Source organism: Pteronotus mesoamericanus, unplaced genomic scaffold (genome assembly GCF_021234165.1).
Source record: "Pteronotus mesoamericanus isolate MK-2021 breed Mesoamerican mustached bat unplaced genomic scaffold, CSHL_Meso_final contig_121, whole genome shotgun sequence".
NCBI lineage: Eukaryota > Metazoa > Chordata > Mammalia > Chiroptera > Mormoopidae > Pteronotus > Pteronotus mesoamericanus.
The window spans coordinates 2,264,498-2,316,432 of NW_026555046.1; the positions used below are offsets into that span (position 1 = coordinate 2,264,498).

The window sequence follows — 51,935 nt, forward strand, 5'->3', positions numbered from 1 at the left end:
GAGATGTGGGAAGCCTTGAGATGAGCACAAATAAGACAGTTGTCTGCAAGAATCGGGAAAGAGGAACCTGAAGGTCCATGGTTGACAGCAGTGATGATCGAGGCAAGGGATCTAGTCTCAGGGCATGATCTTCAGAGTGGAAGCCACAGGGTCTGGACACAGTGAATGGCTCAGCCCCCAGGGTGGCCTGGAGGGGTCTCGGTGGGCACAGCTGAGGCTAGAGGTGGGAGGGAGGGGAAGGGGTGTCTGGGACCCTCACAGGTAAGCAAGAGAGTTCTGTGGCTCAGGAAGGATTTAGGCTCAAGACCAGAGTCTGTAGACAGTGGCCTGAAGATGTGTTCAATTTGACCCACATGATTTTTAAAAAATGCTTTTGTAATGTTGCCAGCACTTAAAAATCAAAAGACCTCACACAAAAATTTGGATATTGGGCTTCTCTTTAAAAACTAGAATTTCTGGCCATGTGGGAACCACACTGTCTGGAGGTGAGTAATGGCTGCTACCCCTTGGACAGGGTGTACCGGATGATCTGCTACAATCCTCTCAGCCCCATTTGTCCCCAACCCTGAGGGACTCGGCTCCCAAGTCCTGGGCTGCTCAGGCATTAGGGTGTAGCCTTGTTCTTTGGTGTCAGGGAGGAGCCATGGCCAGTTTCCTAAACAAATGACTCCAAAGATGTCGCTGCTGGAAAATTCAGTGTGGGCTTCCAGACATGGAGGCAGGGCAGACTTGGGTAACTGCCAGCTTGCCCAAGCAGTGTCCCCTGGTTTAAGGGCCAGCAGGGCCAGGAGGTGGTGGGCTGGACAGTGCATGGAGTGCGGGTTTTCATCCCGCCTGGCTCCTGTGGCATCCCAGGAGCTTCTGCCCGTCCTCTGGGTCACTTCTGCAAATCTGTGAAATGAATGCAGTCACTTCCAGGCTCTGCACTGTGACCCAGAATGAGACACAGATAAGGTTTGGTGTCTGGAGAGGAGTAGGTGACCTGCCCCCTGAACACACCTCTGGTCTCCAGAGGATATTCCTAGCTCCCCAGCTCCCCTGGGCCCCTGACCACTCCTGCAAAGCCAACATCACCTGCCCACAGCAAGTGGTAGCCACCAGGGAGGGACGGGGTTCTTGGGTAGAGGTCTTAAAGGGGTGAGTGCCTCCCACTTCCACTCCTCCCCGGTGGCTCCTGACTGTTGCAGGTTCTCAAGATTCCTCCCACCTGCCCACTGTGTCACTGGAGGGAGCTGCAGGCTGCAGAGGAAAGATCAATGAGCTGCAAGCCAGAGCACAGGCCCTGAGACCAACTCCCCATGGGCTTAAACTCAGAGGTATCCAACCTTTTGGTGTCTCTGGGCCACACTGGAAGATTTGCCTTGGGCCGTACATTAAATACACAAACACTAATGAAAGCTGATGAGCAAAAAAAAAAAAAAAAAAAAAAAGGTTCTAAATACATTTACGATTTTGTGTTGGGCTGCATTCATAGCTATCCTGAGCTACATGTGGCCCGCGGGCCGTGGGTTAGGGGCACCTGGTAGGGGGAGTTCACAGGCCACCCAGGCAGAGAGCCTGTGCAGGTCACTGCTGCACGGGGAGCAGACAACCAGGTGCTCCCTTCTGGGCACTGCTTTCCTGACCTGGAGATGAGTCCTGATGGCTCATCTTTTCCAACCCCACAGTCAGTGGTGCCCAGAGGTGTTCAAGCTGGTAGCTTGAACTGGGCCAAAGCAAGAGCACTCATACCCCCCAGAGAATCAGCAAATGCTGCAAATAAAGCCCCCAGCCTGTCCTGCCTCTGCCAGCACACCACACGGCTGCCGTCCACTCCCCTCCCACTGCTTCCCTCCCAGGCCTCAGCTTCAGAATGAGCCATCAGGAGAATCTGATCTCCTGTCCTGTCTCACCTCTGTTCCCGAGGAACCAGCCTGTACCTCAGAGGAAGCGGGTCGGCTAAGTGGACCACATGGTGACATCATGCAAAGAACTTCCCTGGCCTCCATGTATTCGGCTATGACATAGAAGTAATTTCCACCGCAAGAGCTATGGGCATTAGTGAGGGTGCTTGGCAAACTGGAGTCCTGGACAACTGTACATCATCAGCTTTGCCTGCAGTCCTGCAAGGCCAGTGTGCCCCCTGCCCTTCGCCTCAGGGCTTCTGAAATTCCAATGTGTGTGACGCCTGTTGCTGTCCTGTCTGGCTCTGACTCAGACTAACTCTGACTGTTGAGTTCTGTCTGTGTCTGGGTCAAGAGTGGGAAGTCAGCTTCACCCAGGTACCAACTCTGACTGATCATGTTTTCTGCAACTTTGGGCCAAGTCAGTGTGAAAGTGGTGGAATTGATCGACAATGTCTGCTAAGGCCCTGGGCCGGGAGCATGCTTACCTGCCAGGGTTGCCATCTCCTGCTCTGTATATGCACGATGACTAGCTGGTGACCACCTGATGATGGGCTAATTCAGGTCCTCGCCTCCCTGACGCACCTCAGCCGCAGGGCCTGTGCAGAGCTGCCTAGTTTCCCTCCCACTGAGGAAGGGTTATAGGGGAGCGGAACCTGGCCAGAGCGCCCAATCCTAGAAGCTTGGGTGGAACGTCACTTACCCATGAGTTGAATGCCTGTGTAGCGATCAGGAAGAGAACTTCTTGGGAGAAATCCAGGCAGACTGCCCTCCTCCCAACCACTACCACCACCACCAAAAAAGATCTTTTCTCATGGGCTGTGTGGATAGGGATAATCTGTGATCAACACCAAGGGTAGAGTGGGAGTGGAACAACTGCAGTCTCACTTGTAGAATAACTGCAATGCTTTAGAGATGGGGCCTGTGGCCTTGCATATGGGGGAAATCAATAGATGATAAATTAAAAGAATCATTCCAAATTCCCCTCTGTCCTTGTTAACAGGATTCTAGCTGGGTCCACAGCATCATCCCAAGATTAATGGAACATGAGTGGTGTAAGCCATTCTTAACAATTCTGCTCCCTACTTTCCCAGCCTTCTGGCCTTGCTGCTGGGAGCCATGACCAGCTCTGGCCACTGACATCTGCTAGGAACGAAATTATCCCCTTTCCCAATGTGACTATATTTGGAATTAGGGTCTTTAAGGAGGTAATTAAGGTTAAATGAGGTCGTAAGTGTGGGCCGCAACCCCGTATGACTGGTGTCCTTACAAAGGACATCCTTTGCCCTATTGGGGGAAAAGAGGGTCATGAGAGCAGCCTTCCAAGTAACTTCCAAATTTGTTCTTGACAAATGAGACTGTGGAATGGCACTCAGTCCAGCCTCAGTGTCAAGTGCCCACCATTGCAACCCAGCCCCCAAGACTGCCACCCTATGACATGTCTCCTGCCTGTTTCCAGTAGGGGCTGCTGGCTGTAGGATTCCAAGTGTTGAAGTCCTTAACCAGTTTCAGTTCCTGCCTGGCTGTGTGTGAATTTGCATTTGTCTTGTTGTAGACTCCTAGACATGCTCCCCTTTGCACACAGATACCTGAGGGCCGTGATGATTGAACACTACTTTTGACGGTGGACATTTGTGTGGTTGCCATAGACAGCCCATGGCTATCTCCAGAAAGGTGCAGCACAACCTGTTTTCCTGCCAGGGCCAGGCACTGAGTGGACTCGTGGAGCTGAGTCAGGGTCATGGTTACGCTCCAGGGAGGGCCTGAGTGTCCTGGGGCACCCCAAATCTTCCTTGGAGTCTGAAGCATTCCCAGAATCCTCCATATGAATTCCTCTTTGAGTATAAGCCAGCCAGACACAACGCCCGCTACTTGCGACTAGAACACCATCAGCCATCTAGGTGTCCTTCATGGTGAATGTCCAGGGCCCCAGCCAGTCCTAGGCAGCAGTCACGTCAGTGATGCTGGGCTGAGCCTTGCTGCCCTGCCAAGTTGGCAATGACTGGCAGGACTCACTGGGCCTTGCGCCAAGCTGAGCTGCCTAACAGGTCAACATAACAGCCCTCCATGGCCAATGCAAGGATTTTACCTAGGAATAGCCCTGAGGGCAAGGAGCTCACAGTGCCCTGAGCTTCCATCTGACTGGTAGGTGAAGAACTCTGTCCTGACAGGAAGTCAGGCCTCTAATTTGTAATATGGGCAGGGAGCCTTGCTAGGTAGTGAATCTGAATCATTCCAACATTTTCAGAAAATACAGTTTGAGTTCTGCTACATTCAAGAACTGGGACAGAGAAGGAGGCCTGCCTAGTCTTCTCTAGGAAAAACCTAGCCATCATTTGTATGCAAACAATGCCTGGAGTTTATAAGGCAGTCCTTGCAGGCTTCTTTGTCAAGCTTAAGCTTGTACAGGAAGCAAGAGGAAGTCAAATCAGCACAGTGGAATTTGGAATCTAAGTGGGAGGGAGGGAGAGGGAGAAAGAAAAATAGAGATATGAGATCTGTCCTCCCTAGGAAAGCAGCTTTCCACTGACCTACAGGAGGAATGAGGGAAGATGATCATTAACACCCAGAGCATGCTGTAGGGAGTCTGCTGCTGATGGCCACCCAACACTCATTTGGGCCCCTTCACTTTGGTCCTCTCTGACATTATGAACCATCTTCCCAAGGTACAAGCTAGAAAAAATCATATTCACAAGCTTCCTTGCTGTCCCGAGCAGGCATGTGACTAGATGCCTCCGATCAAACATGACACATAGATTGGAAAGGGAGCCATGGGAGGAGGTGACCAAATAGATTTGATGGTTTATAGAGGTCTTGTTGCTATTGGCAAAAGACAATGGAGCACCTAGTTTGTCACTCTTTTCTGTTTGTGCATTGTGGGCTCAAATCAATTAAGAATTACTACCCACTGGGAAGAGAAGAGTTTGTTGATATGAAATGTTCAAAACTGAGTCTTGTTTTTCTGTGTGTTCTTTACATATGGCTGAAATTTTGTTAGAATCAAAGCTGTAAAGTCTGTTTGTATGCTTACATGTTTGAATATATAGTATGTTCTTGCCTTCGGATGGTATTACCAAATTAGGTTAGATTTCAGATCTCTTAAAGGACCTCTATCCTGACATTTATTTATTTTAGAGATAAGAATTTATATAAATTGAATATTCCTAAAATCACTAAATTAAGGAAATTGAATCTCTAATTCTTCCAATGTGTTAAAAAATGGTATTTTTATACAAACTAACCCAAATGTTTTAAGAATTCAATGCCTCCTCTAAGTTATCAGCATATAGTACAAAGTTACATTTTATTCTGTTTGGGTATGGTCTTTCTAAATTTATACAGGTTTACTAATCAAATAAACTAGCATCACTTCTATTTAATGTTTCAGATTATGAAAATTGGTGTTTAACTGAAATCATTATTCTGACAAATTTAATTTCAATGGTAATCGAAGTTTGTATGACTTTTTTGTTCTTAAGTGTGGTTCTTTTTGTTTAGTGTGGTTACCATTGCCTTAATCCATTCTTAGGTTATATACCATCAGCTTCTTACTATCTTTCCACGAGAGCTTCAGCCTGTTTTACATTTTCTTTTATCTCACTGCCCCAGGTCCAATCATTATCTAAAATTTTAGTTCTAGATGGAGATATATTTTGTACTTGACTTTTTTTTTTAAAAAACAATAAGCTTTAGAAAGATTTAATCATCCTCACTTCCTATATTTCCTGCTATTGGTCTGGATTTGTTTCTAAGTACTTCTAAATACTTTTGGTAAGTCTTAGATGTTAGCCTTTTGAAGTTTTGCATGCCTGAGCACATTTTTATCATGCCCAAGAACATTTTTATCATGCCCTCCCATTTAAATTCTATGCTTTTTTTCCTTCAGTACATAACAGACATTAATGAACAACTTTTGAAACCAAGATTCATTTTGGGATGTCTCATGTCCATCTGATTTTGCTTCAAACTCTGTGGTGGACCTGCATTTTCTACATGGGCTCCTTTTCAGATTTTGTCTTTGTATGTCCAGATGTGAGCTCTCGATACTGTTCCCTTTTGGCAGTCCATGTGGAACTTTCAAACTAAAACCTATTTTCTCTGAATTCCTAGAAATTCTCTTCTTTTAACAATCACTTCCTTAGTTTTATTTTTCTGTCCAAGACTGACTGACCAGTGTGGCTTAGTTGGTTGGGCACCATCCTGCAAAGCAAAAGGTGCTGGTTCAAATCCCGGCCAGGGCACATGCCTGGGTTACAGGTTCAGTCCCAGAGAGGGCACATGCAAGAGGCAACTGATGTTTCTCTGACTCTCTTTCTCCCTCCCTCCCTTCCTCTCCAAAAATAAATATCTTTTTAAAAAAGACTCTTAATTCCGTTGTACTATTCCTAGTCTCCGTATTTCTTGGCTTTCCTTGATGCCTTCTGGTAGTGTTCCTACTTATAACCTTCCAACTCACTAATTCTATAGCCATATTATCTTGTTTTATTTTTTCCGTAACTAATTTTTCTATCTCGTTCTTTTTTAGTTTTCTTATTGTTGTTTCATCTAATTTCTAACCTTAACTACTTCCATACATTCACCATATATGAGTATATTTGGACTTCTTGGTCCATCTCTTCCAATGATTCTGCTTCAGAAGGTATGTATTGTCCAGTGTGCTGCCTCCTCCTGAGGTGATTATTTCTTTAAATGTCTAGTTACTTGAGGGTTGGTGTCAAAAGGCGGCCAGTGGGGAAACAAAACCTTCATTCCAATGGGTGGGGGTGAGGCCGCCAACCCCCATCCCCACTGTATCATTGGAGACCCTATGATTAGCCTGGACACCCACCCCTAACTGGAGGTAACAAGGCACATACAACCCCAGAAGGGGTGTTGCCAGCAAAGACCTAGTGGAAAGTCAGAACATTCACACTGCACAGGAGTAACAAGGACATGTAACCCGTGCAGTGTAAAGTAAGGCAGGGTGAGGAAGAATAGCAATGTATCCCTTCCCATTACAGCCAGGTTGGTATTAGCAGAGGCCCGGCAGGGAGCTGAAACTCCCACCTCCATCCAGCAGTAAAGAAGAGTCCCTCTCCCACCCCAGTATCAATGAAACCCATCTGGAGATCCTAGCCTTCCATCTCACCTAGCAGTACCAAAGCAGCTCCACCTTTATCCTGACAGAGAAGTCTCAAACAAGGTCTACTAAAGCAGATTTAAATAAGACCTATAGTTGCATAGATAACACCCAAGATGTCCAGGTTTCAATCATAACCACTCAAAGAACATACCAAGAAGCAGAAAAATCTGCTCTGGCTGGGTAGTTTGGTTGGTTGGCGCATCATCCCATACACCAAGGGGTTGTGGGTTTGACCCCCAGTCAGGACGTGTATGGGAGGCAACCCATCGAAGTTTCTCTTTCACACAGATGTTCCCTGCCACCCCGCCCTGCTTCCTCTCTCTCCAAAATATAAAAAAAATCAATAACCATATCCTGGGGTGAGGATTAAAAGAAAACGAACCAGCAAAATTTCAGCCTGAATGAGAAAAAACAAGTCATCAACATTGCAATGTCACAGATATTAGAATCGTCTAATGAGGATTTTAAAGCAGTTATAACAATGTTTCAGTGAGCAATTACAAACACACTTGACACAAATAAAAAGAGGTTCTCAGCACAGTGACAGAAGATATGAAGAATAAAATAGAAATTTTAGAACTGAAAAATACAACCACCTAAGTGAATATCTCAATGGATGGATTCAAAGAGCAGAATAGAGAGGGCCAAGGAAAGTATCAGTGAACTTGAAAACAGAACAGCAGAAATAATACAATCTGGACAGAGTAAACAGTATGAAAAATAACAATTAAAAAAAAAAAAAAGACTCTTCATGGCCCTGTGGGACTATACTTAAAGATCTAACATTCATATCATTGGGGCCTGGGAATAGAAAAGGAGGGTGTGGCTGAAAAATCCCCCCAAATTTGACAAAAAGGTGTAAGCCTACATTCAAGAAGCTGAGTAAACCCTAACAACACAAGCCCAAAGAAAATCATGCCGAAACACATCATAGTCAAGTCTGAGAACCAAAAACAAAGGGGGAAAAAACCCCAAAAAACTGAAAGCACAAAGAAAGGAACAACACCTTGTCTACAGGGGAAAAAAGTTGAATGACAGCAGATTTCTCATCAGAAACCACAGAAATAGCATATTTTTCAAGTGCTGAAAGAAAAGAACCATCAACCCAGAATAATACATATGTCCAGTGAAAACATCCTTCAGTAATAAAAGGGAAATAAAAACATTTGCCAGATGAAGCAAAATTTAAAATATGTATTGACAGCTGACCTATAAAAGAAGGGCTAAAGGAAGTTATCTAAACAGAAAATAATAAAAGTAGGAATCTTGAAACCTCAGGAAGAACATGAAAAAGAATAAAAACATGGGTAAACACAATATATTTTCCTTCTCTTGAGCTTTCTAAATTAACACTTGGAAAAAAAAAAAAACTTACAACACTGTCTAATGTGTTCCTCAGCACATAAACAATTATATTAGAAACAGGGGAAAATAAGGGAGTATTAAAGGAGGTTCGGCTTCTACACTTCAAACTAGTACATGAGGATACCAGTAGACTATGTTCTGTGTATTCATAATGCAACATCTAGAGCAACCACTAAAAGCTATCTGTCCAAAGGGATACACTTAAAAACACTACAGATAAATCAAAATGGCATTTAAAAAAAAAAAGTTCAAATAACCCACTTGAAAGGCAGGAAAAAGAAACACAAAAACAAACAGAAAACAAAAACTAAAATGGCTGTAGATATGTTAAGCCCTAACATATCTACAGGGTGGGGCAAAAACAGACTGTTCAGTTGTTCATATGGAAAATAATACAATAATTATTAAATAATAATACAATAGTGTTTTGCATACTCAACTGTAAATATACCTGTGCTCCACCCTGTGTAATTACATTAAATGGAGACAATCTAAACACACCAATTAAAAGATAGAGATTGACATCAGAATGTCATATGAAATAAATTTCAGGGCCATAAAAATTAGCAGGTAAAGAAAGACATTATATAATGACAATCCACCAAAGACACAGGGATCCTAAATGTCTATGCACCAGATGACAGACCTGCAAAATATGTGATGCAAAAACTGATAGGACTAAAAGGAAACACAGGTAATCCCACAATTAGTGTGAGAAATTTCAACACCACTTTCCAAGAATAAGTGTCAAGAACAGCTTGACAGAAAAAAATTCAGCAAGAATTACCAACCATAAGCAATCAGGGTCACTGTGTTCAAAACTTGAACTGAAAGACAGAGATCAGTCATCCACAAACAGCTTTGAAGCTGAAAAGTCCTGTTAAAGAATCAAAACTGGTCCCCAGTCAGTTGAGGTCATGAGACAAGCAGCAGAAACTATCAGGTTCCACCTGTGAGAACACCTAGTGGGAGAAGATTCCCTTTATAAACTATCATATGTTGTCGTGTAAAATGTGTTCCCATGTGTAATGTGTACCCACCTTTTGGGCCCAAACTTTTAGGAAAAATCTTTTAATTAAAAAAAAATTATTTTTAGAGAGGAAGGGAGAAAGAAACATCAATGTGTGACTGCTTCTCATGCATTCCCTACTGGAGGTCTGATCTGCAACCCAGGCATGTGCCCTGGCTGGGAATTGAACCAGCAACCCTTTAGTTCACAGGGAGCACTCAATCCACCGAGCCACACCAGCCAGGGCAGCATTTAACTTTTTAATCAATTTGTATTTATTTATATTTAGACACTTGTTTTTTGTATTATAAAGGAATTTTAGCATTTATTTTTAACATATTATGGTACAAGAAATTTTATGTAACAAATAATTGTAAAACACAAGAACAGATACAAGATATTTCAAATACTACATATATATAATGTGCACTTTTATTTTTCCCTCAAAAATGTGGGCAAAGTGCACATTATACACAGCAAAATACAGCAATTTGGGTGATGAATGGTTTCTGCTTCTTGCAACCACCAATCCTGAATAACATATGCCTTAAAGGTTTTATTTTTTAGCGAGAGAGGAAAGGAATGATAAAGAGAGGGAAACACCAATGAGTGGTTGTCTCTTGTGGGTCCCCTTCTGGGGACCTGGTCCGCAACCCAGACATGCCCCCTGGCTGGGAATCGAACCGGCAACGCTTTGGTTCACAGGCAGGCACTCAATCTACTGAGCCACACCAGCTGGGGCTTTTTTTTTAAGATTTTATTTATTCATTTATTTAACATATGCTTAAACCCAAGCTTTAAAAAGAAAGCTAATAAGTTACCAAAGATTTTTCTGCATTATAATTTGCCATGGCCCTATATGCTCCTGAAGTTTAATGCAGTTATCATCTGAACCATCTAATCCTCATCTTTCACTTCATCTGATTCCCCCCCAACCCCCTGCCCCAGCCCCGGCCTCAAGTCAGCGAGAGTAGAGTTGGAAGGGAGGGAAAGAACATGTCAGGTCTGCATTATGGATGGTGATAAAGGAGCCCACTTGTACAGGATTCCTCAGGCAGCCTATCACAACTGTGGCTTCCACCCACAGAGGGTTCCAATGCCAAGTATAGGGACCTGGAATGCAAGGATAGGCAGGAAGGTCCTCTTGAATAGTTCACAAATAACCTGGAGAATGGAATTCATTCACTCACCTCTCTTTGTTTATCAAAGAGGGTGGAGATAATAGGATATGTAAAGGGATTTTAATTTCTCAGGACCCCACCTACTGACTCAGGCCCAGCATGAGTCAGCATGGCAGCAGCAATCACGGTAGGCAGGTGGGACGCAAACTGAAAAGGATCACATGAAGGCCAAGCCACCAACTTCTCACCTCCTGGGCTAATCTCCACTTCTGGTCTCCCACCTCAGAACTCCAGCAAGCGCAGAGTGGAGCAGACGCTGGCATCAGGCTGCCTAGGTTCTAATCCTGCTTCTGCCACTTCCTATGGAATGATATCCCTGTCTCAGTTCCCGCACCTGTGAAAAGGGAATTACAGTACCTACCTCATGGCACCGGCATCAGAGATGAACAAAGGCATTACCACAGTATCTTAGCTTTTATTTTTTGAGCCACTTCACTGGGTTATTACCAGAATAAACACAAGAAGTCAACTGAAAATAAGCTGGAGCGATGCAAAGTTGCTTTTATGTTTTCGTTTTTGTTAATGTAAAAACAAAACTATTGCAGTGGCTCAGTCTATAACCCAAGACTGCTATTCAGCCCAATATTGTTCTTATGGTGAGACCAAGAACAGATACATCTTCCTCCATCTTCTCAAAGTACACGGACATTTCCCAGAAGGCATCAACATATATCTGTCATCCAAGAATTTAACTAAAGCCTTCTTCATCCTTCAACATTTTGGCCAGGAGTATAACAGGCTGAGGGTTATAGACTCCACGTTGGCTATGTGATAGAGAGAAGAAAGCTTCCTTTTACATTTCAAACAGTGTGGTTGGAAGAGATGTGGAATTGGGGAACATGATTCTATGGACTTCAACGACTTCCCCCTTTAGCCTGTCCCTCCAAGGTGCAGAATCCATGTTCTCACAATCCCCCTTCTCCAGTTTGGCATTCTTCAGGGTGTTACAACTTAAGCTTCAGGAAGTCGTCCATGGGAAGCACACTAGGATTTACATGAAAGCAGGAAGATGCGTTAGTTGTTCCTCTGGCCCCAGCACACATCGAGCCAGCATCTTCCAGGAGTAGCCCTGCCAGCGCTGCCTAGGCTGTACTCTTAAGCTATGAATGGCTGTTTAGGACCCCCTGCCTGTCCTAAATGATTCCTAAAACTTCACATAGTCTCACAGTCCTCCTTTCCCCAGGTCCTGTTGGTATGTGATTATCCTGCCTGTAAAGTTGACAATCCCCTGACCCCACCAATGCCTCTTTCAGATTTCATATCTTTTTCAACCTTACTCACTGCCCCCTGAACTTCAAAAAGCAGTTTACCCACCAGCTAATGCAAGAATACAGTGTAGGAGGGTGGGGAGTATAAGGGGACTAAATGGTAATAGAAAAATACAATAAAGATTAAATTAAAAAACAAAATAAAATATAAATCTGAAAAAAAAAAAAAAAGGAATACAGCGTATTTCTGTGCAAATCATCACCACTGAAACCAGCTCTGCAGCAGTCAGGGAGGAAGGGTATGTTTAAGATGCCCTCTCCACTCTTATCATACACATCCCCAGATCTGTCTCATCTGAGACTTGCGTACACTGGGCACCCCCCTAGCTGCCACTCAGACCGGAACGTGAGGCTCCGGAATTGAATGCAGGTGGCCTGGTTTGGAGGGACACTGTATGTGGGTCAGAACCCTGGACCACAGTTCGGCCATGGCATACTGTGGACCCTCTCGGCCTACAGATACTGAACTGAGTCCACTGGGTTGCCTGACTTATCACCACAGCTGGAAACATTTTAGAGTACAGAAGGGAAGGGAGGCCGCTGTGAATGACGAGTTCTAAGCCAAATCTAAAACTACCTTTGAACACAAGTATTGTGACAAGGGAAAGAGGGACTCCAAGCTCCATCACCAGTGATTACTTCTTCAGGAACCTCCACTTCCTGGGCTCAAGATATCACCAAGAGCCCTGCACAGTAGTGTCAGTGCCAATGAATTTCCCCACTTTTAAGCAAGAAAACAAATCACATGGAATAGAAACAGAAGCAATGAAGCATGGCCTTCGTTGTCTTGATGCTCGAGTTTCCTGAGATGGCCCAGGTGTTAACTTAGCTGGTTATCCCTGTTTCACCTTCAAGCGCTGGAAGGAGAGGTTTTAGGGGTGGAGGTTGTGCCCCACTGACCCTGCAAACTCTTCTCATCTCCAGTGGAAGAGCAGTTCCTTAGGTACTAGATGCAAAACCTCAAATCCAAACAATTTTCACCGTGGGACTTACTGATACATCCTTGAAGCTACTTCATTTGCTGTTCCATTGCTCTTCTTCAACCTTCTGGACCCGCAGGCTTTCTGCTAACCATGATGAAAAAAAGAAAGGGGCCAGCGTTCACTTCCTACCAACTGCTACTCTTCACATGTACAGTGCCCAAAGGGACTGAGAGATGGCAGCCCGGTTAGTTCTCTTTGCTCTTTCATGGACTTGAAATGAGGAATTCTCAGTCTCAGCAGGCTACTCTGTTGTGGTTCCTCAGAGGGAGCTGCACGAGGAGCACTCTCTTATGCTACTCAGTGAAGGCAGCAGCAATGTCTCAAACAAGCCCTTTTAATGCTGACCTGCCGACGGGTAGGCCAGGATGACCTTGGTCCTCAGCAAAGGGCTCTCTCTCAACCTGAACCCCAGCAGCCCTGCACCATGTGGACGTTTCCTCCAAACTTGGCACAGGGGCAGCACAGACTGCCAAAAGGAGCTCCTTTATGAAATGCAATGAGTGGCATGGCTGGTGCTGGTGACCCATGAAAAGCCAAATCTGCTGAGGAGCCTGGGGATTCTGGAAACCAGACCTATAGATGCTGGAGGATGATGCTCCCCTTGCTGGTACCATATTACTTAGCCTAACAATTTCACAAGACCAGAGGCCCAACCCTGAAGACAGTTGGCAGGGAGACAAAAATGAGTGTCTTAAAGATGTCTTCAGACAAGTGGACAGCTCAGCAGGACAGCGTATGTACCCAGGGCTCACTGTAGCAGCCATCGCCAATCTGGTAAAGGAAGATCATCCCATGGCATCTTCAGGGAGCTGGAGGCAGGCGCTATGGCAGGAGAAGTAGTGAACAAGGGTCAGAACTTTACCAGGTTAACGCATCCAGATCCTCCGGCCCCTCTTCCCACTCCTGAGAATTTATACCAAAGCAATTTTCAATGGGGAAAAAGCCGGGCGCACAAGGATTTGTGTTCTAGCAGCCAAGTGGTTCCCAGAATGTGGATGCTGTACTCAGAGACCCACCTCTACCATTTTCTAGGGCCAGTGCCTTTTGAGCTTCCTTTTCCTCATCTGTAAGATGACAGCATCTGTTTAACTACAAAGGTGAGCTCTTATTATATATGAGAATGAGGAAAAAATGCAGAAGGAACAAGGTGCATTTAAGGGTGACACTGTTGAAGGGAGGTTTTCAATACATGTGTGATGATGTCATTCTTTAGGTCTATCCATTTTTTAGGTATTATGGAAGGTGCCCTGAATTGTTGAGCCCAGCAGCTCAGACAGAAGGAAGCAAGGTTGAGAGAGCTGGCCTTTTCTCACCAAGGTTCCCCTACTTCTCTAGATTTCACCTTTGGAAAGCTCCTGAGGTCTGTGAGAGTGCAGTAAAGAGGGGAGGACAGAGGGCCCAGAAGAGGAGGAACGACAATCAAAGAAGAGGGTCTGACAATCAAAACTCAAAAGATGCACTTCCCATGTGCCCACCCCACCCAAAGGCAGGCTGTGCATAGAGGCTTACTCTGTCCTGGTTAGGATTACATCTGACAATGAGCCCACTCCCAGGGGCTACTACAGGTCACAGGGTGGCCAGAGGTGTGGCCAGGGAGGAGAAGAACCTGGTGACCACAGGCAAGGATCTGTTCTCAGGTCTAATGTTCACTCTTCCTCCTCAGCCTTTCTGCTGCAGGGAGGACATAATAGTCCAGCTCCATAAAGGAAACACACAGCAAATATCCATCAGTGCTAGAAACAAAACAGGTAATTAAGTGCTTGCAGAGACCTCAAGAGAAGTCTAGTTGGTGTTCACAAGTCTTTTATTTTTAAATTCATTCTATCCGTAGATATTGCAATATGTAATTCCGGAATAGAAAGGGATTATTTTTTCAAACTTTTAAACACAATTATCACACATAAAAAGGGTAATAATTCCTTCACATCAATAATTATCCAGTCAGTGTTCAAATGTCCAAATATCTTATAAATGATATAAATGGGTAGCTTGTTTTTCAACCTTTAAAAATTCACCTTCTAAAGCCTGCGGAGATTCTGAGACAGCTTCCACTAATCCCACCACAACAATCACTGCCTCAGAAAATTAGATGAAAAAACAAAAGCCCAGAGAGGCTGGGTGATTTGCCTGAAATGACACAGCTTGCTGAAGACAGAGGGCGTAACCACAGCCCAGGGCGTTCCATGGTATCACACTGTCTGGCAGTCTGAACACTGTAAGGTAACTGTTACAAGGTTTCAAGTCAGCAAGTCTTAATCTAATAATACCTCCTTTGTCTGTAAGAAAAGAATCACCACTAGAACCCTCCTAGTAATTATACACCTATTTTACTAGGATAAAAACCAAGCTCTTGAGTTAATTCCCTCAGGTAGAAGTCAGATGTTATCTTTATTCTGTGCTTCCATTTAGCCAGGAATGAGGATTCTCGAAGACCTCTAGTCTCTTCTCAGCACTAACCAGCTCCCCCAGGCCACAGCAGGCCCGAAGGACCACTGAAGAGAGGAGGGCATCATGTGGCAGGGTTGTTGTGCATCAATGGGCATCAGGAAGGTTACAACAGCCTGAAAACAGACCCCCTATGGCTTACAGGTCATTTCCATCAAACCATCAAGGAACTGGTCATTTCTGTGCTATATAAATGTTTCAGAGCATGAGAAAAACAAAAAATACTTCCCATCTTGTCCTATAAAGATAGAATTACCCTCTTTATACAACTGGACAAGAAAAGCACACGCACGCGCGCACACACACAAGTAGGAGTGACTGAAAGGAAACTGCAAGCCAATCTCACTAATTAACACACAAACCAAAATCCTAAGTGAAATAAAAGCAAATCAGAAGAGTGCTTTTACTCTGAAACACGTGACTGTGTGCAGAGTAATCTAGAATGTGAGAGCAGTGATGTCAAATGAATGAAGGAAGGATGAATGGGCTCGACAGTTAGGGCCTCATTTCACTTAGCACATAAAAACAAATTCCAAGTAGACTGAAAAGCTAAAGGTAAACAAACAAACAGAAGCACTTTAAGAAAACACAGTTTTAATATAGGATGAAGGAAAAGTTCTACAGATGGGCAGTGGTAATGGCTGCCTAACAATGCGAGGGTGCGTCATTCCACTGAATTGTAAGCCTAAAAGGATAAAAATGGTAAATGGTATGTATGTACACCATTTTTTTTGCATCTTAAAAATAAGAAGATGCAAAAAGATTATACTCTTGCAATGGAAAGAGCATAAGGAAAAAGATTCCACTGTATAAAAAATTTTAATGTTTGTATGATAAAAGATCCAGAAACAAAAGTTAAAAGACATACACTTAATACTTCAATGGAAAGAAAAAAAGCAACTGACTGGAATAAAGTATATGTGACTTGACTATATAAAGCTGCTATAAAATAAACAGATGTAGAATATAACAGGCAATTCATAAAAGACATACAACCCCATAAATAATCAGGAACATGCACATTAAAACAATTTCACTTTTCACCCATCAAATCAGTAAAATTAAAAATACTAATTTCCACAATTGGCAATGATACAGACAAACATATTTTCATCATTGTGGCTTGAACGGTAGATCAACAAAACCTTTTGAAGGACAATTACTCAGCAGCTTGCAGGTCGTAGATGCATATACCCTCTACTTACTGGTCTCCAGCCTACAGGAATCTCCCGGAGGTAAGCAAAAATCATGACGAGGGTATCCATGTTACCATTATTTATGATATCAAAAAACAATAACCTAACTCACTATCCATCAGGAGGTGGGCAAAACCCGCTTTCTTACAATGCCTCTTGTCAGATAGTCACTGATAAGACATAGATAGGTCTCTCTGTAATCACCAGAGAAACATGCTACAACATATTTTATAAACAAAGGCTAGTTACAAAAGTCTGTATCTTGTGATTCCATTTTTGTCAAAAACTAAAATAAAAAAAATCTAGAAGGATGCATTTCAAGCCACTAACAGTGGTTATCACCTCTGGGAGTGGTATCATGGGAAATTTGTACTAAATGCATTATTTCTGTAATGTTCATATTATTGAAAATAAGCAATCACTTTTGTAATTGAAAAAATAATGAACAGAATAAAAAAAATGAGAACACCTCCACCTCTCTGCAAAATGGCAAGGGATGCGGCTATAATCCCAATGGATGCCAGGAAACAACCTCCGTGCAAAGGAATTTCTGACCCGTTCAAGAGCCAATCACGCCCAGCCCCCTTTCTCAGGTAGAGTTGGTGGTGGGAATGCCAGGACCAGGGCCAGCCTTGCACCACAGTAGCCAGCACACCTTTCCTGCATGGAAGGCCTTGGCTGAAATAGTGGGTACTGAAGGAAAAGCACACTCCATACTGGACATAAACAACTGTTTTCCTTAATCTCTGATCTTTGTGTGGCTCTCAGATGACCATTTAAGAGTAGAAACATTTCACTTCCAAAGATCATAAAGGAAACCAGATCAGCTGAGAGAGGAACTGAAGGTGACTCCTGACTAAGAGCTATAAAAAACCTAGTTGTGCCCCAAAAAGATAATTAGTGCCAAGGTGTGGAAGGGTTCAATGCTGGAGAGCATCTGCCCCAACCTCTGCATGGTGACACCAAGAAGGGGGGAGAAAAAGGATGGAGGGGGAAAGTAAACAAACACATCAAACACCAGGCACTGCAACACACACATGGCACAAGGGAACACTTTACATAGTTAATCCTCACAACAGCCAAGGGAGTGTGACAGAAAAGGAAGCTCAAAGAGGTCCATAACTTGCTCACAGTTCCAAAACTACAAACCCCAAGTCTGGATTTGAATCTGTTATGCCTACAAACCCCGTGCATCAAAACTTGCCAATGCTGGAGCCTGTGTCCTCATCTTCCTGGGCAGACTCACCTGTGAGTTGGAGGGCAGCACCTGGGAGGTGGGCTCCTCGGATGGAGCTGCTCCTGGGCCCATGGGGCTCAGTGTGGTGATTCGGCTTGGTTGTCCACGCAGGGTCAGAGTAATGGTGGTGGGGACCTTCAAACCTGAGGGGAGAAAGAAAGAGAGAGCAAGTGAGTGGGAGGTTTTTTGTTACATCCCCACTTTCTTTTCCTGGGAGTTTCTTCCCCACCTAATACACCTCCCTCTGCCCCACTTCCTCGACCTCCTCCCCAGCTGAGTTGTCTCCACCCTACCAGTCATTCTGAAAAACAAAAGGAAACAGCTAGTGTTCTCTCAACCTCTCTAGGGGATGAACCCCCAGAAGCTCAATTACCCGGAGGTCAATGCCAAGACCCTGGTCGGGTCCAACAGCATACCTTGCCCATGTGAGAAGGGAAGGTTCTGGGGGAAATCCCATATCTGGGAGTCCCCATGGTGCTCAAGAAAGACTCACCTGATGCTTGGTTAGAGAGCTGAGCCAGGCCAGGTAGACTGCTTGCCAACTTGGCGAGGCCCCCATTGGTCAGCAGCTGGTGGATGGCTGTGGGCTTCCCACCAGGAGTGGCACCCAAGGAGGAGAGAGTGGTGGCCACAGGAATGGTACGGACAATGGTGCTGGTGCCCGTGGTGATGGTACCTAGGCTCTGAATGGGGGTGGGCAACTTCACACTGGTGGCCTGTGGGACACACAAGCCGAGTTGATCAGAAGCTGTTGCCCAACGGCCACGTTCGAGTGTGGAGGGCCCACAGCATGTTATTAAAGGCTACCATGTATTGAGTGCCCACCACACGCAAGGTACTCTTCCAGTAACTCCTCACATATTGTCTTACTGCGTCCTCAAAACAGCTCTGTGAGGAAAGGACAATTATCCTCAATTTATAGACAAGGGAACAAAGACACAGAGGGGTCAAGAAACTTGTCCAGTGTCACACAGTAGTTAAGTGATGAAGCCTTAACCTTTGGCAGCTCCCAGTGGGGAAGTCAGAGGCTATCTATCCTTGATCCAGATCCCAGACCCAGACTCCCTACCAAAACCAACCAAGCTGAGGAGGTCTCCCCACACCTGCCTGGCCCAGAGGAGGGCAGATGTGCACCTGTGGGGATGGTCCTGGGGAGGGATTTGCTGGGAGGCCAGAGGTCTTGCTGCTGATATCCTGCAAGCTGAAGCTGAGGCCTTGGAGGAGGCTGCTGGCTGATGTGGCCCCTAGGAGGTGATGTGACAGGCATCAGCACAAACTCAACCACTTACCTGAGAGCAGTCATCCCACCCAATCTCAATAACCGAGTAAACACCTATGTTCTTTCCCTTGGACATTCCCAGCGCTCCTAGAGGAGGCGGGCCAGGGCTTCTTCCCAGCACACCTACTGAGCACTCACATAAGGATGAGGCTATGCGCATCCATGGCCTTGAATCTTTCTGTACATCCCAACCTGCTCCAAACCACCCACCCTACGTTTTGGACAGTTTTAGGAAAACCAAAAAGAGCTTGAATCCCACTTTTCAGAACTCTAAATTCCCTCACTTCTGTCCAGGGAAGAGAAAGGACTTTTTGAGCCAAAAGAATTCAAGGTACCTGACGTATACCTCACTTGGCACACAGCCCAGTGGCCTCAAGGGTAAGAGAAAGGTCTTCTTGAAGGAGAAGGGCATGTGCCTCGGCCCTGCTGGGCTCAAGCAACTAGCCTTTCAGTGTCTGGTGTGCATTGGGAAAGGTGAGGAGACATGCATAGGCAGAAATGTCTTGTTTACTAATGCCCAGTATAGCATCATATCTGGTTTTATTCAGTCGGATGTGTTTATAAACACCAACATGAAACACAATACCTACATCTCCCACCAGTGATTTCTCCTCCTTATAGTGCATGATACACTGCCCATAGACTGGGTTGTTTACTCACTGGGCATATTAAGGCCAAGAACTTCATGCCCCTTGAAGCTAATTCCAGCTTCTTGTCGAGCTTCCCTGACAAGCCCAAGTCCCCAAAGAGTGTTCTTGAGGTTCAGCTCCAGGCTGCTTTCCCAGGACTACCCAACAGCAACTTCCCAGACTCAGTTGAAGGGCCGGGATGCTGGGCCCCCGGATACCTGGGAGGGAGCTGCTAGGGGAGGTGGCCACTAGGCGGCTCTGGAGTGTGTGCAAGGGACTAGGTGCAGTGCTGCTGGAGACCACGGCGGAGGCTGGGCTGGCTGACACACCCCCTTCAGAAGTACTGGACCTGGACACAAAGACAGGAGCTCCATTATTCAAAGGCTGGAGGGCTGCAGACCCTGGCAACACCAGGAGGGTCCAGAGCAGGGCCCAGCAAGGTTTCAGCAATGGACGTGCTAGAACCTCTGGTTTCTTCCTCCCACCTTTTGAATCCAGCCTCTAGTCCTTCTAGAAGTCACACCTAAAGTAAAGACTTCAAGCCTTGAAGCAAGAGCTATGGGATGCTTTGCAAACTTTAGGTACAAATAAACTGAACTCTGAGTTGACCCAAAATAAAAATAAAGATCCTACCTGAAAAGAAGTCATATTCCTCAAACTTACAGAATCTAGAATCTGTCATCTCCCCAAAGCATTAAAGTGTACCAGAGAAAAGGGTGAAGAGAGAGAAGGGAACAGAGCCAGACAGACGAAGAAGTGGACTCACTTGGTTGTGGTGAGAAGCCCTGTGAGCTCCTTGGCCCCTGCTGATGCCTGCCCCAGTGTCATCGTGATGGGCTTCCCTCCTGTGGCTGCAAAACAAAGCCCCAAAGCTGCCAGTCAGTCCTGTTCGGCCTGCCTTTCAGATTCCACAGCCAGGCTAAATGCAAAGTATCATGGACAAAGACTGGAAGGTGAAAAATGAAGAATAACTACATGAGACTACGAAGGGTTGGAGCTACTGTTTTCCTCCCATTTTTCTAAACCTTCTGGAATGTTTTATTTTAAATTGAAACAAACAATAAAACCCCAAATATATGATGCTTTGAATGATCCTAGAGCTTCCTCTGATCTTTGTTCTGCCTCCCTGATCCTAATTCAGACCAAGTCACTGCCCATCTTCCCCCCACGGGCCACTTTGAGCCCTCTGTTCCAGGCATCTCCCACACTAAAGGAGAGGCTGAACCTCCAGCAAGCAGCCTCAAGATGGCAATGCTATGTGCCCTGGGAGAGCTCAGTCAGTGTCTGTTAAAACAGGTCAAGGGAAACTCACCTTCTGGGGCTCCTCCTTGGGAAGGGGTATAAGACCCTCCGGTTGGGTCTCCTTGGGAGATAAGGGACACCTTGATCTTAGGTCGCTTGGAAGTCTTACTGCCAGACAGAGGACTGGAGGGATGGTGCCGCTTCAGCTGGACCCTAAGGTCTTCTTTCTCTGCTTCTTCTGTTTGTTCTGATGAAATGGGAACTAAGAGATAGAGCTGGGATAAGGTCCTCCACAGTCCCAACTAACAGTGAGAATCGGGACCAGTATGGGTACGGCTGTGTGTGGGGACACACAGGAGTACCAGCCACGCATGGAGTCACATTTCAAAGATGACAGCCACGGCATTAGTGTCACCTTGTTCAGCCCCACCTGTGGTGGAACTCTACCTCACCCCTCTCAGAGAATGGCGCCATCCCCATCCCTCACTCTGTCCTGGGGTAGGGCAGAAGGGGGTTCTCAGTTGTGGGAACAGGAAAAAAGAAGACACCCCAACCCAGTCTAGCAAAAGCCAAAAAAAAACCCCACAGAGGCTTCACCATAGTGGATCTCAACAGCGCTTCCCAGACTCAAACAATGTGATCAGTTTCCTGTTTCAAGCCCTCCCTCACATGACACAGCTGGAGGGAGGAAACAGTCTAGGAAGAAGCAATGGAGGAGCAGGCTGCACGGCCTTCCCTACATGGGAGATTTTCACAGGGCTCTGAGTATCCCCTGCCCTCGGAGCCCAGGGTTGAGGGTCCGCTTGACGCATGGAGGCAATGAAGACTGCCACCAGGATTTCAGGCTAGCTTTAGGAGCTCCTAGGCAAGGGAGCATCTCAGCTAAGGTACCCTTACAGTTCCTGTGCCAGAGTAACAGGGCAACAGTGGCATATGTCACAACCTAGTCCCCAGGTCCCTTGTACTAAGTACAGAGAAAGGCTACCTGTTCACACACAGGCTTTACCCTCTACTGAATCAAACAGACTCATCCAGCACAAGGCCAAGCCTTGCTATTGCTCAGGCTACCTCATCGCTCCCCTCCTCTTTAAACCCAGAAGCTCCCCAGCCCCAGTCCTTCTTAGCATAGTCAATCATGGGTGGGGTAGGGTGGGGGAAAAGGCAGCAATCCCGTGACAGTAGGAGGGAGTTGTCATGGGCCACAGACCATAGTCAGGGCATAACTAGCTGGAAGAATTGCTCAGGGAATAAAGACATCAACTAAAATCAGAATTGAAAAGAGGTAATAAAAGGGAAAGGAGTTACAGTTTTATGCTGGGAAGTGGCTGCAGCAGCCAGGATAGAGGGAGGAAACCAGAGGCAAGGAGAAAAACACTAAGGAAACTCAGGCTCGCAGGCAATGGCCACAGGCACACATGGAGAAGCAGAGCCAAGAAGCACAATAAGAGACAAAAAGAGAAAAACACCATGAGAGGCAAACAGAAAGAACAGAGAAAAAGCAAAGACAATGGAGTAAGCAAAAGGAGTCAGCAAAAACAAAAAGAATCAAAAGACAAAAAAAGGCAGAGACAAAAGAGCACGAGGAAACCAAACAGGGACAAATGAGAGGCTGGGGTGGGGAAGCAGCAGAGAGCAATACTCACCAAAGAGACAGGAGGAGGTGCCGGGAGGAAGAGCTTTCCTCACCAGCATATTCTGTTTCAGAAAAGCAGCAAACTGTGCTGGAATGAATCAGAAAGAATTATAGAATCATAGCCAGCCAGAGAAAGGAGAAAAAGGGAGTAAGAGAAAGATATGAAAAAGTTCTAGAAAATGGTCAACAGGGTCTTTTTCTGGACTTATTGAATTGACTTTGCTTTCAGCACTTCCATGGAATCATCTATTAATGAAAATATAGACACATCTGCCTCATGGGGCCACTGAGAAATTCACTGAGCCACAGCAAGTCAAGCACCAGGAAGAGACCCTAGCACATAGTAAGTGCTCCGTAAGTGTTGGCTATCACTGTCCCCTTTGTCTTTAAGCGAAGGCAAAGCCAGGTGCTATGGCTGCTGCTTCCCCCATGATACTCTGGGTCCCATTTCAAACCCAGCTCACCAATCAGCCTTCCAGGACTCCTTAGACTCTCAAGTAATTTTCTTCTCCAGAGGGACTGCACACAGCTGGCTCCGTCTTCATCAAAAGCGTAAGGGGATAGCACCCACCCAGAAGTTGGCTCTGGCCACCATTTAAGAAAGCCCAGGTCACAAGGCATCCATATGGATCTTGAGGGCCTGGCCTCTTTTTTGCCTTCATCTTTCCACTTTCACCCTTTGGCTCCACTAAAGAAAACCCAGGGGAAGTGAACAAGTCAGCCTCCTGTCATCTCCACCCTTCTCTACTTCACAGCCAGCTCTGGTTGCTGCCTCTTCCCTGAACCTCAAGATACACGCTCCTGGATACAGCTAAGACCAGTGCCCAAGAGACTCATCTCAGAGCTGCACAACTGAATCAAAGTGGGGGGAGGGGTCAAGCCAATGTTTCTCCTCTCCCTACCCACTGAATTCTCCCTTTGCTGGGTCTTCCTATGTAGCCCTTACTGACCTCCAAACTCTAATTTCAATCATACCAATATATTTCCCAGCCTAATCTAAAACCTATCTGCAGAGACCACAAAAACCCTCACCAAAAGCCTCACTGTGGAAATTTAACTCTTCAAAAGCAAACAAAGAAAAGGCACGACGCTGGTTAAGTTGCCCTAGAATCTGATGAATAAGCCGATCACCCTTCCAACATGACCTGGAGAGCTCCCTGACTGCAGGAGTGGCTGGGCAGGGCCTGAAACAGAAGCCATAGCTTCCCCAGTTGGGAGACAGAAAAATATTTGAGGCCAATATACATGTAGCCAGCTCAGAAAGCTTAAATGCCCAGAACACCAAGACAAAGCTATAACTGGTGGGATGACACAGCTCCCTAGACACAGACCTCGTGTGATATTCTACCCTGAAAACAGCCCTTGGTATTCATTTCGACCTAATTTTGCCAGGACAGAAATGCAGGAAAGGAGCCTCTCACATGCCCTGGGAAAAAGCTTCAGATGCCAATACTTTCCAACTGCCACATGATGTCAACTGCAGAGGACGAAGCCCAAGAGAGGCCACTGGGCCAGGAATCTGTACCTTGAGCTTGTTTGTGGGTCAGCACAGCTTCTGTCCGCTGCACGTGTCTCTTCAGCAGTTGAGAGCTCCCGGTCTGACTGGACTTCTGGGCAGAGGCCACTGTGGTCACTTTGTTCTTAGGACTGGACGTAGGGCTACTGGACACACTGGAGAGATCCTGAGCAGGGAGAGGAGGATGGGAGCTGAGTCTACATTGTCTGCATTTGACCACCAATCAGCATGTCCCCTAGAATTCCCTGGTCAGGATTCTCCCTGGGGGAACTCAAAGGCCTACAGCACTGGTGCAGCATACAAAAGTCCCCAAGAAGCCAAGGCACCAGCTCTGTGGTCCTCATTGCCCAGCAAAAGTGCCCCTTCCCTGCCCATGTTACCTCAGAGCCTGAAGGGGAGGCAGGCAGCCTGGCAGCTGGCGAGGCAGGTCGACTGCCTCTCTCGGGCACTTCAAAGGCCAGGTCTCTGCGGGTCACATCCCGGGGCTTCTTCTTCTTTTCAGCATCCTGGTCCCGAGGTTCAGCGCCCACATGCCCCTCAGCGCGAGTGAGCACGCCAGTTAGAAAGTCCACAATCTCATCCTGGTTGTAAAGAGGGGCTGACCCGAGTCCTCGGCTGGAGAGTAGGGACCTTCCCAACAGTTCCAACTAAGACTGAGTACCTTGGCTCTGGTGTCAGAGGTGCTAGGCCCTCCCAATGTGCACAAAACCTGGCACGAACCCAGGCTCAGCCAGAAACCAGTAGGAACTTCTGTGAGGTGGTGACCTGGGGCGGTCATGCACCACCATTCCCTCAGTGAACCCATTCATCCCAGTGCTTTTCCCCTATCTTAGCTCATTATTATCCTCTTTTTCTCCCTCTTTCTTTGCTTATGATATAGGGCTACTAGAGGCCCCAGGGGGATAACCCCTCACCCTTCAGAGACACAGAGGCTACTGCTGATAAGCCTAAGCCTAAAAGGCTGCAGAAAGGAAGCCTAGCTGAGCAAACACAGAAAGCAACCGTGTACCTGAATGCACCTGTCCACCATGCTCTGAGTCAACCCTTCTGATTTCTTCTTTGCTTTGCTTATTCTGAGAGACAAAAAGGAGGAAACCTTCTAAATATTCCACGGCATCAGATGGAGAGAAGAATGAATTTCTCTTCTGTAGGTTATTTTCTAGGCCTGGGAGAGACTATGTTAGCCCTTAGGCAGGTATTGCAACCTCTCTGAACCTCAGTTTCCATATCTGCAAAATAGGGAACCATATTGCCTCACTTGTGGAGTTGGATGATTGCACAAAAGAACATATGGGAAGTGCTGGAACTGCACATTCCGAAAGTCCTATACCTATGGCCTCACAGACTGAAGATCTCCCAAGTCTCCCAACGCTGGCCCAAATCCCAACAGGCTGTCAAATAACCATGACTAGAAGGAATTCTCTCAAATGTCTGAGTAAGAAAACAACAAGGCAGATGTGAGCAAGCACCCACTTTAAGCTCTCTAGTTAAGTAAGCAAACAAATGACTGAATCTCTAAGAGTGAACAAAAAAAAAAAAGGAGGCCCCATAAATAACACATCTTTTTCAGTACATTTCACAGAAACCTAACTCAAGGCCCTGCAAGCAGCCGGTCTTGTAACAGAGGAGAGGCCGCCTTAATAACTAATGGTGCTTTAATAAAACCCTCTCAAACTTTGCCTGTATAGCCTCCAAAATATATAAAAGGTGTTTAATACAAATGGAATGTGTTCATATTCATCCTCAGTAAGGAACAAAATGTAAAGAAATGCCTACCCCAGTGAAACCGTGATGACAAAGACTGTATTTACAGGGTCTCAAAGTATCTTCTCCCCACAAGGTAACTAGTAATTACAAAGGGAAAATAGTAACTTTATCGTGGAGAAACCTGGCAGATGCCACCTTAACCTATGATCAAGGTTAACTTCACCACTGATAAGACATGTCAACATCACGTATCCTCTGGGTGGGGGAGGGGGCACTGACAGTACCTCGTCTTTGTGGCCTTACTGCCAAAAATATGTATTTTCAACCTAATCATAAAAAAAAGTCAAAAACCTAAATTGAGAGACAGTCGACAAAATAACTGGCCAAAAGTTTTCAAAAGTGTCAAGGTGATAAAAGACAATGATGGACTAAGCAGTACCAAGTTAAGTAAGAGAGAGAAGACATGGCACTGACAGCAGTATGTGATCTTAGATTGGCTCCTGAACCAGAGACACTGATGAAATCTGACTCTGTAGATTGGACAATAGGATCATATCAATGTTAATTTCCTGAGTTTGATAATTATACATTGATTATTTAGGATGCTAATATTTGGGAAATCCGGATGAAGGCTATGTGGGAATTTTTTGTACTATTTTTGCAACATTTTATAAATTTGAATTAGTTAAAATGTAAAAAATATGTTTTTTAATGCCCCTTTTCATATTTAGTCTGAATCAGATCAGCTTATAGCTAGTTACCTCCCCACCTCACAGGAATGGGCCTACCCACCTGAGATTATCATCAGCTCCCCCAACCACCACCAAACTGTTTTCAGCCCGAATCTTCTCCCGAAAGTCCTCCATGGTTTCAGGGTGACACTGCAGGGAATTCTGACCGATAACAAAGAGGACCGGAGTCTTCATATCCAAGAGGGGATCATCCACATCCTAAAACAGGTACAGGGTTTACAATCAGCTAGTTCACATTCACTGAGCACTACCCTGGTCAGTCTGCTCAGGAGGTCAACCGGGCCACTGCAGTCACTGCACACCAATTTGAGTGAGGCACACACTCCCTACTCTTACCTGCCCAGCAATCAGAGGCACCCCATGCTTACCCCTCTGGGGCCATCCACGGTGAACAGAGGGAACCCAAGGCAGACAACTGCAGTGACATACTCCATCACTGATACCTAGAAATAATGGAATGGCTTATCTCAAGGTCAACTGCCTTCCTATCCAGAACCCAGTGCTAGTCCATATCTAACAGCCAGCCTCATCTACCCCTCCCTGTCCTGACTCCCCAGGAATACTAGCCACGGTGGCAGCAATAAGAGCACAGAACACAGATGTGCCATTCCACAAGCAGCTACCACCTGGAAAACTAGGGCCCTGAGAGGACCCTAGCCCAGACTGCACCACAGGATGGGAGATTTAATACTTCCATCCTGTCAATTCCCTAGACTAGAGGTCTCTTGCTCACTCCGCCCACCCCCCCTTACAGCAAATATTATCAGCAGAACACAAATGCTTTTCTTCTTCCATAGGTGAAGAAAATCTCCCCATCTTGAATTTACTGGGTAGCTTCCAGACATCCCAAATTTCTAAGAGAATTTGCTGTCCTGTGGGCAGGGCTATGAGGAGATAACCTTCTCCTCTCATGGCCCGAAATATCATATTTGACTAGATTAGCTTTACAGGAGGCAGCACAGACTTCACTTATTTGATTCACTTGAGAACTGGGGCTCTGGACAGGTCAGGGACCCTTATGCAAACTAAAATTCACACAAATGGAATGTCTTGGAAAGGGGCAGAACATGAACACAACAGCAAATTCCGGAGCTATTAAAATTTTTGCCACCCTGGCTGGTGTGGCCCAGTGGGTTGAGTGCCAGCCTGCAAACCAAAGGGCTGCCAGTTTGATTTCCAGTCAGGGCATATACCTGGGTTGCAGGCCAGGTCCCCAACTGGGGACGTACGAGAGGCAACCACACATCCATGTCTCTCTCCCCCTCTTTCTCCCTCCCTTCCCCTCTCTCTAAAAATAAATAAATAAAATCTTTAAAAAAATATATTGCCTACAAGAATTGTTTTGTTTTAGGTGGGGGAATAATACTTGTGTTTGGAGGGAAAAAAAGGAATTTTTTCATAGATACATGCTGAAATATACATGAGTGAAATGATATGATATTTGGGATCTTCTTCAAAATATCAGCAGAGAAAGAAAATGGGCAGGGATAACATGAAGAAACACCTAGCTATGAGTTGATCACTGGTAAAGCTCAGTGAGAGCCCTTTACGTTTCTGTCTAAAATTTTCCACAGTGAATTTTATAAATAAAGTTTGTCTTTTACAGTTATAAGTGTAATTATGTAGCTCCAGCATCTAGCACTGTGCCTGAAACATAAAAGAGGACTCCATGGTGGCTATCAGCAGTAATAGCAATAGTCTATCCCAGGATAACCTCCAAGTAAGGTGGGTGTTACTTACATGACAGGCCACCAGAGCTCCTGTATTCCAGCCAATCAAGATAATGGGTTTGTGGGGGAAATGGCTGTGAATCTTTGTGGAAAGAGAAAGAAGATAGTTAGATAGGAGGTTAAAGATGGATGCAGAAAAATCCCAGAAGGCTGGGTGTACCTCAGTGAACTCATGTAGAGGCAGTCTCACCTCCAGCACTTTGCTTCTCACTGCCCCAATCATATGCTCAAGACACTGCAGAACGCCTACCCCACTTCCATTGTTCAGCAGATGGGTGGCTACAGGGATGACCTAAAGGAAGGAAGTGGCAGCCATGCCAGCAGAGGTCAGTTTCAAGTCTTCTCTCAAATCTTAACCTACCCTAGATTCCATCACCCTGGATAAGCACTACTTGAATTCAGAAAGAAAAGAGAGCTGGGGAAGCTCCACATTTAAACTCATTCATTTTGACCCCTTGCTGCATTTCGTCTATACTCCCACCCATGACAGAATTCCTCTTGTCCCCCATACGTACCTTGCCTAAGCAGGATAGTTGAGACTGCCAGAAGCGGTGGCGGCGCGAGGTGGGAAATGCAGAGTTGGAGGGCCCGGAGGAGGCAATGAGAATGAGTGGCGAGCCAGGGAGTTTGCTCTGTGGAAGAAGAATGCCAACAGAGAACCAGGGAGTAAGAGATGTTTCTCCACAAAATCCCAAGTGTCCCTATACCTTTTTATCCCAACCAATGCTAACTTGATTATGAAACTATGTTAAGCACTATATACGACCAATTATCAATGAAAAAAGTTAAACAAGCTACTTACTATCCTCTTGCCAACGTTCAAAGACCAGATTCTAAACACCCACAGGCCATAGCCAATCCTGAGCCACCCAACTTACTGGTTTGTTATGAGAAAGCACTCCCACAGCAGGGTCCCAGGGCCTCTTCAGTAGAAGGGACAAGGCCTCAGCTCCTGCAGCCCCGGTCTTCGTGTTGGATGACACAAGCATCCGGTCAATCAAGGTAGGGATCTAGGAGGAAGAACAAAGGTGCTTCCGGTGTGAAGCAAGAGACCTGCCCACAAGCAGCAATCAGGGGGGTCACAGAGCCCCACTATGAGCCAGACAGACTTCTGCTATGCCTCTTGAACTTCATTCAGGAACAAGAATACAAAAATGGATGGCTGAAAAGTATGCCTCCCACCATTAAAGCAAGTGGGTACAATCCTTTGAAAAGACACCTGGTGACATGTATCAAAAAACTTAAATTTATTCCTATCCCTTAAGAACCTTTCCTAAAAGTTTTATCACAGATAGATATGTGTGTGCAACACTCATGCATGCATGTTCACATATGCACACACACATGGGGTGGGAGTTACACAAAAGACAGATTCGACTCTCAAAAATAATCAAAAATCAGAAACAACTTAAACACATACATAAGACAATGGTTATGCAAATTATCTACATAATTCAGTATTAAGGTTAATTTTAAATGTTTTTAAAAGTTTGTAATAACATAAGGAAATAATTTTGCAAAAATTTTAAAGATAAAGCAGAAAATGTAAAAATTATCTCTACTCAGGGAAAAAAAGTTAATATGCCAAAACGTTAATAGTGGTCTTTATGGAGTTATGGCCAACAGACACATGAAAATATGCTCAACATCGCTAATCATCAGGGAAACGCCAATCAAAACTGCAATGAGATATCACCTCACACCCGTCAGAATGGCTATTATCTGTAAATCAATAAACAACAAGTGCTGGCAAGGATGTGGAGAAAGGGGAATCCTTGTGCACTGCTGGTAGAATTATAAACTGGTTGCAGCCACTATGGAAAACAGTATGTAAGTTCCTCAAAAAATTAAACAGAACTACCATATGATCCAGCAATTCCACTTCTATTTATCCAAAGAAATCCAAAACACAAACTGAAAAAAGATATATGCGGCACCCCTCACTGCCATGTTCATTGCAACATTATTTAAAATAGCCAATATATGGAAGCAACCTAAGTGTCTACTGATAAACAGATGGATAAAGAAGATGTAGTACATATATACAATCGACTATTACTCAGCCATAGAAGGAATGGAACCTTGTCATTTGCAAAACATGGATGAACCTAGAAGGTATTGTGCTGAGTGAAATAAGTCAATCAGAGAAAGACAATTACCATATGATTACCCTTATATGTGGAATCTAAAAAACACAATAAATGAACACACAAACCTGAAACAAACTCATAGATACAGAAAACAAATTGATGGTTGCGAGATGGGAGGAGGATTGGGGAATGGATGAGAAAGGGGAAAAGATTAAAAAGTACAAACTGACAATTACAAAAACAGTAACGGGATGTAAAGCAGAGCATAAGAAATATAGTCAATAATATCGTGATGACTATCCATGATGTCAGATGGGTAGTATTAGACTTTTCATGGTGAACACTTCAGAAAGTACATAAATGTCTAATTACTATATTGTACACCTGAAAATAATATGATATTGTAGGTCAACTATAATTTTTTAAAATAATAAAAATAATAGTTAACAGCAGCAGCAAATACAAATGTGAAGGGCTTATTCTAGGCACAGATGGCCTGAGGTCAAGGATTCCAGTAAGGAAGGAGGATGCAGGGCTCGTAACAAAGGCCAGCGCTAAACTGAAAAGGATCTTCACCCCAACCTGGCCATTTCTTTGTAACTTATACTCTAAGCCACTCAACACCTTGAGGCAGAGGATCTGATCTAATTAGACTCTAAAAGCTTTTACTTGGCAGTAAAATACACCCCTGAAACAAAAAAGCCTTCTCTCAAAACAGAATGCTTAGAAATGACCAATTAATAACCACCTTCTCTGCTGGGAGCTAGGCTGGCCAAGCTCTTCGGTCTTTCCAACACTGCATCTCTCTCAAGAGACAATTCAGAAGCTGGATCTATACCTTCTTGCTGTCTTTATAAGGGATCTAAGGGTGAAAAGCAGCTAGGCCAAGGGCATGAAATCACCCACCTACATTTTCATTCAGCAGGTAACAGGAAAACTTTTGGGGAACAACCAAAGTAATTCTTATAAATCTGACAGTTATGGGAAAATATTATAAGAGCCTAGTGGAACCACTGCTGAGAGCACAACCTGGACTGGACAGCACCTCAGCTGGGGTCACTGCAGACTGACACCCTAGCATGTCCTCAGCCATTCCCACTAATCTGTGCTAGGACCTGGCAGCAGCAACTGTGCATTCCTGTGGAGTCCCCCCAGATATCTGTCACACTCATTGAAACCTGGACACCACCTCATTCACTTAAGCATGTCCAGGAGTAACCTGGTAAGTAGGGAAGTGATGCAAACTTTCTTACAAGGGGAATTACACTGCGGTCATGCTGGCCATGTAGAATAAAGCAGAGTCGTTATTAGAGAAGTGGGCCTCTGCACACTATCAGCATTCATCTGCATAGCATACATACCAGTGTTATTCTTTTACCATGGGTAGAGTGATGTGGACAACATTTAAAATGTTGGAAATACTCTCAGGCTGCCACTCTCTGCTGAGTCTATCTTGGCCCCACACTACCTACCACGCACCTTCTGGGCTCAGGGTTCTATCGCAGAGCAGCAACAAAGGGGTAGTCTGGGCCTCTCTTTTCATTGGTCTCTTTCTCCACTAGAAAATAGGTTCTATCAGAGTTTGGGTGGGAGGCATTTCTGTTTTGCTCACCCCAGTGCCTGGCACATTACAGGCACTAAATAAATTGTTGAATAAATAAATTAATATCAAACTTCCTACCATGAATATCTGCATAAATTACTGCATCTAGTCCTGAATTTTATTTCTGCACTAAGCCAGTCTGCTTTTGCTTTCAAGCAAGCTCAGCATCCTTCAACTGAAGAACAGGTTGGAAACAATGAGTCTGAAAATTTGGGGATATGGCTGGGGGGAAGCTGTTGGCCAGGGTAATTATAGCAACAAAATAGGCCACCTTACCACAAAGGAGAAGAAAGAAAAACTTAAGGAAAAAATAAAGTCAAGAATTGAACTAATCCAAGCTGTCTGAGGCCGTTTGTATTAGAGCAAAACGCTCTAAAAATGTCAAGCACCTATGAACTTACATAATTATTAACAGTCATTGTGCGTTTACTTGGCCAAATTTTATGCCAAGCATTCTATCTGGATCAACTAATTTAATTTTCACAAAAATCCTACGTCGGTATTATTATTAGCCATGTATTACAAATGAGAAAACTGAGATACTAATTTGAGATGACATAGCTTGTTAGTGATCACAATGACATGAGCCAGACAATACGCCCCCAGAACCCGTACTGTACCACACTGAACACAGCCCAGGGCAGTAACTGAAATTGCAATAAAGAGGAATCATGAAAGAAAAAAAACAGTTTAGGGGGAGATTTCCAGTCAAGATGGAGCTGTAGATAAACACAGCTTGCCTCTTCACACAACCACATCAAAATTACAACTAAACTATAGGAGCACCATCACACAGAACCATCAGAAATTGAGCTGAGTGGAAGTCCTACCACTACAAAACTAAAGAAGAAACCATATTGAAACTGGTAGGAGGGGCAGAGACATGAAAGACGCTGGTCCCACACCCATGTATGGCAGATAAAAATCAGGAGGGAGATCTTAGGAGCAAGGAGTCCCAGCCCCACACTAGGCTCCCCAACCTAGGGTTCCAGTGCCAAGAAGTCCCACTAACTTCTGGCCATAAAAAGCTAGTGGGGATTGAGGCTGTGGAAGAAAGAAACTCTAGACTCCCTGGCAATTCCTCTTAAAGGGCCTGCAGACTTACTGATTCATTCCCTCTGAGCTCCAGCATAGGAACAGCAGACTGAAAGGCACCTGAGGCACACAGCGAGGAACTGAATTGTGCAGCATCAGGGTGAGAGCTGGGAGGCAGTTTTCTTCCAGAGAGAAGTGCTGACAGAGGCCACTGTTCCTTTTCTGAGTCCACCCCACCCCTCCACCACCAAAGAGGGGGCAGGCACGTGCCATATCTGAGACTCCATCACCCTGGCTCACACTGTTTGCCCCGCCCTGGTGATTCCCAGAGGCTCTGCCAAACCCAGCTTTCAGGCTCATCCAAGCTGTCTCCAGTGGCTTTTCCATGTGAATGGCCTGTCTTGGTTCATGCTTCAGATTTTCCTAAATTTTCTGAAACAAGTAACATCTGGCTTCAGTGAGCCCTGTACCTCTCGCTAGGTTACCCCAACCCCAGCACTAGCAGCAGTTGGCCCTGGTTCACAGCTTGGCCTTGTCTGGGCACCTCCAAGTCCAGCACAAGGAGCAGCCATCTGCAGATAGCTCTATAGTTCATGCTGTGACCCCGCACAGAACACAGGTGGTGGCTTATCTTGGACATGCTAACAGCAATCGAGGCTCAACTACAACAGGAGGGTGCACACCAACCACATGGTGGGTACCACTTGATTACCCAGCTTGAGTAATAGGACAGGCTGTGCCACTGGACTCCACAGGACACCTACTACATTAGGTAACTCTACCAAGCCTGGGAGATGTAGCAGCTCTATTTAATACATAGAAACAAACACAGGGAGGCTGCCAAAATGAGGAGACAAACATGGCCCAAATGAAAGAACAGAACAAAATTCCAGAAGAACTAAACAAAATGGAGATAAGCAATCTACTAGATGCAGAGTTCAAAACTGTGGTTACAAGGATGCTCAAGGAACTTAGTGAGGACCTCAACAGAATAAAAAAATCCCATCAGAAAGGAAAGAAACACTAACTGAAATAAAGAACAATTTACAGGGAATCAACAATAGAGTGGATGAAGCTAAGAATCAAATTAACAATTTGGAATATAAGAAAGCAAAAAACAGCCCATCAGAAGAGCAAGAAGAAAAAAGAATCCAAAAAAAAAATGAGGATAGTGTTAAGGGGCCACTAGGACAACTTCAGGCATATCAACATTCACATCATGGTGGTGGTGGAAGAAGAGAGGGAGCAAGAAAGTGGAAACCTATTTGAAAAAATGACAGAAAACTTCCCTATCTTGGTGAAAGAAATAGACATGTAAGTTCAGGAAGGAGAGAGTCCCAAACAAGATGAACCCAAAGAGGCCCACATCAAGACACATCATCCTTAAAATGCCAAAGGTTAAAGACAAACAGAGAATCTTAAAAGCAGCAAAAGAAAAGTAGTTACTTAGCTACAAGGAAGCTCCCAAAAGACTGTCAGCTGATTTCTCAAAAGAAACTTTGCAGGCTAGAAGGTTTCTTTGCAGACAAGAAATATTCAAAGTCATGAAAAGCAAGGACCTACAACCAAGATTACTCTAAATGATAGCAAAGCTGAGGAGCAAAGCTATCATTTAGAATTGAAGAACAGATAAAGAGTCTCCTAGGCAAGAAAAAGCTAAAGGAGTTCATCATCACCAAACCAGAATTATATGAAATGTCAAAGGGTCCTCTTTAAGGGGAAGATAAAAAATATGAACAATAAAGTGGCGATAAATACATACCTATCAAAAATTGAATCTAAAAACCAAAATAAACAAACAAGCAGAACAGAAACAGGATCATAGGTACAGAGAACATATTGATGGTTGCCAGATGGGTGAGGGGTCAGGGAGACGGACGAAAAGGTGAAGGTATTAAGAAGTACAAACTGGTAGTTACCGAATAGTCATGGTGATCAAAGTACAACATAGGGAACAGAGTACCCAAAGAACATATACGCATGATCCAAGGATCTGGACCATGGTGTGGGGATTACCTAAGGGACTGGAGCAGTGCTGGGTAGAGGGGGCAAAGGGGGATAAATTGGGACAACTGTAAGAGCATAAACAATAAAATATAATGTAAAAAAAAAACCCAAATAATTTAAGTTTGTGCAATACTATCTCAGTGAAAAAGCAGAAAAATGTAGATATGTCTTTTAGAGAATTATTATAGTCAAAGTGTTGCTACTGAAGGCTCATACCATGATGATGAGAGACTAAGACATGAATGGATACTTCCCCATCCCTGACTCCTGCACTCTGAGCTCACAGATCTGCTTCTGGCCCCATCTCAACACTCCTGCCTGGTAAACACTTCATCTTCTCCCTGATAATTCAATTCCTTTCTCAGCTCACCTCAGAAGTGACTCAAACCACAAGCTACAGGGCTGGAGAGGCTATATGTATACTCTGGTTTTCGAGCCCACACCTCATCCTGGAGTCAGAAAGGCTGAAGACATTTACATCAGACGAAAATGTGAAATGATACTATGTCTCCTATTTTAATAGCAAACCTGGCAGATTCAGTCATGCCCTCCTGGCTGACCAAGCAATGACCTTGCCAAGCCCCACTTCCTGAACCCACAGCAGAGGCTGGCTACCCATCACAAGGCAGACACCAATCTTAGCCTTACCTTCCCTTTTAGCGTCTGCAAAGCATCCAGGTAGGCCGCCAGCATGGGCAGGCTCAAGGTCTCTACCAGGGTGGTATGCAGCCACTGGATCAGCTTGGTGTCCCAGCTCACACTTGCCAGGGCCTGCCTCACCCTCCTCGCACACTTGTCCACAGCAACGCGGCGAAGCACTGGCTCATTGCAAGCCTGGAAGACACACATGGAGCAATAAAACATGAGGCCCACGTTGTCAGCAACCGGGGGTGGCGGGGCATGCGTGGGCGCACTGTGGGTGGCTTTGGGAGTCTCACCCCTTCGTTGGCCAAGCGAGCAAGCCGGTCAGACTGCAGTGCTTTGAGGATCTTGTTGAATAGTTTGTTCTGGGCCATTGTCCAGCCCGTTCTGTAAGGGAAACTCTGAGGAGTTAAAGTCAAACCCTAGGAACACTCCCCATGCAGGTACACTGTACAAAGATTATGCCATGTCTTTCTGTTCCCACTGTAAAACGGCGTAACTCAACGTAGCTTAGTCTAAGACCACCGAACTAAAGCACAAGACCAAGATTCTAGTCCCAGTTCTGCCAATAAGCCACCTTAGCATACAGTTGTATTAATACATACACTACAAGTCAAAATTAGTCAAAATGAAGTCTTTATAGTGCTACCCAAGCTAATTGTTTACCTAGTAGTGGCTAAAATAATCCATTAGTAAATAAAGAATGGCTCCACTGCACAGGCATATTTGAATTTCACAAGGTTAATATTTCACACAAAAAGGCAGACAAGATGAGCAAGCCTTTTAGTACACTGGAACCTCAGACTAAGATAAGAGGTCCATTTAAATTAGCTTCAAGAACAAAAATAGAACAGAAACATAACAAATAAAGTGGCTATTCTCCCACTCCCTGATCTTCTACCCTACACTAACCTCTCCATTTCCACCCTGTATTTTTTTTTCTGTATATCACACAATTAACAAATTTACTTTTGAATGTCTGTTCCATGTTAGTTAACACTGTGTCATCAGCACAGGACACAGGTATACACACTTCTATCCTGTTTGTGGATAGCAGGATGTGTCCTCCTCCAACTCAGCTGTGAACCTCTGAAATTAGAAACATGTCCCACTACCCTGTCCCCACCAGTCATACCCTACACAGTGAAGCGACACTTATTGAAGTCCCCCTCCACTCCAGTCGACCTTATTTACTCTGATACCCCAACTCTGGGCAGTATTTTTCCTAAAGACATTGAGAGAAATGTAACAGAAGATACCCAATTAATACTTGTTTACCAAATCTCCCAGCTATAAAAATAAACCGGCGATAAGATTATCTTAAAAAAAATTTTAAAAGCAGGTGCCAGATCCAAATAAGAACCTGGAATAAGACCAAAGTAGTAGTTCAAACCAGTAGGGATAAAGGAAGTGGAGCTGAGACAACTGGTAGCCAAATGAAAAAAGAAACCCTGGACCCCTCCATACAAAATATATTTCAAGTGGAATAAAAAGTTAAATATCAAAAACATGCCCTGGGTGGTGTGGCTCAGTGGATTTGTGCTGGCCTGCAAACCAAACCAGTCAGGGCACATGCCTGGGTTATGGACCAGGTCCCCAGTAGGGGGCGCGTGAGAGCAACCACACAATGATTCTCTCCCTCTCTCCTTCCCTTCCCATCCTTCTAAAAATAAATAAATTCTTTAAAAACTAATAAAATAAAATTAGCAGAGTACTAGAAGAAACAGTGGCATCTATCTATCTATTGATCGTAGAATATGTAAAGCCTTTCTTAAGTATGACCTAAAACCTACAAGCCTTAAACAGAAGAAAGATAAATGTACTACATAAGGATTTCAGACTTCTGTAAAGGAAAAAAATGAAGTATCATAAAGTCAAAACACCTGCAATTTTATTAAAATAGAAAGACTGCTAGAAAATTAGGAAAAAGACAAAATACTCAAAACAAAAACAATGAGCAAGGAACATGAAAACGCAGTTCACACAAAAAAGTATAGTTAATCCTGTTCAAAATCAAATATGCAATTAAAAAAATAAAATACTTTTTGCCAATCAAGTGGGTAAAATTAAAAAGTTTAATACTATTCTGTGCTGTGAGGATGTAAGAAGATAGGTGTCTCCTTACTTTGTTGATGGAAATATAAATTAGCACAATCTTTTGGAAAGAAATCAATTAAAAAAACCTAAGTCAGACCATGTCACTCTGCTCAAAGCCCTTCAAAGGCCCCATTTCAATCTGTTAAAAGTCCACATTATTGCCATAGGCTATCTGGACCCCACTCCCTGCCTCCCAAGTCCCAAATCTCTGAATATCAAACTACAATAAAACCTGACTAGACCCTGGTAAAGTAGCAGGAATAAGTTCACAACCGCCCCTGACTTCTGTGCTTCCCCACATAGCTCCCCCACCCCCCATTCTGCAGGCTCCCATATCACAGCCAGGGGCCTGGTATTCCAGGCCCTCTCCCTCGAACAATGGCTCTGTGTCCACCTCCTTCGGGTCACTGCTCGGATGTAACCTCTACTGAGGCTTCTCTAATTCACCCCTATTTATGAAACTTCCAATACCACACTCCCATCCTGGCTTCCCTATCCCCTTTCCAGCCATATCACCATCTCACATTCTATCATTTTATTTATTTCTTTAGTCTGTCTCCCTCTGCTAGAATATAAAGGCCAAGACAGCAGGGACTTTAGTCGGTTTTGTTTAAGTGCTAGATCCCCAGCACATAAAACAGTATCTGACACATAGTAGGAACTTGGCATCTGCTGAACAAATAAGGGTAAGTTGTGTGCATAAGACATTCTAAGTCCTGTAAACAGATGAGCATAAGCTCAAACCCTCACACTCCTCACCACATTAGGCACTTAGGGACCAAGCAGCAGAAGACAATGAAACCTGACTTCAGGGCAAGTAATTGGAGCCTTTCCCCATACCAAGGTGGTCAAACAATTTCAAAACCTCTTATTTGACTGCATACCAGCATCCTTCCCATCACACCCCACCAAGAAGGTACCCTATTTTCTACAGTTTATCTTTCTAAGAACACTAATAACATGGCCCAGTCACTATAAAAGGGAGGATAAATTATCCTTTGTAATTCCCTTTTTACAAATGTCCCACTGTCCTTGAAAGGCGTAAACACCCTCTAGAAAGGAGGAAAATATGGTCCAACTTCTTTTCCTTCTGTAAAATAAATCTCACTTACGTGTTTTACAACTGCCCAGTTACACAGTCCAGAAGAACACTAACTCAGAGCCATGATTCTAACCAGCTCTGCAAAGAAGAGCCAGATGTGTGGCCTCAGTCTCCTCAACTGTAAAACAGACATGGATCTTAGGTTTCTCTAGCAATAAAAACTCAGGTTAGCTCTAATTACCGATGGAAACAACAGTTGTAAGAAAGAAGCAGAAGTCCACAATCACAGAATTCTTCAGAAGCTTTCTTTGCTACACTAACTCCCTTCTCAACCTCCAAACCTCCTTTTTAACACACTTGTGGGTACCAGAAACAGTCTCAGGTTTCTGAAAATTGTCCTTTTACTTATTTTCCCCTAATTCTCTTGGCTTATTCCTGCTACTTCATCGGATCCTGTTAGGCTTTCTTGTAGCTTGGTCTTCAGAGATTTTGGATTTAGGAGGTGGGAGTAGGAGCTTCAATTCAAGTGTTGAGACACAGGACACCATGGGTCTAGAAGGCTTGTGGGAACCAGCTGTTCACATTATTTAAATGCACAAAACACTCACATGAGTAGCATCTCTCTCATGTATAGTGAGTGTCTAGTGAGCTTGGGGATCTGATGGTGGTGGAAGGACAGAGGATGTTCACAAGTAGTTTAAAAAGCTCTCTGGAGATACATGGATGTATTTCCATGTTAATACACCTCTTTGTTTTTATTGGCTGGTTCTGCCCTATCAGTGCGCATTTATTAGGCTCTGTCCCTTTTACTGCTCTTATGAACAGGTGCAGTGACCACCTCTCCTTTCCCCATAACACACACATGCACACATCTATCTCCAGCTTTATATAGCTGTGCAAGTATCTCTGAAGGATAAATTTCTTGAGGTGGAAATGAAAGATCAAAGGCTATCTGTTAAAATCTTCTAATTTCTATTTCTGTGAAAAAATGTATAAAGAGCCTGTGACATCTCGAAAGCCTCCAGCAATAATGCACATTTATAGGTTAGGCAACAAATGCAACTTCTATATGTCCAACTATCTCTTAAGCTTTCTCAAAGTCTACTGATTGATCGTGCTGCAAACTTTAATTCCAAGGACAGCGAATGAGGCATAATTTATTTATGAGGCACCAACAGCATTTCCAAAATTATCTTCTTTTTCATTACATAACAGGATGTTTTCTCCATTTGTTTTTCTTACTCTATATTTATTCTGAAACCAAAAATGATGGCAGCAAGGAAGATGAAGTGAACAAAATGGGTAGGGGGTTAGAAAGCTATTTAGAAATTACTCCTCTGCATCAAAGACAGCTAAAATTAAATTTAAAAGCCACAATGCTGGGAGTCTAAAATCCCAGAAAGAGTTCTTAGGATTGTTGATGGATATACACCAAAGTGATTCCAAGAATTGAAATATGTCCTCTATATTTTGTCAGCTTTGTGGAAGGCTGGAAAATTAAGTGGGCAGGAAAAAAAAGATCTAACCTAAGATTAAGATAAAGAGCATGCAAAGGATATAATTAAGGAAAATTTTAAAAACAGGAGACAGAATTTTAAATACAAGTTTAAACAGTCAAATAGCTGATGGGAACTGCGGTGAGTCAACACAGTCCCCCTATCTAAATCTATTCAATTTTCAGGAGTGCAAAACGCCTATTTTTCATTTCTTGGATGAGATCAGGTAATCTTATGTTTTCCATGCTTTGACTGAACCTGAATGATGTTTTGACCTCTGGATCATCTTATCCAAAAGAGCCAAAAAGTCACATTGGCCATAGAAAAGCCTAATATTTTCAAAGGTAACTATTCTTTCTCTGACAGAAACTAATTTTTCAAGGGAGACTAACTCAATATTAAAATGTCTACAGGAATTTTTTTTTTAAACCAGAAATCAAACAGGGAGAGACAAAGAACATCCAGAGAGATGAAACAGGTCACACTGACTCTTTCAGATTATAAAAATTTTACGCTGAGACACCAAGAGAAAAGAAGGAAAGAAAGAAGGGGAGAGAGAGGGAGAGGGGGAAGAGGATGGGTAGGAGAGAGGGGAAATAAACAACACAAAGATCTTGGACTCAAAATTTCAAACATCCAATCTAAGATTAATACACAAACACATACAACCTTGAGAGAGATCATTAGAGCATATTTAGAAAGGAGAATGGCTTTCTTTTGGCTGAATTCAGAGAAGTTCTGATTTCTAAGATAAGACAACCTGCTTTAGGACACTAGACTCTTTTACTGAACTACTGGAAATGTCCTAAAATCCATTTGAACAATGCTGAGACATATCATGTATCAAGAGTATTTTACTGAATGTTTTCAAAAGCTGTGCATCTAATTAAACTTGACATTTGAGAAACATCTGAGGGGAAAGAAGCTGATCCAACTTCTTTAGGAAAACATTATTACTCCAGCAAAATGTAAATTTTTTTTTTAAATAAAGTTTTCTTTCTTTTTTAAAAATTAATCTTGGAGAAAGTGAGAGAGAAACATCAATTTGTTGTTCCAGTTCCACTTATTTATCCATTCATTGGTTGCTTCTTGTATGTGCTCTGACCAGGGATCAAACCTGCAACCTTGGCATATCAGGACAACGCTTTAATGAATTGAGCTACTCCGCCAACGTGTAAATCATTTTCAAAGGCTCTTCAAGTCACCCAACTCTGGCAAGCAGATACAGGAAAATGATCTAGACTGGAGGTCAGGAAATGTTTTCTACAATGGACTGGATAGTAAATATTTGAGTGTGGTCCATGTGGTCTCTGTCACAACTATTCAACTCTGCAGTGGTAATGCAAAAGCGGCCATGGACAATACCTACAAGGGTGGGCATGGCCATGCTCCAATAAAATTGCATTCATAGACACTGAAATCCAAGTTCCATGTGTCTTCCTTAGATATTTTTTTTAACCATTTTAAAATGTGAAAACCATTTTTAGTTCACCAGCTTACAAAAACAAGCAATGGGCCTGATTTGGTGTACAGGACATGGATTGCTAACCCCTGATCTAGGCAATTCCATCAGTCAGAGAAGGAGACTTACATTACTTCACAAATTATCAGGCATTACTACAGAAAGTCAGAGTCAGTTGAGGGAGGAGGGGGCTTCATTTTCTATTACACAGAAAGTTATCTGAACACAGTTACTACTGAAATAATTCAAGAGGGGAAAACAAAACTCAAACAAAGAAAACTAAGTTTTTTACTCCATTGAAAGATCTCTGAGGAAAAACAAATTTCTAGTCCTACAATCCGTGAGTTTTTGATGTGGAAAACTGTAATTTTACATGATTTTATACAGGAAGAAAAGAAGCAGCAATTTAACAATCAAGTCAAGGGAAAGAATGGCAACAAGATGACTATAATTGGAGCAGAGGGAACTAACTGAAAGCTTCCAACAGATTATGGATCCAGAGTTTGGGGACAAGGTCATAAAAGGTGACCTCTGAAAGTGAAGCCAGTTAAGTATCATCAAATAATATAATTAGCTATGTGCAAAAGTGACCTACCTGAAGAGATGGTTTGTAAGCCTGTTGCTAATGAGAAGGACGCCTCCAAAATCTCATCAGACACTAAAAAACAAATAGTCTGAGATAAACTGAGCGCTAATTAATCATATCAATCTATGGTAATGTCATTAACAGGAGGATGGAGGTCCTCATGGAGAAAGATAAGCCTGTCAGTGTTTCCTTGCAGGACTGGGCAGGTGAAGCTGTGCCCTGTGAGGCCTACTCTGTGATCTCTTTTGCTTTGAGGAAAGATGGGTGTATCTAGCCACCTAGTTGAAGGCAGAAGCCTCGAGGGCAGACTCTGCACTTCTGGAATAAGATGGCTTCTCAGACTCTCCTACTGAAATCAATGCTCTGGCCAGGCCATCCCAGTGTCTCATCTGCCTTACAGTTATACCTGCCCTTGTAAACTAAGAAACTGGTATTCATATGTATTATTAAGTTTCTGATGACTTTGGTAAGTATAAAGTATCCCCAAAAAACTCTTGACCATGCCCATAGGTGAACTGTTAAAAAAACTTCATGCAGTTCCATGCAGTTTATGCAACTGCACACTGAGGACACCACAAAGGTTCACTTTGTTCAGCCACCAACTGCCATTTTACTTCCCTTAAGGAGTGGATAGAGGAGTTGAGAACACTGGGCTCTGGAGGCAGACTGCCTGCTTTGAACAAATCTCTGTTCCATCACTTCCTAACTAAGATTTCTTAACCATCCTGAGCTCCATTTCTCCATCTTGTAAAATAGAGAGGAAGAAGGGATAGACCTCAAAGAGTTGCTAGGAGGATTAAGAGATCACTCACATGAAGAGCTTGGCACAATGCCTGGCACCTAGAAAGCACCTGACAAATGGTGGTTGATCACTATTTTTTATTATTAACTGTAACAACAATGGCAAACCATTTTGTTGAATTCATTGACTCCGGTAATATACCTGTAGCTGATCTTCACTAGTAGCAGCTTTTCTTCTTTATCCAAAGCTCTGGAGAGCATTTCCCCTTCTTAGGGCACAACGTTATTCCAATTAGAGATCCCAAACAATTTCTTCACAAATTCTTCAATCAAAGTGCAGAGCTGCTCCACTTTTTAACAGCCACCACTTTGATCACACAAGCACATCTGCTCAATATTATTCCCAACTTTGACTGGGCTCATAAATCATGACAATTGCCTCAAATTTTCCTACTTTTCTTCCTACCAAATGTCTTCTTTCTCTTTCATTATTATAAAATAAGATCTCTCCAACATTATGGCAGGCATACCAGCTACCAATGCCTGTGTAAGATTTTTAACATTCCCTTACACATGGCAGATAAATAAACAAGAGAGCCATCAGAGAAGTGCAAATTAAAACTACATTGAGATGTCACTTTCCAACTTCTAGAATGTTGATAATAAAGAAAAAGACAGTAAATGTTGGCAAAGATGTAGAGAAATTGGAACTCCCTTACACTGCTGGTGGGAATGTAAAATGGTGTAGTCCCTTTGGAAATCAGCCTAGAAAGTCTTCAAAAATTAAACGTGGAGTTACCATATGACCCAGCCATCCCACTCCTAGGTAAATATGCAAGAGAACTGAAATCATAAGTCCACACAATAACAAGTACATGAATATTCACAGCAGCATATTCATAATTGCCAGAAAGTGTTGGCAACCACAATATTCATGAACAGATGAATAGATAAACAAAATGTGGTATACTCATACAATGGACTATCATCTGGCAATAAAATGGAATGAAGTACTGATGCATGCTATAACATGCATGAACCTTGAGAACATTAAACTAAGTGAGAGAAGCCAGACACAAAACCCACATATTGTATGATTCCATTTCTATAAAATGTTTAGAATAGGCAAATTTAAAGAGACAGAAAGGAGACTGGTGGTTGCCAGGGGTTGGGAAGTAATGAGAAGAGACTATTAATGGACATGAAGTTTCTTTTGGGGGTGATAAAAATGTTCATCAAATTGATTGTGGTGATGAATATACTAAAGTGTACACATTAAATAGGTGAGTTGTATGGTATATAAATTTTATCTTCATAAGGTTGTTATGCAATAAATAAAAGATAAATGTTCTCCAAATAAATGATCTAGAGAGGAGAGTGGAGTTCCCAGGTCAGCAGGAAGCATGGTAACAAGTCAGCCGACTCATAAAAATAGACTGAAGTAGTCCCTGAAAACCGTGGAATGCAAATCTATATATAAAAGCCATTCAAATCAAACATCTGTTAGCTTTTCATGTGACTCCAAAATATTTTCATGACCCTAGTTATAGACCATATAAAATAGTATCTTACAAATTTACATTTAATGTTTTTTGGGGTTTTTTTTGTTTGTTTGTTTTCGTAGTCTGGGTAACTCCCATATCAGATCTTGTACTATATAAGCTACAGAGTTAGTCATACCTATCAAATTTAACTCATTTATTTATTTGATAAATGTTTATCATATGACTACTATGTGCCAGGCAGTGTCCTGGGTATCAGGGATGCGAAGAGGGAGAGATGCAAGCCCTCATCTCATGAAGCCAACTGCATGGTGAGCTGAGACTTATAATGCAGAGGTAGAAGAACAGGTGTGTAGATGCAAATGAAGTAAGTGCCTAATAAATGAGTTTCAATGCAGATGATGATACAAAATATTTACAGTGCAATGAACATTAATGCTGCAGTGACCAGTCTTCCTGAGAGGTGGCCTACCTGTTGACATGTTCCTCCCAGTCCTCTGGTGGGGGAGGGGCATCTGCATCAGTCCTGGCGAAGATGACATGCCGTTCACACTCGTTCATCACACTGCGTGCCTTCTGATTGTCGTAGAGTGGCACAGGGGTTGATGTCACTGTCTCCACATCTATTGGGACATCTGATTCACTGTAAACAGGAGAGAAGATAGGACCAGGAGGCATGTAGTTTACACAAGTGTTTAACAATCATCTAGTTGCCAAAAATGCCTCTTTAGTTTTAATCGGCTTTAAAGTATGCACAAGCACATTAACTCCACAAGAAAATTATGGTCCAAAGTCATCTTTCCCACACTTGTTGCGACCTCTGCCCTCTGAAACACACTTATATGCTAGGGGACACAAAGTCATTTCAGAACGACTGTATGCAAAAAATGAAAAATGGCTATTTTTTTAAAAGACAAATATATTCCATAAGCAAACAGTTGATTTCCAACACAACAGGTATAGGCCATGTGAAATTTTTTAAATTAAGAAAAATTACACAGAATTAAAAATTCAGTTCTTCAATCACACTAGCCACATTTCAAGTGCGCAACAAACATGTGGCTGGTGGCTGCTGTACTGGATGAACAGGTACAGAGCATTTCTATCAGTTCTGTTGGATAGTACTGATCCTGAGTTTTAACTATTCAAACAAACTTTCCCTGTCTAGTCAACTGGTAGTTAATTATAAAGCCTCTGATTGTCTCAGGCAGACTGCATGGAATGTAGACACTTTAGCTATTTAACTCACTGTGAAAAGAGCCTAGAACAGAAACAAACAGAAATGGACATCTGAAGGATCTTTCATTATTTAAAATGTTGTTAAGGAAATCCTAGTGCCATAAGGATATTGCACCAACTGTCACCCCAAATACTATGCCAATCAAATTGGTCTACTGGTTTTCTACCAAACATCATTTTAACTTTTTCTGACCTCAGTGATTTTATTGCAACCATTCCCAATGTCTGGAATAATTACATCATTCTGAAAAGAAGTGAAATCATGTGTAGCTAGATTGAGTGGTGGGTGAAAGAGCTGATTATCTCCTCTGGGTTAGACATTGGGTGAGGCACTTAGACCTGTATGTCTAAAAGAGAACTCTCGATTTCATCATTCCAACATATCCTCCCTGAGTCTTCCCCAACTCATGGCACCAACCACCTGCTCAAGCCAGAAATCTGAGTCACCCTAATTTCACCTATCCCTTACTCCTGGCCCCTTTCTAATTCAGTACAGTAGGCCCTGTTGACTCTACCTACAAAATATATCTCAAGGCCATCCATTTTTCTCTATTTGTATTATTCCCACCCCTATGCAAGTTATCATGATCTCTGGCCCCCACTACAATAATGGCCTCCTAGCAGGTCTTCTCTATTCTACTCTCACTCTATTATCTATTCAACAAACATTCAAAGTGATTTTTTTAAAAATATAAATCCAATCTCTAGCTTAAAATATTTCAATGATTTCTCATGACTCTTAGACTCAAATTCCTACATGAAGGAGCCTTACCCACTTCTCTCCTAGCTCCCACTTACATCCCTATTACAACCATACTCCAGACACAATGGACTACAATAAGTTTATAGAACATGCCAAACTCCCATTTTCAAGACCTATAAATGGAGATGGTTTATAAGAGGAAATAATTTCCTAAGGACTGTCTACAAAATCTCACTTTTAAAAAATGTGAGATACAAACACAGGAGTTTCAATATTAGCAAGAAGTTATTACATAACTAGAGAAAAAGATTTCAAATTCTATATTTAAAGGAGCTAATCAGTTATGCCCTGGGCCAGAAGCATCAGAATTATGCTGGATATTCCCTAAAGTCAGAGGTCCTGTGCCCTGTACAACCAAAAAAAGTCAACAGAATGCCGCTCTCCTTAGGAAATGAAATAAAAACCACTATTCTATATGTGTTTAAAATATGCCTATCATGGTACCTCTCGTTCATTAAGGCTCAATGGGGGGTCTAAGAAACAAAATAAAAGATCTCTATTACCCAAGAAATTTAAAACCTGTGCTAGAAGAAAGATTGAACATTAAGTCAAATTAAAACAAACAAACAAACAAACAAAAAACCTCCTCCCCAAAGCAGTTTACAAAATTACATAAGGGTGTGATTTGATCATCAAAATATATCAACAAATCTTGAAGTATAAGTACTTATAATACCTTAAAGTTCAAAAGAACTGCTAAACAGGTTTATTTAAGCCAAATGTAATTGTATCACCTATTACACACTAAATTTATGGGGGAAAAAAATCCTTACCCTGTAATGTAGGGTGGTTGAAAATATAATCAGACCTAAGAGGGGGTTTAGATCACCCATGAGTGAGTTCTGAAACAAGCTAAGGCAAAAGGAAAGAAAGGTCTTGTAAATATGCTCCTAAACTTTGCAGGTAAAGCCAGTAAAAGGTTATTGTTGCCAGTGTTCGGGCAAGCCAGCAACACTAGACTAAAGGAATTATGTCTAATCCTGCGTGGCAGTTTTAAGTCAACTCTTCAGTCTTTTTCTTCACCAGTTAAATAATCCTCTTCCATACAAGTCCTATTACCTAAATGGAGTAGGTTGTTTGTTTTCTTTTGAACATCCTTGCTTTCCTAACTCATCAGATGTCTTGAATGTTGATGTCCATATAGGCCTGATATCCTCACTGCTTACCAGAGACGCCTGAAGTAAACATCCAAGCCACCCACTCCACTACCACCTCTACACAATCCTCCACAGTCAAGTCGTCTGGAATCCCCACCATCTGATCACTGACCAGTTTCGGCAACCGCAGCCCTTAGGAGGGGAGCCCAAACTCACATGGTACTTTCCTGCTGCCTTCGCGGAGTAACAAAGAGCATGCGGGTAGGCCGGGCACTGCTGGCGTCTGGGTGGGCACTCCATGGCTTGGCATAGCTATGATCCAGAAAAACCAGATCCAGCTCCCGTTCATGCACTGAAAGCTGGAAGAGCAGTGAGGTGCCCATGCGCCGTGCTGAAGTCTGGAAGTCCCTCTCCACACCTCGGTGGGCCATGTCACTGGAGGGGGGAGCAAGTCAGAGAATAAGTAACTGCATGCTAGTCACCTGCAGTGGAAAGTTTAAGTCTATTTTCTAAATTTCTGACAACCTGAAACATCTCATATGCTTCTTACTTTTGTGACCTCCTATCATTCATAACTGAAACTCCATTACACTGCACACCCTCACCCACCACAGGGAGGGCTCCTGAGATCTCACACCTTCCCCTAAAAAGGTTCCGGGATCACGAGGTCTTCCACACTTAATCTCTACAAAATTCTTTCACTGGAGAGCTGAGTGACTCCGCTGGGCCGCAAGGGCCTCCCTCAGACAGACACTAACTTGCTTGGCCAGCGCCTCGATTCCCTATGTGGGCTAGAAGGGTTGTGGAGAACAACAGTTACCACAAGTTTTAGTGCTTCTCAAGCTAAGTAAGGATCTGTTCTCCCCATTCCCTGAAGCTTCATCGGGCTTCACAGTACCGGCAGGGCAATGTGGGCCTCAAGGAAGCCCTTTAAATCTCTAGTTTGAGGTTAAATAAAAGTTTTGCAACGACTTCATAAACATTCTGGAGTTTTTAAACGTACAAATGAGGGATCCTTCCCGAACCGGTAACAAATACCACTCCAGGAGGACCTCTTCTCATCCCGGGGTGGGCGGTTCCCGTAAACCTCCGGGACTCCCGCCACCCCTGAGGCTCTCCCCACCGGACCGCCAATCGGCACCATCCAGTAGGCGGAGCTTATCGTTCGCACTTCGCAGGAGGCAGCAGTTAGAGGAGGGGGGAGGAACGAAGCAACTTGGACAAAATCCCCGAGTTCGCGACCTAGAGGCGCTGCCTCGCACCCGCCTCCCGTCCGTCCGCCTTCCCGCCCGGCTCGGCGCCCGCGGCCCAACACGTCCGGCCGCCCCGGCCGGGGCTCCAGCGAGCCCCCCGGTGTCTGAATGCCGGGGAGCCCCTAGGCCCTCGCCAAGCACCGACACTCGTCCCCGCCCCAGATCGCGACCCCCAAGGCACTCCACCCCAGTAGGCCTACTCTCTCTTACCCACAATCCGCGGGCCGCGCGCTCAGCCCGGACAGGCTCCCAGAGCGCGTGCGCGTTAACGCCCCTACGCCCGGCTCTCAGGCTCCAAGCAAAACGCGGAAGCGGTCAATAACCTGGGAAGGGCGGGTGGGAAGCGGTAAAACCCGGAGTGGATGACCCTGCGGGGAGTCTGGATCCCCGGACTCGGCGCTGACCTGCCATAAAGTAGGGAAGCGGAGAATCGGGAATGCGGGAATCTGGGAGGCAGGTCAGCGCCGAGTCCGGGGATCTGCCTCCTGCACTTTCAGCTGCAGTGCTAGGACCAAGGAGGAGACTGGGCCGTGCAGCCCCAGTCCTCCAGCCCGCACCGTGATGTTCCCACGCCTGTCACCTCTGCCAGATTAGGACCCCTGAATGGGCTCGTCAGGAATTTTACTCCCGAGAAACAACCACGATGAAAGTAAATAGAACGATAAAAATTCCTGTGAGCTTTAAACTGCTAAAAAAAAAAAAAAAAAAAAAAGCCTATTAAACATAAATAAAAGGCCCTGACTGGCGTGGCTTAGGTGGTTGGGCATTGTCCCACAAATCAAAAGGTCACTGGCTTGATTCCCGGTCAGGGAACGTGCCTGGGGATGCTGGTTCGTCCTGGCATATTTGAGAAGCAACAGATCGATGTATCTCTCTGACAGAGATGTTTCTCCCTTGTCTTTTACACTTCCTTCACCTCTCTCAAATAAATAAATAAACAAACAAATAAATAAACAAACTTTTAAAAATAAATAAATAAAAGAAAAAGAAAAACATTTATCCAGAGTGCTGTTGAAACAGGATAATAACGGTACCTGGAAAGAACACAAATAGACTTAAGTGGTAATCACCATGAGGGACCTTAGAGTGTTCCAGAAGAAGACAGATTTCCTGATGAGGGAATTCGGGTGGTCATTCGTGAAAGAGAAGTCACCTGCGGCTGGCTCAGTGGGACCAGGCCATTGCAGAGGGACTAGGAAGGTTGGTGAGGCCCATGCAAAGATAGCAAATGGGCCACATACTCCCCAACACCATTTCTTTGGTCTTCACATTACTTTCATAAAATTTTATTTATCTGCAAACATTTTAAGTTTGGGAGATTTCACATAAAGATGCAGACTTCCAATTCTCTTGAAAAATTGGAGTCTGTGGCAGCACTGGACTCACCTTCTGGGATGGCAGGCATAGAGTCTGTGTATGCCCTCCCTCTGGGCAGCCACACTGGGCTCCTTGGCCCCTGGGAGATTTGATTCATCACCCACCCCTGCACACACATACGCTCACACAACATCCCTGGGCTCGAGTTAAATGCAGGTGTCCCTGGGATGGAAAACACCATCAGGGGTCAAGTCCATCATTTTAGGGTGATTAGTGGATGGGTTCATTTTGGTTGCCCTACCAGGGCAGGAGTGAGACTAATGACTTGTAATGCTGACGGAAATAGGGTGAAGAGACTAACCCAAAGGAAGTGACACGGTCCTCCAGACAGCTTGCGCAATGCCACAGGGAGTCCTGATTGTCTACAGGAAAGGTGGGGGGTGAGAGTCAGGTTGGGCAGAGGAGAGAAAGGCAAATTTTCACTTCACAATTTTAGACTATTTCCAACATGACAAAAGGTCTTATCTATAGTGGGGATGTTAAAACTGTCGTACTTGTCCTGAAGCTTTTCTTTACCTGTGCCCAAGGCAGACATGATTAATTACTAACAACCCACTCTCCCTCTAAACCTAGATGCAACTTCTCAATCATTTTCTCCATCCAAGACATCCAATAGATTAGAGTTGGCCAGCTCTTCTCCACATTGCCTCTCTTTACTCTGATATCCTGTTAGATACGCTTTGCCTTCATTTATTCACAAATATTTCTTGAATTCTCACTATGTGATAAGTACTGTGCTAGGTGCTAAGGATATAGTGTTGACAAAACATACTTCTTTATAATCTACATAAATAATTGTTTAATTTATAATTGTGATAGTAAGGTCTGACATTTAGAGAATGCCAAATAAGCTCTAAGTGACATAAATTATTTACTTCATTTAACCTTTTCAACTACTAGGTTCTATTATAGTCATGTCCAGAGATGTGAAGTATCTTGCCCAAGGTCACACAGCTAGTTTGTATCAAAGGCAGAACTGGTACCCAGGCAGTGTGGCTCCAGAACCCGGGCATTTAATCCCTTGCAACTCCTATTGCAATAAGGAAAAGTTCAAGGTCGTGAGAGCGAGTAGAACAGTAATCTGGCCTTGGCTTGGGTGGCGGGTAAGGTGTCCCTGTGAAGGTGACATTGAAGCTGGAACCAAAAGAGGGGAATGAAGTAACAAGGTCGAAGGTGGGAGAGAAGCTCTCCAGGAGAAGGAACAAAGACAAAGGCTCTACCGTAGAAAGAAGCTTGATAACATTAAAAAAAAAGAAAAAAGAAAAAAGAAAAGAAAAAGAAAAGAGGGAGGTGATCAGAAAAGTGTATCTAGGAAGCAGTGGTGAGTGAGTGGAGCAGTGAAGAGAGACGAAGTTGGAAAGACAGACTTAGGCCAGAGCCTGCAGGGCCTTAGATGTCCCAGTAAGAATTTTGGTACTGGCCCTGACTGGGTAGGTCAGTTGGTCAAATCACCATCCGGATACCACAAGGTTGTGGGTTTGATCCCCGGTCAGGGCACATACAAGAAGCAATCAATAAATGCACAAATAAGTGGAACAATAAATCAGTGCTCTTTCTCCCTCTCCCTTCCTCTCTTTCTCTCTCTCTAATCAATAGTAATTAATTTAAAAAAAAATTTTTGGTACTGACCATAGACTGGTCTGTGTTAACTTTCCTCTTGGCTTTGTAAAGAGAACAGAAATCCTCCAAGTCAGGGATTCTTTGTATCCTTCACAGAACATAGTTC

General features: G+C 43.9%; 1 protein-coding gene across 3 annotated transcripts; it reads right to left on the reverse strand.

Moving 5' to 3' along the window:
• Positions 1-10,336: 10,336 nt before the first annotated feature.
• Positions 10,337-49,090, reverse strand: KANSL3 (KAT8 regulatory NSL complex subunit 3). Of its 3 annotated transcripts, none has more exons than XM_054585961.1 (22): positions 49,043-49,090; positions 47,796-48,014; positions 44,953-45,123; positions 35,851-35,941; positions 35,561-35,746; positions 29,056-29,187; positions 28,693-28,809; positions 28,368-28,469; positions 28,188-28,259; positions 26,816-26,890; positions 26,488-26,645; positions 24,998-25,061; positions 24,369-24,569; positions 23,998-24,154; positions 22,483-22,560; positions 20,910-21,101; positions 20,364-20,448; positions 19,816-19,946; positions 18,824-18,933; positions 18,183-18,405; positions 17,699-17,832; positions 10,337-13,633 (listed from the first exon to the last, which is right to left on the reverse strand). In XM_054585961.1, the coding sequence occupies exons 2-22, from the start codon at positions 48,008-48,010 to the stop codon at positions 13,613-13,615; spliced, it is 2,715 nt and encodes a 904-aa protein (XP_054441936.1). In that variant the 5' UTR covers positions 48,011-48,014; positions 49,043-49,090; the 3' UTR covers positions 10,337-13,612. The 3 variants fall into 3 exon arrangements, with proteins under 3 accessions (XP_054441936.1, XP_054441952.1, XP_054441944.1); XM_054585969.1 differs by lacking the exon at positions 10,337-13,633 and adding an exon at positions 14,405-14,544; XM_054585977.1 differs by lacking the exon at positions 22,483-22,560.
• Between the last annotated feature and the right edge of the window lie 2,845 nt (positions 49,091-51,935).

What these genes read in the sequence shown, in the direction of transcription:
- KANSL3 (XM_054585961.1), bottom strand. Translation starts at nt 48,010, where the DNA reads ATGGCCCACCGAGGTGTGGAGAGGGACTTCCAGACTTCAGCACGGCGC. An exon ending in CCAAGGAGGAGCCCCAGAAG is followed by an intron (nt 20,449 to 20,909) that starts GTGAGTTTCCCT and finishes TTTGTTTTGCAG; the next exon opens with CCACAGGAGGGAAGCCCATC. An exon ending in TGCTGCCCTCCAACTCACAG is followed by an intron (nt 13,634 to 17,698) that starts GTGAGTCTGCCC and finishes CTCCTGCCATAG; the next exon opens with CGCCTGCCTCCAGCTCCCTG.